General features: G+C 46.7%; 1 protein-coding gene, 1 long non-coding RNA gene and 1 pseudogene across 2 annotated transcripts; all 3 read left to right on the forward strand.

Moving 5' to 3' along the window:
* Positions 1 to 6,948: 6,948 nt before the first annotated feature.
* On the forward strand, positions 6,949 to 33,965 carry LOC125516617 (annotated as a pseudogene).
* Positions 33,966 to 36,867: 2,902 nt separating this feature from the next.
* Positions 36,868 to 37,342, forward strand: LOC125516618. Its single transcript, XM_048681989.1, has one exon. It carries the CDS (start codon positions 36,869 to 36,871, stop codon positions 37,340 to 37,342), a length of 474 nt encoding a protein of 157 aa, XP_048537946.1. The 5' UTR covers position 36,868.
* Positions 37,343 to 54,896: 17,554 nt separating this feature from the next.
* Positions 54,897 to 56,567, forward strand: LOC125517253. Its single transcript, XR_007287504.1, has 4 exons — positions 54,897 to 55,263; positions 55,356 to 55,499; positions 55,589 to 55,651; positions 55,747 to 56,567. It is a non-coding gene; the product is annotated as an uncharacterized LOC125517253 (long non-coding RNA).
* The last annotated feature ends 15,522 nt before the right edge of the window (positions 56,568 to 72,089 follow it).

Below are 72,089 nucleotides of genomic sequence, written 5' to 3' on the forward strand. Positions count from 1 at the left end.
CCCCTTATTACAGAAGCACTTAGTCTCGGGTTTGGGTTCAACCTTGGGTTTTTTCACTAGAGCAGCAGCTGATTTGCCGTTTCATGAAGCATCCCTTTTTGCCCTTGCCCTTCTTGAAACTAGTGGTTTCACCAACCATCAACAATTGATGCTCCTTCTTGATCTCTACTTTTGTGGTGTCAAACATCGCGAATATCTCAAGGATCATCATATATGTCCCCGATACATTATAGTTCATCACGAAGCTCTAGCAGCTTGGTGGTAATGACTTCGGAGAAACATAACTATCTCATCTGGAAGATCAACTCCCACTCGATTCAAATGATTGTTGTACTCAGACAATCTGAGCACAAGCTCAACAATTGAGCTTTTCTCCTTAGTTTGTAGGCTAAGAAAATCGTCGGAGGTCTCATACCTCTTGACGTGGGCACGAGCCTGAAATCCCAATTTCAGCCCTCGAAACATCTCATATCTTTCGCGACGTTTCAAAACGTCTTCGGTGCCACAACTCTAAGCCGTTTAACTGAACTATCACGTAGTTATCAAAATGTGTATGACAGATGTTCGCAACATCCATAGACAACGTTCGAGGTTCAGCACACTGAGCGGTGCATTAAGGACATAAGCCTTCTATGAAGCAATGAGGACAAACCTCAGTTTACGGACCTAGTCCGCATAATTACTACTATCAACTTTCAACTAAATTTTCTCTAGGAACATATCTAAACAGTAGAACTGAAGCGCGAGCTACGACATAATTTGCAAAATCCTTTTTGACTATGTTCAGGATAAACAAGTTCATCTTATGAACTCCCACTCAGATAGACATCCCTCTAGTCATCTAAGTGATTACATGATCCGAGTCAACTAGGCCGTGTCTGATCATCACGTGAGACGGACTAGTCAACATCGGTGAACATCTTCATGTTGATCGTATCTGCCATACGACTCATGCTCGACCTTTCGGTCTTCTGTGTTCTGAGGCCATGTCTGTACACATGCTAGGCTCGTCAAGTCAACCTAAGTGTTTCGCGTGTGTAAATCTGTCTTACACCCATTGTATGTGAACGTTAGAATCTATCACACCCGATCATCACGTGGTGCTTCGAAACAACGAACTGTCGCAACGGTGCACAGTTAGGGGGAACACTTTCTTGAAATTTTAGTGAGGGATCATCTTATTTACTACCGTCGTTCTAAGTAAACAAGATGTATAAACATGATAAACATCACATGCAATCAAATAATAGTGACATGATATGGCCAATATCATATAGCTCCTTTGATCTCCATCTTGGGGCTCCATGATCATCTTGTCACCGGCATGACACCATGATCTCCATCATCATGATCTCCATCATCGTGTTTTCTTGAAGTTGTCTCGTCATCTATTACTTCTACTTCTATGGCTAACGGTTAGCAATAAAGTAAAGTAATTACATGACGTTTATATTGACACGCAGGTCATAAATAAATTAAGACAACTCCTATGGCTCCTGCCGGTTGTCATACTCATCGACATGCAAGTCGTGATTCCTATTACAAGAACATGATCAATCTCATACATCACATATATCATTCATCACATTCTTTTGGCCATATCACATCACATAGTATACCCTGCAAAAACAAGTTAGACGTCCTCTAATTGTTGTTTGCATGTTTTACGTGGCTGCTATGGGTTTCTAGCAAGAACGTTTCTTACCTACGCAAAAACCACAACGTGATATGCCAATTGCTATTTATCCTTCATAAGGACCCTTTTCATCGAATCCGATCTGACTAAAGTGGGAGAGACAGACACCCGCTAGCCACCTTATGCAACTAGTGCATGTCAATCGGTGGAACCAGTCTCACGTAAGAGTACGTGTAAGGTTGGTCCGGGCCGCTTCATCCCACGATGCCGCCGAATCAAGATAAGACTAGTAACGGCAAGCATCTTGAACAAAATCAATGCCCACAACTACTTTGTGTTCTACTCGTGCATAGAAACTACGCATAGACCTAGCTCTGATACCACTGTTGGGGAACGTTGCATAAATTCAAAAATTTTCCTACGTGTCACCAAGATCAATCTATGGAGAGACTAGCAACGAGGGGAAGGAGAGTGCATCTACATAACCTTGTAGATCGCTAAGCGGAAGCGTTCAAGAGAACGGGGGTGATGGAGTCGTACTCGTCGTGATTCAAATCACCGATGATCCTAGTGCCGAACGGACGACACCTCCGCGTTCAACACACGTACAGCCCGACGATGTCTCCCCCGCCTTGATCCAGCAAGGAGAGAGGGAGAGGTTGAGGAAGACTCCATCCAGCAGCAGCACAACGGCGTGGTGATGGTGGAGGAGCGTGGCAATCCTGCAGGGCTTCGCCAAGCACCACGGGAGAAGAGAAGTACTTGGGAGAGGGGAGAGGGCTGCACCAGAACATTGGTATGGCTGCCCTCCCACCCCCCACATATATATAGGGGCAAGGAAGAGGGGGGGAGGCGCAGCCTTGGCCCTTCCTCCAAGGAAGGGTGCGGCTAGGAGGAGTCCCTCCTCCCCAAGGCACCTCGGAGGTGCCTTCCCCCTTTAGGACTCTCCCCCTTTTCTATCTCTAGGCGCATGGGCCTCTTGGGGCTGGTGCCCTTGGCCCATGTAGGCCAAGGCACACCCCCTACAGCCCATGTGGCCCCCCGGGGCAGGTGGTCCCACCCGGTGGACCCCCGGGACCCTTCTGGTGGTCCCGGTACAATACCGGTGACCCCGAAACTTGTCCCGATGGCCGAAATAGCACTTCCTATATATAATTCTTTACCTCCGGACCATTCCGGAACTCCTCGTGACGTCCGGGATCTCATCCGGGATTCCGAACAACTTTTGGGTTACCGCATACTAATATCTCCATAACCCTAGCGTCACCGAACCTTAAGTGTGTAGACCCTACGGGTTCGGGAGACATGTAGACATGACCGAGACGACTCTCCGGTCAATAACCAACAACGGGATCTGGATACCCATGTTGGCTCCCACATGTTCCACGATGATCTCATCGGATGAACCACGATGTCAAGGACTTAATCAATCCCGTATACAATTCCCTTTGTCTAGCGGTACGATACTTGCCCGAGATTCGATCGTCGATATCCCGATACCTTGTTCAATCTCGTTACCGGCAAGTCTCTTTACTCGTTTCGTAACACATCATCCCGTGATCAACTCCTTGATCACATTGTGCACATTATGATGATGTCCTACCGAGTGGGCCCAGAGATACCTCTCCGTTTACAAGGAGTGACAAATCCTAGTCTCGATTCGTGCCAACCCAACAGACACTTTCGGAGATACCCGTAGTGCACCTTTATAGTCACCCAGTTACGTTGTGACGTTTGGTACACCCAAAGCACTCCTACGGTATCCGGGAGTTGCACAATCTCATGGTCTAAGGAAATGATACTTGACATTAGAAAAGCTTTAGCATACGAACTACATGATCTTGTGCTAGGCTTAGGATTGGGTCTTTGTCCATCACATCATTCTCCTAATGATGTGATCCCGTTATCAATGACATCCAATGTCCATGGTCAGGAAACCGTAACCATCTATTGATCAACGAGCTAGTCAACTAGAGGCTTACTAGGGACATGGTGTTGTCTATGTATCCACACATGTATCTGAGTTTCCTATCAATACAATTCTAGTATGGATAATAAACGATTACCATGAACAAGGAAATAGAATAATAACTAATTTATTATTGCCTCTAGGGCATATTTCCAACACATACACCCGATAATTTCTGTGTAAATAACATGATGATGTATCATTGCAGACTTGATAACTAATATCTTACGTTTAAACACCATGGTGTCTTTCATCCAAGGGAAAAAAGTTTTTGAAACATTTCACCGGTAATTTCTATTTTAAATTACCATACTTTTCCATGCTTTTAACCTTTCTCGTACTGTAGTTACCAGCCTTATCATGGTATAGTTATCATGTTACTCAGACCATAGTTATCACGCTGGTCATTGCCAAAGTTACCAAGCCACACTTTATTTTTTCTTCTGATATGGCAGAAATAAGAAAGGTTCAAATAACATCGTCATTCTACAATAGACAACAGCAAAAGGTGGCTTAGTTGGTTATTAGGCTCGATAGGTATTACATAGACCTGGGTTTGAATCCTCTTTCAAGCACTTTTATTTTCTTTTCATATTATCAGTGAAAAACTAGAAAAAACCACTAGCAATTTACTATGGTTTTTGAGAGAAGAAAAAAAAAATCAGTGGAAGCGGGAGGAACGACGCAGCGGGACGATTGGGAGGATCGATCGAAGGTCGTCCGGATCTGTTGCTAACTACCAGTCGACTGGTGGTTAGCACAATCCTATATTGATATATTGAAATAGTGGAGCTGTGAATCTTTCTCAACACATTAAACAAGTCTATATCTATATCTACATCTATCTATGGCCACAGCTACGCGTAAACCGGCTGATGGTAGGAGTTTTTAAACCGCCTTGCCAGCCGTTGGTCTGCATTAATTTAGGCCGCTTGATCCCTGAACGATAACATCACTTCCATCGCAACAAAGCCTATATCTCTCCAGCACCGATGGGTGCATCCTTGCTCCCGTGCAATGAGCTTTAGTTGGGCAATTGGCCGATATGCACTAGCCGTAGCGCTCAGGTAGCAGCAGCGGCGTCACCTGTCATATCATGCCAAAAACGCCGACGAGCTCACCATACACGGGCCACGGCAGCAGCAACATCATTGCTGTGACCACCCCTTGAACCACCGTCGAAGCTCCATTGAAGCACCGACAATGCTCTGGACGACCGGCAATGCTCCAATACAACACCGACGATGCTTCGTTGCAGCACCGGCTAAGCTCCGGCGGCCCCGACGATGCTTCATTGCAGCTCTGGCGAAGCTCCACTGAAGCACCGACAATGCTCCGGCGGGCCGGCAATGCTCCAACACAGCACTGGCGATGCTTCGTTGCAGCACCATCGAAGCTCCAGCGGCCCCGACGATGCTTCATGCCAGCGCCGGCTACTGCAATAGGGTGGGTGGTCGCATCACCGGCTGCTGCAAAACCCCGACGACATGCCCTGCTGCACAGCACCGCACCGCCGCGTCGATGTGGTGCAGCTCCTCACTATAGCCAGAGGTTACACCATGCGCTGCGAGCGGTACCTTGCGACATCGCCGCCGTCTACAGCACCGGCAACCTCTATCCCCGTGGCCCCCGTAGCACCTCGACCATGAACATCATCGCCGTTTCGCGGCAAAGAGCTCGCCGTCCCTGTGGTCGAATAGCAGGTCGTCGCAGTGCAGCGCTGCCCCTTGCAGCAGCAGCAGCTCCACCGGCCGGAGTGAGATACGGGAGGAAAGGACGGGATGCTCTTCGGGAGAGAGCAGAGCAAAGTTGCAAAGGATTTGGGGAGAGAGCAGCAGCAAGATTTTCCTGATCTAGTTCAGAGGAAGAGGACGACTCGAGAAGAAAGGGATAAGGCTGCGGGATGGATGGCCTGGCTACGAGGACGCATGTCAATCCCTCGAGGCGGTTTACGTGTGCATTAAATCAGTCGGTTGAAAGCAATCGTTTTCCTCTTTCTATACCTCACCTACTATTAAATCAAGGTGTATTTCTCTTATCTTTTTTTCATTCATTCATCACTGAATTTGTTTTTTCTATCCAAGGTGGTACTAAATTTTTATGCATCTGTCTACAAGAAAAGAAAAATTGGTTGTCCAGAATTTCATATGTTGGTCGCGCGCACTATAGCCCAGCAAAGACATCCCACCTATCTTTCTATTTGCCACACGCCGGGGGAAATGGTCGGATATTCGCACAGGACGCCCAAGAATGGGCCGGCCTGTTTCCCTTTTTTTTCTGTGTCATGATTCCAATTTTTTTTTCTTTCCTGTTTTTTCCCTTTCAAGTTTATTTTTCTGTTAAATTAAAACTTTTAAAAGAAACGTTCATAAATTCAAATTTTCTTCAAAATTTTAGATAAATGTTCAGAATTCCAAAATTTTATTCCTGTTTTGATAAATGTTTGGAACTTTAAAAAAGGGTTCCCATTTTAAGAAAAAATGTTTGTGGCTACCAAAAATGTTCTATATTTTTAAAAAGAAAATTTCATTTTAGAAAATGCTTCAAATTGGAAAATTTTATTGTTTTAATGAAATGTTCACAATTTAAAATAATGTTCTAGTTAGAAAATATGTAATTTCCGTAATTGTTCTGAATGCTCAAAACATGTTCTCGTTTTCAAAAATTGTTCATGTTTTTAGAAAAGGTTCATGTTTTCAAATGTTTTTGAATTTTAAAAAGTATTCTTGTTTAAATTTTGTGTTTGTTTTCCAAAAATGTATGGAATTATCAAAAAAATGTTCACATTTTTTATAATTCTTCATGTTTCCAAGAGTATTCGGCAATTTATAATAATATTTATTATTATTTTAAAAGTTCAAATAAAATCAAAAAAATATTTCAAATCTGACGGTCATTCCAGTGCATGGGATTTTCACAGACCGCAAGTTGGTCGGCCCAACTACTTGCTAAATAAGAGAAATTTAATTTAAGTAGTCGCACATTGCTCATTTACATACAGTCATACCATTTTATATACATGTGCGAAACTACATGTAGCAAGCTAGATGAAAGATGGATTGATTGATACGTGAGCTAGCTGGAAAAAGACTCCGAATTTCTTTAAAAAAGGAATTAACTCCACTATGCGAGCTAGATGGATGGATTGCTACATGAACTAGGCACAAAAGGACCCTGTATTTCTTATACTACCCGAGGAAAAGGGAAGAGAGGACCCGACTATGTGAGAAGACCCGGCGCACTCCCGTATTATGGTATTTCATACTTTAAATCCCCTCAATAAATGTCGACTCAGCCCACGGCCCACGTACAGCAGCGCATAGCCCAGTGCGATCCAGCGGTGGTGTGTAGGGTGTTACAAGAAACCGCGCCGCCGTCGCACCAAGGCGAGATTCGCGCGCTGCGTCCAGCTCCGCAGCCCCCCTGCGCGCGGCCGCCGCCTCTCCCGACCTCATCCTCATGCAGCTGCACGCCCCCGTCTGCCCCACGGCGGGCTCCGCCTCCTGCGAGCGGTCGCCGCCTCCCTCGACCTCCACCACCTGCTGCAAGCCAGGCGCCGCCCTCCGGTCCTCGGAGGTGGCGGATGAGCAGGGTGGCGCGTCGAGGTTGTTCGCGGGGGGCACTTACTTCGCCATGGACAACAACACGTTCGCGGAGGCGCGCATCAGGGCCGCTTTCTACCCCAAATTCGAGAACGACAAGTCCGATCAAGAGGTGCGTGAATTGCTCCTTGCTTCCATCACCTTGACCTTGTGATAAACAATGCCAAGTGTTTCCTGAGCAACTATCGGCAGTTTTCCCCCATGATTATATTTTAGTGATTCTGATCAGACAATACATGTGGAAGTTACCATATTGTGAGTTGTGTTTGCTGTTTCAATATTTTGATTACCTTAATTTGCTGGGGCCACGTTGCTATGCTTATTTTCAAAGTTGTGAAAAAAGAATGTATCAAAAGTCAACTACCCTACATTGTTCTACTCTGTTTGGCAAGGTAGATTAGCTAGACTATCATAGTACACCACATGGCTAAATCCAGGCTTAGTTTCTAAACCATCCATTGCTTAATTGGTGTAGGTTACCATTGTATTGATGAGATTTTTTTTCCCTTTGAGTAATTCTAATGAAATTAGCTGCTACGCACTGTGCGCTCTACTTTTTAGCTGTTGATGAACTCTTGAACATGCTGTCTGCAATCTGCGTGGCCTCAATGTTGTTGGTTAATGTAACCACATTCAGTTTTATCTTATCTTATATTCTTATTGTAGAAATATTTAATGAATTGGCTATAGTACTATGGGGGGGGGGGGGGGGTTCTTACTCACATTTACCGAATGGAGTTGCAATTCAAAACTTTTAGTGGGAACCTTACCCCCATTTTTGTGATGGCAGACAAGAAAACAGATGATTGAGATGGTGTCGCGTGGCTTTGCTACCATGGAGGTATATTTGATACTCTCTCCATTCACAATTACTTTGCGTTCTGGGTTGTTTAGTCAAAGTCAAAATTTGTAAGCTTTGACCAAATATGTTGGAAAAAATATCAACATCCACGATATAAAATCTATTGTATTATAATCTTCATAAAGTATATTTTCTACATTTGTTATTATAAATGTTGATTATTTTTCTTACATTCTTGGTTAAACTTGACAAAGTTTGACTTTGACTAAACCCAGAATGTGAAGTAAATAAAACGGAGGGATTATCTTTTTTTATTGCCTTTTGATTATTTACTGATTTTATTTTAGCTAACTACTTATAATGATGGTTAAATAAGAAAAAGGGTCTCCCCCGCTTTGTATTCCAAAGCAACCAACCGATACATTTAAGGATAGGTGCTGGGTGTTGGCGAACGTAGCAGAAATTCAAAAATTTCTACGCATCACCAAGATCAATCTATGGAGTAATCTAGCAACGAGGGGAAAAGAGAGTGCATCTACATACCCTTGTAGATCGCTAAGTGGAAGTGTTCAAGTGAACGGGGTTGATGGAGTCGTACTCGTCGTGATTCAAATCACCGATGATCCTAGTGCCGAACGGATGGCACCTCCGTGTTCAACACACGTACAGCCCGGTGACGTCTCCTACGCCTTGATCCAGCAAGGGGAGAAGGAGAGGTTGGGGAACACTCCATCCAGCAGCAGCACGACGGCGTGGTGGTGGTGGAGGAGCGTGGGACTCCAGCAGGGCTTCGCCAAGCACTACGAGAGACGAGGAGGGAGAGAGGTAGGGCTGCGCCAAGAGGGAGATGATCTCGCATATGTTGCAGCCCCCAATACCTCAAGTATATATAGGGGAAGGGGAGGGGCTGCGCCCCCATCTAGGGTTCCCTCCCTAGGGGTGGCGGCTGCCCCAAAACCCATCTAGGGTTGCGGCCAAGGGGGGAGAGAGGAGGGGCGCACCTAGGGTGGGCCTTTGCCCTAGGGTTTGCCCCCCTCCCCTCTAGGAGGCGCCTTGGGAGCCCACCTAGGGGCTGGTCCCTTCCCACTATTGGCCCATGTATGCCTCCAGGGCCCGTGGCCCCTCCCGGTGGACCCCCGGACCCCTCCGGTGGTCCCGGTACACTACCGGTGATGCCCGGAACACTTCCGGTGGCCAAAAGCATACTTTCTATATATCAATCTTTACCTCCGGACCATTCCGGAACTCCTCGTGACGTCCGGGATCTCATCCGGGACTCCGAACAACATTCGGTAACCACGTACATACTTTCCCTATAACCCTAGCGTCATCGAACCTTAAGTGTGTAGACCCTACGGGTTCGGGAGTCATGCAGACATGGCTGAGAAAACTTTCCGGCCAATAACCAACAACGGGATCTGGATACCCATGTTGGCTCCCACATGTTCCACGATGATCTCATCGGATGAACCACGATGTCGAGGATTCAATCAATCCCGTATACAATTCCCTTTGTCCAGCGGTATTGTACTTGCCCGAGATTCAATCGTCGGTATCCCGATACCTTGTTCAATCTCGTCACCGGCAAGTCTCTTTACTCGTTCCGTAACACATCATCCCGTGATCAACTCCTTGATCACATTGTGCACATTGTGATGATGTCCTACCGAGTGGGCCCAGAGATACCTCTCCGTTTACACGGAGTGACAAATCCCAGTCTCGATTCGTGCTAACCCAACAGACACTTTCGGAGATACCTGTAGTGTACCTTTATAGCCACCCAGTTACGTTGTGACGTTTGTCACACCCAAAGCACTCCTACGGTATCCGGGAGTTGCACAATCTCATGGTCTAAGGAAATGATACTTGACATTAGAAAAGCTTTAGCATACGAACTACACGATCTTTGTGCTAGGCTTAGGATTGGGTCTTGTCCATCACATCATTCTCCTAATGATGTGATCCCGTTATCAACAACATCCAATGTCCATGGTCAGGAAACCGTAACCATCTATTGATCAACGAGCTAGTCAACTAGAGGCTTACTAGGGACATGGTGTTGTCTATGTATCCACACATGTATCTGAGTTTCCTATCAATACAATTCTAGCATGGATAATAAACGATTATCATGAATAATGAAATATAATAATAATAACTAATTTATTATTGCCTCTAGGTCATATTTCCAACAGTCTCCCACTTGCACTAGAGTCAATAATCTAGTTCACATCGCCATGTGATTAACACTCACAGGTCACATCGCCATGTGACCAACATCCAAGAGTCTACTAGACTCAATGATCTAGTTCACATCACTATGTGATAAACACTCAAAGAGTTTTGGGTTTGATCATGTTATGCTTGTGAGAGAGGTTGTAGTCAACGGGTCTTGCCATATTCAGATCCCTATGTATTTCGCAAAACTTTATATCATAGATGCTGCTACCGCGTTCCACTTGGAGCTATTTCAAATTGTTGCTCCATTATACGTATCCGGTATCTCTACTCAGAGCTATCTGGATAGGTGTTAAGCTTGCATCGACGTAACTCTTTACGTCGAACTCTTTATCATCTCCATAACCGAGAAACATTTCCTTATTCCTCTAAGGATAATTTCGACCGCTATCTGGTGATCCTCTCCTAGATCACCTTTGTACCCTCTTGCCAGACATGTGGCAAGGCACACATCAGGTGTGGTACTTCAGCATGGCATACCGTATAGAGCCTATGACAAAAGCATAGGGGACGACCTTCGTCCTTCCTCTTTCTTCTGTCGTGGTCAATCTTTGAGTCTTACTCAACTTCACACCTTACAACTCAGGTAAGAACCCCTTCTTTGATTGATCTATTTTGAACTCCTTTAAAAACATATCAAGGTGTGCGTTCTTTGAAAGTATCATCAGGCGTCTTGATATATCTCTATAGATCTTGATGCCAAATATGTAAGCAGATTTATCCAGATCTTCCTTTGAAAAACACTCTTCAAACAACCGTTTATGCTTTCCAGAAATTCTACATTATTTCGGATCAACAATATGTCATCCACATATACTTATCAGAAATGTTGTAGTGCTCCCACCCACTTTCTTGTAAATACAAGTTTCTAGCAAACATTGTATAAACCTAAAAGCTTTGATCACTCTATCAAAGCATATATTCCGATTCCAAGATGCTTGCTCTAGTCCATAGAAGGATTGCTGGAGCCAGCATACCTTTTAGCATCCTTAGGATCGACAAAACCTTTTATTGTATCACATACAACTTTTCTTACGAAAACTGGTAAGAAAACTTGTTTTGACATCCATCTGTAAGATTTCATAATCGAAAAATACAGCTAATGCTAACATGATTCCGACGGACTTAAGCATCGCTACGGGTGAGAAATTCTCATCGTAGTCAACTCCTTGAACTTGTGAAAAGACTCTTTCTCACAAGTCGAGCTTCATAGACGGTAACATTACCGCCCACGTCCGTCTTCTTCTTAAAGATCCATTTATCTCAATGGCTTGCCGATCATCGGGCAAGTCCACCAAAGTCCATACTTTGTTCTGATATATGGGTCCTATCTCGGATTTCATGGCTTCTAACCATTTGTCGGAATACGGGCCCACCATCGCTTCTCCATAGCTCGTAGGTTCATTGTTGTCCAACAACATGATATCTGAGACAGGATTACCGTACCACTCAGGAGTAGTACATATCCTTGTCGACCTACGAGGTTCGATAGCAACTTGATCCGAAGCTTCATGATCACTATCATTAACTTCCTATTCAACAGACGTAGGCGCCACAGAAAACATCTTTCTGTGTTGCATCACTCTCTGGTTGAAGTAAAGGTTCGACAACCTCATCAAGTTCTATCTTCCTCCCACTCAATTCTTTCGAGAGAAACTCCTTCTCGAGAAAGGACCCGTTCTCAGCGACAAACAATTTGCCCTCAGATCTGAGATAGAAGGTATACTCATCTGTCACCTTTGGGTATCCTATGAAGATGTGTTCGTCCGCTTTGGGTTCAAGCTTCTCCGGCTGAAGCCTTAAGCATCGCAGCCCCACACATTAAGAAACGACAACTTTGGTTTCTTGCCAAACCAATGTTCATACGACGTCGTCTCAACGGACTTATATGGTGTCCTATCTAAAGTGAGTGCAGCTGTCTCTAACGTATATCCTCAAAATGAAAACGGTAGATCGGTAAGAGACATCATAGATCGCACCATATCTCATAAGGTTCGATTACGACGTCCGGACACACCATTACCCTGTGGTGTTCCAGGCGGCTTCAACTGTGAAACAATTCCACAATGTCTTAAGTGATTGTCAAACTCATAATTCAGAAATTCTCATCGATCAGATCGTAGGAATTTGATCTTATTGTTACGATGGTTCTTAACTTCACTCTGAAACCGCTTGAACTTTTCAAACATTTCATACTTGTGCTTCATTAAGCAAATATACCTATATCTACTCAAATCGTCAGTGAAGATGAGAAAATAGCGATATCCACCGCACGCTTCAATTCTCATTGGATCACACGCATCAGCATGTATGATTTCCAACAAGTCACTTGCCCGTTTCATTGTACCTGAAAGCGGGGTCTTGGTCATCCTGCCCATGAGGCATGGCTCGCATGTGTCAAGCGATTCAAAATCAAGTGACTCCAAACATCCATCGACATGGAGTTTCTTCATGCATCTTACGCCAATATGACCTAAGCGGCGGTGCCACGAGAAAGTGGTACTATCATTATTAACTCTACATCTTTTGGCGTGAACATGTGTATTACCACGACCGAGATTCAATGAACCATTCACATAGGGTGCATGACCATGAAAGGTATCATTCATGTAAACAGAATAACCATTATTCTCTAACTTAAATGAATGACCGTATTGCAATGAACATGATCTAATCATATTCATGCTCAACATAGACACCTGATAACATTTATCTCGGTTCAATACTAATCCCGAAGGTAGATGGAGCGTGCGATGGTGATCTCATCAACTTTGGAAACACTTCCAACACACATAGTCACCTCGCCCTTAGCCAGTCTCCGTTTAGTCCGTAGCTTTTGCTTCAAGTCACCAATAATAGAAACTGAACCAGTATCCAATACCCAGGTGCTACCAGGAGTACTAGTGAGGTACACATTAATAACACGTATATACTTTGTTGAAGTTGCCAGCCTTCTTATCTACCATGCATTTGGGGTAATTCCGCTACCAGTGACCGTTCCCCTTACAATAGAAGCACTTAGTCTCGGGTTTGGGTTCAACCTTGGGTTCCTTCACTGGAGCGGCAACTGATTTGCCATCCATGAAGTTTCCCTTCTAGCCCTTGCCCTTCTTGAAACCAGTGGTCTTGTTAAACCATCAACACTTGATGCTCCTTCTTGATTTCTACCTTTTGCGGTCTTAAGCACCGCGAACAGCTCCGGGATCAACTCCATCCCTTGCATGTCATAGTTCATCACGAAGATCTAGTAGCTTAGTGATAGTGGCTAGAGAACTCTATCAATCACTATCTTATCTGGAAGTTTAACTCCCACTTGATTTAAGTGATTGTAGCACCCAGACATTCTGAGCACATGCTCACTAGCTGAGCTATTCTCCTCCATCTTGTTGGCAAAAGAACTTGTCAGAGGTCTCACACCTCTCAACACGGGCATGAGCCTGAAATCCCAATTTCAGCTCTTGGAACATCTCATATGTTCTATGGCGTTCAAAACGTCATTGGAATCCCGATTCTAAGCCGTAAAGTATGGTGCACTAAACTATCAAGTAGTCATCAGGATGTGTCTGTCAGGTGTTCACAACATCCACAGACGATGTTGTAGGGGTTTGCACATCGAGCGGTGCATCAAAGACGTAAGCCTTCTGTGTAGCAGTGAGGACACTCCTCGGACTATGGACCTAGTCCGCATCATTGCTTACAATATCTTTCAACTTAATCTTTCTCTAGGAACGTATTGAAACAGGGAGCTACAACGTGAGCTATTTATCTACAACATATTTGCAAAGACAATTTAGACTATGTTCATGATAATTGAGTTCATCTAATCAAATTATTTAATGAACTCCCACTCAGATAGACATCCCTCTAGTCATCTAAGTGAAATATGATCCGAGTCAACTAGGCCGTGTCCGATCATCACGTGAGACGGACTAGTCATCATCGGTGAACATCTACATGTTGATCGTATCTTCTATACGACTCATGCTCGACCTTTCGGTCTTCCGCGTTCCGAGGCCATGTCTGTACATGCTAGGCTCATCAAGTCAACCTAAGTGTTTTTGCTGTGTAAATCTGGCTTACACCCGTTGTATTCGAACGTTAGAATCTATCACACCCGATCATCACGTGGTGCTTCGAAACAACGAACCTTCGCAACGGTGCACAGTTAGGGGGAACACCTTTTTTGAAATTTTAGTGAGGGATCATCTTATTTAAGCTACCGTCGTTCTTAAGCAAATAAGATGTAAAACATGATAAACATCACATGCAATCAAATAGTGACATGATATGGCCAATATCATTTTGCTCCTTTTGATCTCCATCTTTGGGGCTCCATGATCATCGTTGTCACCGGCATGACACCATGATCTCCATCATCATGATCTCCATCATCGTGTCTTCTTGAAGTTGTCTCGTCATCCATTACTTCTACTACTATGGCTAACACTTTAGCAATAAAGTAAAGTAATTACATGACGTTTATGTTGACACGCAGGTCATAAATAAATTAAGACAACTCCTATGGCTCCTGCCGGTTGTCATACTCATCGACATGCAAGTCGTGATTCCTACTACAAGAACATGATCAATCTCATACATCACATATATCATTCATCACATCCTTTTGGCCATATCACATTACAAGGCATATGCTGCAAAAACAAGTTAGACGTCTTCTAATTGTTGTTGCAAGTTTTTACGTGGCTGCTATAGGTTTCTAGCAAGAACGTTTCTTACCTACGTGAAAACCACAACGTGATATGCCAATTTCTATTTACCCTTCATAAGGACCCTTCTCATCGAATCCGATCCGACTAAAGTGGGAGAGACAGACACCCGCTAGCCACCTTATGCAACTAGTGCATGTCAGTCGGTGGAACCAGTCTCACGTAAGAGTACGTGTAAGGTCGGTTCGGGCCGCTTCATCCCATGATGCCGCCGAATCAAGATAAGACTAGTAACGGCAAGTAAATTGACAAAATCGACGCCCACAACAACTTGTGTTCTACTCGTGCATAGAAACTACGCATAGACCTAGCTCATGATGCCACTGTTGGGGAACGTAGCAGAAATTCAAAATTTTCTACGCATCACCAAGATCAATCTATGGAGTAATCTAGCAACGAGGGGAAGGAGAGTGCATCTACATACCCTTGTAGATCGCTAAGCGGAAGCGTTCAAGTGAACGGGGTTGATGGAGTCGTACTCGTCGTGATTCAAATCAGCGATGATCCTAGTGCCGAACGGACGGCACCTCCGTGTTCAACACACGTACAGCCCGGTGACGTCTCCTACGCCTTGATCCAGCAAGGGGAGAAGGAGAAGTTGGGGAAGACTCCATCCAGCAGCAGCACGACGACGTGGTGGTGGTGGAGGAGCGCGGGACTCCAGCAGGGCTTCGCCAAGCACTACGAGAGACGAGGAGGGAGAGAGGTAGGGCTGCGCCAAGAGGGAGATGATCTCGCGTATGTTGCAGCCCCCAATACCTCAAGTATATATAGGGGAAGGGGAGGGGCTGCGCCCCCATCTAGGGTTCCCTCCCTAGGGGTGGCGGCTGCCCCAAAACCCATCTAGGGTTGCGGCCAAGGGAGGAGAGAGGGAGGGCGCACCTAGGGTGGGCCTTAAGTCCCATCTGCCCTAGGGTTTGCCCCCTCCCCTCTAAGAGGCGCCTTGGGCCTTGGTGGGAGGCGCCCCAGCCCACCTAGGGGCTGGTCCCTTCCCACTATTGGCCCATGTATGCCTCCAGGGCCCGTGGCCCCTCCCGGTGGACCCCCGGACCCCTCCGGTGGTGCCGGTACACTACCGGTGATGCCCGGAACACTTCCGGTGGCCAAAACCATACTTCCTATATATCAATCTTTACCTCCGGACCATTCCGGAACTCCTCGTGACGTCCGGGATCTCATCCGAGACTCCGAACAATATTCGGTAACCGCGTACATACTTTCCCTATAACCCTAGCGTCATCGAACCTTAAGTGTGTAGACCCTACGGGTTCGGGAGTCATGCAGACATGGCCGAGAAAACTCTCCGGCCAATAACCAATAGCGGGATCTGGATACCCATGTTGGCTCCCACATGTTCCACGATGATCTCATCGGATGAACCACGATGTCGAGGATTCAATCAATCCCGTATACAATTCCCTTTGTCCAGCGGTATTGTACTTGCCCGAGATTCGATCGTCGGTATCCCGATACCTTGTTCAATCTCGTCACCGGCAAGTCTCTTTACTCGTTCCGTAACACATCATCCCGTGATCAACTCCTTGATCACATTGTGCACATTGTGATGATGTCCTACCGAGTGGGCCCAGAGATACCTCTCCGTTTACACGGAGTGACAAATCCCAGTCTCGATTCGTGCCAACCCAACAGACACTTTCGGAGATACCTGTAGTGTACCTTTATAGCCACCCAGTTACGTTGTGACGTTTGTCACACCCAAAGCACTCCTATGGTATCCGGGAGTTGCACAATCTCATGGTCTAAGGAAATGATACTTGACATTAGAAAAGCTTTAGCATACGAACTACACGATCTTTGTGCTAGGCTTAGGATTGGGTCTTGTCCATCACATCATTCTCCTAATGATGTGATCCCGTTATCAACGACATCCAATGTCCATGGTCAGGAAACCGTAACCATCTATTGATCAACGAGCTAGTCAACTAGAGGCTTACTAGGGACATGGTGTTGTCTATGTATCCACACATGTATCTGAGTTTCCTATCAATACAATTCTAGCATGGATAATAAATGATTATCATGAACAATGAAATATAATAATAGTAACTAATTTATTATTGCCTCTAGGGCATATTTCCAACACTGGGGCGGAAGCAGCACAATCACACCCAAAAGAAACGAAAGAGAAACAACAAAAGAAAAGAAAAGAATGCCGACAACGGCGGATCGATGGAAACGAAGAAGCTTCACGACCACTGCGCCCACCGAGGATCTCCCACCAAGCTCCAAGGCTCTGAAGCACCGGTACCAATCAGCACCTCCAAGAAGGACCGCGACGAAGACGACGCTGCTGCCAAGGGTTTCCCCCGGTACCCGATGAGGCGAGAGGAAGGGTCGCCCCCGACGCCCTCCAGGAAGGTCCGGCGACACCCACCGTCGTCGCCGCGTCGGTGTCGGACAGGCCGACAGGGGTTTCCCCCGATCCCAACCTTCACCTCGGGTGCTCCAGAGCCTGCCACCAAACGGACCACCATCTTGCGCCACCATGGTCAAGAAGCCTCCACGCCGTCTCACCACGGCACCACGAGGTGAGGTCTGCACGACAAGGGATAGGAGCCGGGACTAGGGGCCGCAGCACCGTCGGCACGCGGGAGGGCACAACCTCCACCGTCAACAACGGTAACCGACTGGACACACAAGCAGGAGCCTACCAGGCCCGTGTGCCCACAGGCCCGACCGGGAACACCATTCCCGGACAGCTTCCGCCATCGCGCTGTAGCCGGCTCGCCAACGGCATCGCCGTCCCCCCATCCGAGCCGCCCCTCCTCCTCACCACATAGACGACGAAGCCATGCCGTGGGGCCGGCCCGCTAGGACCCAGATGGGGCCCGCCGGGCCCAGATCTGGGCCGGGGTCGTGACGACGGCCACCCAGCACCACCATGCCGCCCCGCCGCCAAGGAGCGACGCTGACACCACGCCTGCCGCCGGCCGCCGCCGCAGGGCAGCCGGACCGCAGCCACGCCGAGCTGCACCGCCGCCGCCTCCCTGCCCCGGGAAGGGAGCACGCGCGCGCAGGGAAGGGAAGGCCCGCCACCGCCGGAGCCACCCGGGCCAGCGCCGGGGGCGACCGCCGGCGGCGGCGAGCGGAAAAGGGGGAAGGGGAGGCCCGCGGAGGAGGGGCACGAGCTCCGCCCCGGCCACCTCCCGGGGAGGCGGCGCGAGGCGGGTCTGGACGGGGGAGAGGGGAGGGAGGAAGGGGACGGGGGTGGGGCGCAGGGCCGGCGGCCTGCGGCGGCGGGAGGGCCAGCGGCGGTGGGAGGAGGGGAAGGGGAAACCCTAGTCGCCTATCTCCCGTAGAAGGTTCCCCTGCTTAAAGCAATACATTCACCGAAAAAGGCTTTTGCCCCGCTTTATATTATAAAGCACATGCCCAAGCCAACAATCCACAGAGGTTCAAACACACACACACACACACCAAGTTCATACAAAACACAGGATCCATAAGGGTTAATGCTGAGGGCACAACTCAACAAGCCCTAGAACAGAAATAAACGACTGCAACTAGTCGGGCTCCGGGGGGGGGGGGGGGGAAGCGGTGCGCCCAGGCGGAAGGCTAGCGATCGAAGGTCGGCGAGGAGGGTGTTGATGACGTCCCGATCCTGAGGGCGGCTAAGCGGCCGCCAAAGCTGCAGGTACCCACACATTTTAAAAATGGCGTCAATAGCACGTCTGAGAGTGACCTTTTGGATGACAAGCTTATTACGGACAGTCCACAGCGTCCAGGCGAGGACCCCTACGCAGAGCCAACGGATATGTCGGTAGCGAGGGGGGAGGCATGGATCTCTGCGAGAAGGTCGGGGAAATTGGAATTGCACCACTGTCCACCAACCGTCTCGCAGAAACTAGACCAAAGAAACTGGGCCGTGGAGCACGCGAAGAAGATGTGGTTAGCATCCTCCACCGTGCCGCACAGGGGGCAAAGCCCATCTCCAGGTCCATTACGCTTGAGGACTTCGACTCCGGAGGGGAGGCGTCCACGGATCCATTGCCAAAGAAAGATCCTAATCTTTAGTGGCAGGCGGATATCCCAGATCAAACTGAAGGGCTCGGGGGCGGGCGAAGGCGCGATGGCCGCGTATAGGGACTTGGTAGAGAAGCGTCTGGAAGATTCTAGGCGCCAAGAGATGGCGTTCGGGGTGTCGGTGACATTCATCGGGAGAAGGGCGATGTCCTCGAGGAGGGCATCCTAGGAGGCCACTTCGGGCGGGCCAAAAGGACGGCGAAACGCGAGGCGCCCTAAGTTAATAAGGGCCGTCTCAACAGAGACCCGCGGGTCAACAGCAATGGCGAAGAGCTCGGGAAAGCGGGCGGCCAGAGGGGTGTCGCCAATCCACTGATCAAACTAGAACAGGGTCGCGGACCCAGACCCAACCGAGATGGACGTGCCAATGCGAAGCACAGGGAGCAGCTGAATGATGGCCTGCCAAAACTGGGATCCGCCCGAACGCTGACAGAAAGCCAGAGGCTGTCCACGGAGGTACTTGTTCCGGATGATGGTGAGCCAAAGCCCTCCGTCACCATTAGCAATGCGCCAGAGCCAACGGGTCAGGAGGGCAATGTTCATGCGTCGGGAGGACAAAATCCCAGACCGCCCTGGTCCTTGGGTTTACATATGTCGGCCAGCTGACCATATGGTACTTCTGCTTATCCTCGCCAGCCCAGTAGAATCTGGATTGGTACTTGGCAATTCCTGTGTGCAGCTTTCATGGAGGCTATAGAAGCTCATGAGGAACCAAAAGGAGGCTAGGCGAGAAGAGTTGATAAGAGATCACACAGCCAGCCTTCGATAGCCAGCGCCCTTTCCAAGGCTCGACGCGATGTTGCATACGGGTCACCGTGGGGCAGAGGTCCGCCACGGTGAGGCGCGAATCACTAATGGGGATCCCCAGGTAGGTCGTGGGAAAAGAACCCAGCCGACAGTTAAGTCGGTCAGCGATAGCCTGAGCTTCCACCGGAGGGTAACCAAGAACCATCACTTTGCTCTTATCGAAGTTGATCGTTAGGCCCGACATCTGCTCGAAGCACAGGAGGAGGAACTTCAGGTTAGCAGTCCTGAGTGACCTTCAACCATTATATGGTGTCATCCGCATATTGAAGGAGGGAGACCCCTCCCCCTCCGACTAGGTGGGGGACAAGCCGTAATTGCGGCCCATCCTTGGCTTATGCAGGATGGCTGCCAGAGCATCGACCACCATGTTGAACAGGAACGGCGAGAACGGGTCCCCTGACGCACCCCACAGAGAGTGGGGAAGTATGGCCCAATCTCGCCAGTTGATGTTCCGGCGGTCCGCCACAGGAGACTAATTGCATCACGCGAGTCACCCAGCGTCGTCAAGCCCTTACGCAGCAGCACTTCCGAAGGAAAGGCCAGTGCACAGTATCATAAGCTTTATGAAAGTCCAGCTTCAGGAAGACAGCGCGATGTTGTTTCACCCGAACTTCGTGAAGGACTTCATGGAAGACCAACACGCCATCTAAAATAAACCGGCCTTGGATGAAGGCCGATTGGTTCGGGTGAGTGATCGAGTTAGCGAGCAGGGTCACCCTATTGGCGTACCCTTTGGCCAGGATCCGGAATATCACGTTAATCACGGTGATGGGACGGAACTGGCGAATATCAGAGGCGCCCGGAACCTTTGGGATGAGGGTAATGATCCCATAATTGAGGCGTCCAAGGTCCATAGAGCCCGAATAGAACTCCTCGAAGAGGGCCATGACCTCGTTTGACTGTCTGCCAGAACGTTTTAAAGAACGTAACGGGCAAGCCATCCGGACCCGGGGCCGAGGAGGGGTTCATTCCTTTAATGGCCGCGGGTACCTCTTCTTCGGCGAAGGGGGCAACAAGGGCCGCGTTGGCCTCATCGGAAACCAACTCCACCCGTCCAAGTGTCGGGGGCGAGACTAGCCCCACCCCGAGGGGTGGGGGTAAAGAGGGCTTTGTAGAAGCCGTCTACATGAGCCCGAATGGCCGCGGGGCGGACAAGGGGGGCGCCATCCTCCCACAAGCAGTGGATGGAATTTCTCCGGCGTCAGCCATTCGCAACCGCCTGGAAATATGCAGTGTTCGCATCGCCGCGGAGCACCCATCTTTGGGTACCACGCAACCTCCAGTATGCCTCCTCATCTGTGTAGATGGAGGAGAGTTGATCCTCAAGATCATATCTCAGCATCCACTCATCTGGGGAGAGCCCGGAGGAGTCGGCCCGGGCGTCCAGAGCCTGAATAGCCAACAAGAGAGATCTTTTACGCTCGCGGAGGTCACGGCCAAGATTAGCGCCCCAGCCCTTCATGAATTGGCGGGCAAGCTTGGCGCAGAAGTGCCACGAGTCAACGGCGGACATGGAGCAATGGGGAGAGGCGCGAGCAAGAGTCCAACGAGCAGAGACCGCATCTCGAAAGCCGGCCTGGTTGAGCCAAAAGGACTCAAACCTAAACCGCGGCGGGAGGGGGGGGGCGCTCGTCCGCAGAGGATAGGAGGAGAGGGACGTGGTCAGACCGAATCCGGGTAATCGCCTGGAGCGAGGTCAGGGGGCACCTCAATTCCCACTCCGGGAAACTAGGACACGATCCAAGACGGATCGCGTCGGGTCGGCCTGGCGGTTAGTCCAGGTGAATCGCGCCCCCGTCCGCTCGATCTCCCGGAGGCCGAGCTCCGCGATCCAGTCGTTGAACAACTGCATCCGGGGGAGGTTAATCCTATCATTATTCTTCTCGTCCGGAGAATGGATGAGGTTAAAATCTCCGCCCACAACTACTGGGAGGAGGGAGGCGGAGATCTTTTGGTGGAGCTCCGCAAGGAAGGTCGGGGAACGGCGGTGATCCACCGGACCATAGACAATCCGCCGGACTATAATGATGGTTAAAACGTGTTTACCCTACAAAGATAAGCTTTTGTTCAGGTTACGCTGAAGCATTCAGGATCTCTATTCATGTATGCTGGTCACCATGGAGCATATTCCAAGAATAGCTTTGGAAATATGTAGGTTCTGCTAGTTTGTCTTGATGTTTGTTGAGTTATTTAACTGAAGTGTAATTCCTGCTTATAGCTACACTGCTGTGGGCGTTTTTGTCCTGGACCGTATGTTTCATGAAGCTTGGGGAAAGGAAGCTCCTCAAATACAAGCAGAATTTAATGATTATCTCCAGGTATTCCATGCCCAGGGCAACTTTCCTCAAGAGATACATGCCTTTGGACTTCCGTATTTTCATATTTTTGTGTTTCTTGTATCGGGATCTTTTGGTATTTGGTAGTCGATATAAACATATAGTAATGATACAGAACCTTCACCTAAAGAGAATATTATTTTCCATTTTATATTTCACTGCTTCTATTTCATTCAGTATAGTTCTTAATTTGGCAGAGCCTCGAACTAAGTAGCTTAAGATCTCATATGAGTAATTAATGTACTAAAATAGTTTATATTTATGATAAATACACACACACCAAGTAATTTCTCTTATTCCCAAGCCGTTAAATCATGGGTACCATGGTCATTTCTCTCTATCGCTCTCTTGGTATCATAGCCACCTTAATCCCTGTGCTTAACCCAGATGCGTTTTAGAAAATGAAAAGGTGGGAGTATTAGGTAACAAACACATTAGGAATCACCATTGTAGGTGTGCTGTGTAATCTTCCTTTGATACATAGTTTATTGGAATTAGACACTCATCAAGAATGTTCAGTTTATTCTTAGGGATTTTCATCGTTCGCATTTCTACTTCTCAGCAGTTTTCTTAAGATTCCTGATTTTACCCATGTTATATGCTTCCAGAAAAACCGGATAAACATTTCAATGGAGCTTGTAACGGCTGAATTAGGAGACCATGGGCAAAGGCCAAAGGATGATTATGGTACTCTCCCTCCTCCCCCTCCCCTGATTCATCTACATTCCCTGGATTCGTGTAAATTGTCAGTTCCCCTGATTCATGTAAATTGTGCTCTCCATATGCTTTATTCATTGGTATTCATTACTGGAGTAGTGTTTTCTAGTTATAACTTCAAATGTATGACGCATAACTGTTTCTGTACTTGATAGTGGATGAGTGTTGTTTATAAGAATAGTAAAAGGGTCAAATATTATTGGGGGTAAATTCGGGTTTCATTTACACAGATAAAATTATCATTTTGTGATAAGATTGCCACAACTGCTGATATAACTTATAAACTAAAATCATTGGATTAGAAACATTTTTATGATTCAGGAAACTAACAACTGTAAGAAGCTTCTATTGATATACTTGAAATTTCACTCTTTGCATTCACTTAGTAGCATGGTTCTATTTGGGGTGTTATAAAGACTGAACAAAAGAAGCAGCACAATCCTTTTTCTGCTCATGTTATTCAGCCTACATCATTATCCTGGTATTTTTCTTGCTTCTGTTTTGGAGAGGTTTCTTTACCCATATAATTATGGCACCATTTTTCAGTCCATGAATTTTTAGCATTCTTGGCAGTATTTCTTTAACATCTCTTTTGATGCATATTTATATCTTTATGCAGCCGTGGTTACAGCTGTAACAGAGTTGGGTCATGGCAAACCAAAGTTCTATTCTACTCCAGACGTGATTGCCTTTTGTCGAAAATGGCGCCTATCGACAAATAATGTCTGGCTATTTTCCACAAGGTGGCCCATGTGACAACTCTATGTTAAGAAAATTCCTTTGCTAAAGTATTTGACTGCCTTGCTTGATATAAGTTTCCATTATGAAGCTGTTTGATACGAGATGCATCATGAGAGTAAAAGTGTCCGTTTCCATTAATCCAGACTAAATTATTTAATTATAATTCTTGTGTATGAGCATTTTACGGAACACCTTCTGATGATACAAATGCCAATTTCGAGTTTTCTTCTCATGTTTGAAATCTTTCGGTGTTTCCGTAACTCAAGTTCAATGTTTCCTGTCTTGTCAGTTTTTTAGTTTATTATTACAATGGATTGTTGCTTCGACACGAATCATACGCTCATCTATGCCAATGCTATTAAATTTATTGAACTTCTTCTCCAATGTACCGTCAACTACTCTTTACATTGGCATGCATCTTTTTGGGGTATAGACTATTGTAGCTAAGTTATTTTACACTGTACATACTGATAGACATTGTTCAACTGCTATATTTTTAGTGTCTATGCAATCATGTCATTCATCTGCTGGAGCCATTGTTTCGGTACCCTCAAAAGTGCGCATCTGTACACTGCTGGTTCTTGTCTTAATATTCTTCTTCTTTCTGTTTACATCTTTGCAAGGAAATCTGCTACTTCTTTTTTCGTTGCCTATGATGCATTGTGTGAAGTGGGGACTGCCACACTGGTTTGCGAAGCCCTTGACAAAATAGCTGATATATCTGTACCAGGTAAGTCTATCTTGAGTAATAATTGTTGTCTTACAGTATCTTTTCTTTTTACCAGCAAACCGTAGGGGAGATCCCCACGGTAATTTTCCATTAGTTGTCTTACACTCTCACTGCTGTTATAATATCTTTTCATGTCTCTCTTCGTTTAGGGTCCAAGGATCATTTAAAGGTACAGGGTGAGATACTTGAAGGTCTGGTTGCCCGTATTGTTAGTCATCAAAGTTCAGATCAAATGAAAGAAGTCTTGAGAAGCCTCTCACAGGCTCCATTACATGGAGGTAAGCTAGTAAATGACATCCCCTTGTTATTTGAGTGAAATAGATGAGCCATACAAGAGAGTTTCTCTTTGTTTGCAAACGATCTCAAATAAGTTTTCATCTCAATAATAAGTTTCCTGTTCAATTAGAGCTACTCCCTCTGGCCCCAGTTTGTTGTCGTGGCCCATTCACATATGTCCTTTTACAAAAAAAAAGCTCTGCTATTCAAAACTTTCGAAAATCCCCTCAGATTCAAAACACGATCGGATCGATCGATCGTTTCGCTGTCCTTCTTCCTCCCGTGACTCCATCCTCCGTCCAGCAGCTCGCCCCATTAGCGGCAGGGGGTTCCCCCAGTAGCTCGCCCCACGCAGTAGGCTGCTGCTCCCCTCCGCTCGGGAGTATATTTTTTTAATGTCAATAGGTTCACCATAAAGTATATTTCCTTAATGTGTCCATTCAATATTATAGATTTAAATATTTTTTCCTAAATATCTGGTCAAAGTTAGTAAGATTTGACTTTTGACTAATTTTTAGGCGCCTTAAATTTTGGGACAAAGGGAGTAGTAAATAATTCTCAATGCAGTTGAGTTGTGTAGCTGTAAATACATTAGTTTTTATCGTTGATGTACAAAGTAACTTTCCTATGCAGTTGAATCTGATTTAGGACCAAGTTTACGTGAAATATGTGCCGCTAATAGGTCAGATGAAAAGCAGGTATCGTTTAATGTTGTCAAGTGGTATTCACCCTTTTCATGATTTTTATTAGTCTTGTATTGGTTCTATGGTGCTGTAACTTCTTATTACTTTTACATGAACAGAAAATTAAAGCAGTTCTTGAAAATGTCAGATCTTCAATGTGTCCAGACCACTCTGATTGGTTTGGAAACAGTAGTCTTGATGCTCAGTCTCGAAACACTGATAAATCACTTGTCACTTACTTTTTGGAAGCACATCCTACAGACTATGCAACTAAGAAATTGCAGGTTAGTAGTTTCTATTTGTTCTATTCCAAGAATAAGTCTTTTTACAATTGCTGTAGATAACAGGCATACTTACATGGCAGATGTTTTATAACTGCAAATGCCAGCTTCCAATAACTAGAACATGATAATTTATTTCTTCTGCACTGTTACAGGAGATGTTTCGTTTGATGAAGCAGAGACATTTCCCTGCAGCGTTCAAATGTTACTTGAATTACCAAAATGTTGATTCTCTTTCATACAAGATGGTTATCCATGTGCGCAATGATTCTATTTTTAAACGTTATCAGCAAGAGATGAGGTACGATTGTAAAGTCAATCTCGCGTAGCTTAATTCATAGCAGTACCTTTTTTGATTTATTATTTGCTATTAGATTTAATCGGTCATGTATATTTTTAGGAAAAATCAAGGGTTATGGCCACTGTACAGGGGTAAGATGGACGATACAACAACAACAATAACAACAACAAAGCCTTTAGTCCCAAACAAGTTGGGGTAGGCTAGAGGTGAAACCCATAAGATCTCGCAACCAACTCATGGCTCTGGCACATGGATAGCAAGTTTCCACGCACCCCTGTCCATAGCTAGCTCTTTGGTGATACTCCAATCTTTCAGGTCTCTCTTAACGGACTCCTCAGGGGTAAGATGGACGATGTGACTCAAAATTCTTTTCAATAAAATAAGTCAGCGTGACTTTTGACGGACGTAATGTTTCATGGTTAGGTTTCTTCATTCATATAAACCTGTGCAAGGCGAACAATAAGAAGGGCGCTGAACTTTCCGAAGACAGTAACACTTCACTGGAAATTATTGATGGTGCCGTGGATTCAAGTTCGTCAGCTCAGGATGGTCTGGCTGGTGAGGATTCAAGTTTGATGCTCAAACTAAAATTCCTGAAATATAAGGTACTTCATTGTCATTGTTTGCAGCTTCTTTTAGAGCTTAGGTGTTCGTTGGTCACTTCTTGATGTATGAGTACAATGCTGTTTACTCTGGATTGCTTGCTTTCATTTTAACATCCGATGCACATGTAAAATAAGTATGACACTGTCATTATAATGCTTATATGCTTGGCATATCTATGTGGACTTCTTTTCTTTAGAAGCTTTTTTATTCTTGCACGCTGGAGAGGACTGCAATCACAAAAGTTTGAACTGGTGGATATGTATCTGTATCTTCTAACAATTCTCTTACATGGCTACCTGACAGATCAGGACCTTTTTAATTCGGGATGGCCTCTCCACCCTTTTCAATGATGGCCCATCTAAATATCGAGTTTATTACCTGAAGTATGTCATGCATTCAAATCTCAAATTTTCGTTCTCACCTTTCCACAGTTCCTTCTGCGGTTGGCTGAAACAGATGAGCATTGTAGTTACTAGTCTTGATTTAGTTTTATTCTGCCCATAATTGTTGTAACGCCAGAAACATAGCTAATGCATCCTTTGGACATCTACTTAGTTGATATGCATATTAGTAGGAAATGTTAATACCTGTAAGCGAGGCCGCTACCATGTTGGGGTCCCCTTCTATGCTATTCAAGAATTTGTCTTCATCAAATGATGATTTGATGCTTGAAGGTTTCAGCCATGTGAAATATTTGAGCTTAGTTGTCGATTGTGACTACATTAAGTTTTGGTTGGTGCTGTTGTATTAAATACAAACAGTGTTACCTCTGATATCAGTGGTCCTGAATGTGTTAATAGGCACATGGGGAATTGGGGAACATCAGCACGTAAACAGAAAGAGCTTTGCAAACTGTTGGATCAATGGTATATTACTAACTTCTTTCTCTTCATAGGAGGAATTGTTTTAAGTGTTGCGTTGCCAAACTACAGATGTTAATTTTATTTTTTATTTGGTTTGCTAAAACAGGGCTGTCCACATTACATTAAAGTGTGGCAATAAGCCACTCTCGTCCTCAGCGTATCTTGATGAGGCAGAGCCTTTCCTTGAACAATATGCTGACCAGGATCTGGTAGGGGCGGCTGGTGTCTTGGTTCAAGCAGAAAATTTGAGAGATGGAGAGGATGATCTTCAGCCAGAACGTGGGACAGCACCTTGTAGTCCTACAACGTCCCTCGACGTTGTTTCCAAAACTGAGGGCCTCGTTGTCTTCTTTCCTGGTAAATCCTATTTTCTTTTAACAGATTCTAAGGTTTATGTTTCATAAGCATTCTTCATCTTGAGTTGTTTCAAATCATTGGAATAACTGGTTTTTAATATTCTCAAGATTAAAGAACTTGATAATCATTTGTACCGCCCTTGCCCGGCAGTGTCTAAACTATCGACCTAACTATGCTGTATTTTTTGCTGTTTGTGTGAGGTTGGGGGAAGATTATACTGCTTCAGATGATAGACCATTCGATTCATTTGGATTTTCCCAATAGCTATAGATCATTGTACAGATAGAATGTTGATCATGAGCTCAGAACTTGCAAGTAGGGTCTAGGTGGCCATTGTTTAATGCACCTATTTGATGCCTAAATTAATCCAGGTCTCGCAGAAAAAAACCCTGAAAATAAAAGAAGATAACTTGTCTAACACTTTTTTGGTGGGCGTCGAATCTGACGTTCAGCCAGAAACTGAGGTGCCACACCAAGCTAGTGGACAGTCCACACTTAAGCTATATTTTTTCTTGAAAAACGCAAAGATTGCTTCTCGATGGGTTGAATAAATAGAAAGAAATATTTTGAAGCCTAAAAATGATGGTTACGACGCAACACCAAGCTAGTGGACAGCCCAAGTACAGGGGAGACACTCTGTAGCTCCTGCGTGACCCCACGCAATAGCTTCATCCTTGATTTGCTCAAGTAGGCGGTTGAGGCTTGGCTGCTCACAGTTAAAGGTGCAGCCGTTCCTGTGATTCCGCATCATCAAGGGATGATCGCAATGGATGCCAGGCCCTTCCTCAGAGGCTTAGAAGTAGCTGCGGGCATAAAGCCACCAATGATTGGTAGAGTAAGCGAAGAAGTCTTCACCAGGCGCCTAAGGGCGGCAGGTTGCTCGCACCCTGGATAGGACCTCAAACCAGGTCTGCTGCACCTTGGGACAGTCAACCAGTAGGTGGGGCGTAGTTTCCAAGCAGAGGAAGCAAACAGGCGCATGTTGCTACCTTCGATTCTGTCCACGCTGGTCAGTCCAGCATCCATCAAGACTGGCAAGCCATATGAAGAACTTGACTTACTTTGGCACCCCCCAGTCTTGCAGATGAGTTTCTAAAGGGAAGTAGTCCCGCGGTAGGGTCGCAACGGCACATCCCTGCCGGACCAGGGTTCGAATCATATTGGGAGAGAATTTTTGGTATCTCACCCGGGTGGGCTCTCCCTTAAACAAAAATATCCTGGGTGCTCGTGCCCATGGATCTCATTTTTACCAACATAGGTCTAGAGACCATCATTTTCAGGTAACTTTAGGCTTAATTAATTATATGTCCTAAATTTGTTGGTTCTGGATTTTTCTTACCCTGTGTGAGCATTCATAATATTTGTGAACCTATTAAGTGTATCTTGGCCTTCTCTCAATTCTCAAACATTAGCTTATCAAGCTTACAGCTTATAAACCTGATTGTCAGGACCCAGTTGCATCTCTGAAGAATTGCCCTGCCAAACAGACACTTTCAGTTAAGTTTGAATGAGGAAGATCGCGTGCGAAGCAAGGGTGGCCCTCTACTCGTGATCCAACGGCCCGCCTTCATCCGTACCGCTTCGCTGTGTTAAGTTGAAGCCGATGCCATTGATTCACGATCGGACTGTGCACAAGCTCATGCGCGTCGCTGTTCCTTTTCCGACAAGGCTCCAAAGAGATCAATACTCTTTTACTTTTCATTTTCACTTTCTTACCAATTTGTAAGGCTATAAAGCCCACTCTCCTGGTCGGAGGAGACCATCGAACCATTTCTAGGGTTTCCCCCTTTCCGCCGCCAGTGTTCCTGGCCGGCTTTGTACCCATTGTAGCTCTTGCAAGAACTCGAAGCATTCCTCTGAATTTGCTAATAAAACTGCTAGTTGAGCTGCAATTCTGAAGATCTTGTCTGTCAGCACCACTCGGGTCTGACAATGATAAACTAGAGAATTAAGTCATGCAAGCAGCTTCTCAACGGATGGTTGCTTAAGCAATATTAACTGTAAGCCTCAGACCAACTGGCACCTTGGGTTGCTTGACTTGAACCTGTAAACCCTGTGAGCCTAAGCGTATACCAGACAGATCAGGTTCTAAGATCATTGTCAATATACCGCAATTGTCTAGCTAGTAAATATCCTTTGTCAGTATTATGATTTTCTGATTGCCATTATGTTCTCTTGGTCCTCATTATATTGTTTTGCTCACCGTCATGTTTATTCTTCTTTCAGGTATACCTGGTTGTGCAAAGTCTGCTCTATGTAAGGAAATATTGGAAATGCCTGGTGGCCTTGGTGATAATCGCCCTCTTCATTGTTTGACAGGAGAGCTTATTGGAGGTACGGAACATTTGGCAGTATTCTTTGGTTGCTATGTTCATAGGACCAAAACATGGGTTCGGTGGAGGCGGTCCACTTGTTCTTAGATTTTCTGATGCAAATAGAATACAAATTTACATGTGCTTATGAGAATGATGAATACAAATTTGATTATTCTGGCAGCATGTAGCAATACTTCCCAACTTTGAATGTTTGATATTCCTTGTTCAACAATAAGAACTGGCAAAATTTGCTTTTCCTGATGTAGCTTATTTTCGAGAATTATAACATTCCATTGCGCTAGTGACAAAAGACTTTCTGTCGCTAGTGTGCTTTCTAAATTTGGTAATTATGTATTATGAATATTATCCGTAAGCGCATAGGTTATTTTTGGTACTCTGATTTGGTTGCAAGGCCCTAATTTGGAAGTCATCATTAGTGGACAACAGAACACATTTTTTATAATTACGGGGACAAACAAGCTTTCACTCACTCACTCACATGTTAGAGACACTGGACCATTAGGCTATGTAACAGGTGAGGTAGGGGTTTCTTCCTGCTAAAAATGGATCCGAAGTTTGCAGGGCCAAAATAGGACCACATTTCTACTCAATAGGAGGCTGCTGTACTGATAAATTATAGTCGATATCCTGCTGTAGATGCAGTTTCTTGAAAACTAAGGGAATATGATTTTATAGTACTTTTAGCAGTATATATTTATAGCATCAGTTCTATTGGTACTTTGGTAGAGTACTGCATAAATATATACCTGTATGCCTGTTATTCAATTTTGTTTGCTATTTTAGGTGCTATATTTCAGCCAAACTGATTAATTGTATAGAGTTACTCTTCTAGAGTGAGGCTGTTTTGACCTTTTTATAAACTGTTTGCCCTTGCAGGAAGATACTGGCATAAGGTTGCTGATAAGCGAAAAGAGGAACCATTTAGAATAACCCTCGCCGATAAAAACGCACGAAATGAGAAAGTGTGGCGGCAGGCAAGATTACTTTCAAATTAGATAGAGTATACCTATCAATGTTATTTCTTTCACATGCTACAGTTTAGAAAGAACGGAACTGATGGTCTATTTATTCTAGATTGAGGATATATGCCGGACCACAAAAGCAGCTGCTGCTCCTGTTATTCCTGATTCTGAAGGTAACGTATGCTTCATTATATTTTGCTCTATTTTTCTTTTGCCACTTTATGAAGAACTCAAGAGGAAAGCAATTATTTGGAGATTATTTACTAAGTCAATACAAAACCCCTTGCTTGGAGATTATTTAGATTCTAGAATGTTATTCCCATCTTCACTGTCTATCTGTATTTATGAAGTGCTTATATTCTTGGATAGGATCACTGAGTTGCTTTGTAATTTTTCTTCAAACTGCAGGCACCGATACAAATCCATTTTCTTTGGAAGCTCTTGCTGTTTTCATGTTTCGTGTGCTCCAACGGGTCAATCATGATGTACACAATATTTACGCTTTACACAAGCTTGTAGATAGTGACTGCTGTATATATTTTAAATTGTCTAACATGTTATGACTACGTATAAAGGGACATCTGGACGTGGCATTATGGAATGCTGGTTATGTTTTGATGAGATCGCGTTGTGGAAAAATTTGTTGGTAAAAAAACATGTATCTACTGAACTCTTACTTGGCTTTTGTTCCAGATCTCCATTGCCTGGTGATGTTAAAACTATCTTAGATGAGGTGCTTAGCTTATTCATTCATGGAAGGTATGTAACTGTTACCCCCCCCTTAAAACCCAAGAGTACCAAGTTAATGATGTGTTATCTGATAATGTTCACCAAAAAAGTAAGTACCACGAATAGTCAAAATCATGATATACTGGCTGATTTGACTAATAATGTCAAAACAGAGCGGAGCTATTAGAAGGTTGGGCACAGTCACAGTGGGAGAAGAGGTTGCGTGAGATCTTGTTCGGGAATGCTGATTATCTTAAATCCATTCAGGTAAACATATCACATCTATTATTTGTTGAAAATATGTATCCTTAACTCTTGGTTGATTGAGAAAATTTAACGTGTGGACAATTAGAACAATAAAGTATCAAATAGTCAGTAAGGATAGGTGGTTGTGGTTTTGCACTACCCCATGTCGTTTTGTCACAAACTAATAATAAAAGAGAAATTTCTAAGCTTAGCTCAAGACAAAGAAGTTTGTGGTAGATGAGCCTTCCAAACTCACTTTACCCTGTTGCCACTGTTTAACTTTATGAACTGGCGTGCTATGTTTATTTAAGCCAAAGTAGGCAATGTAGTGCAGAAGGCTTACAAGAGAAGACACACAAACCCTTAACTTAGTGTGAAATATATACAATATAAGTATATACCTACCTTTTTTCGCACATCATTAATTGAATTACCTCTTCACTTTGGGGGTCCTACGTTGACACATTTCACTACCAACCTCATCCATTGGGGTAATACCCTCATTACTCTCTTTACAGTCACAATTTGAAATGGGACCCACTCTTAATCTTAACACTTATCTTTGATTTGGCAATAGCAGTAGAGATGACTTTACATTGCTATGTGATGTACTTTAATCAGGGAGTTATTGGCTAGCATGCACTGCCTACTAAAAGTCTGAAACCATAAAAGGCTTTGAGTTACAATTTCGGTGCACATTAAGATGATGCTTTTGTTCCATGAGGACAAAAGTATTTGATTTTTTATGTTATAATGTTTATTTTGTTTAGGTTCCCTTTGAGGTTGCTGTGAAAGAAGTAGTGGAACAGTTAAAGGCTGTGGCAAAAGGTGATACCAAAACACCTGATACTGCGAAGCGGAGGTTCGGCAATATCATTTTCGCTGCTGTGACATTATCCCAGGCAGATATATTGGGCCTTGTCCATCAGTAAGAATTGTATGCTAAGTTTAGTCTCCAAAGCAAGATTCTTTGCACAGCTCATGTGATCCTTAGGCATAGACTTGTTCTATGTGACCGCTGCTTCTAGGTTATTTCATTATATGAAGCGTTGCTGTAACTTTAATCACATCGTGCATATTGCACAACTGAGCAGGTTGCGGAGAACGACACTGATGTCAACAATTTTCTTAACGGCATAAAATTAGAGGATAACCTGATGAACGTGCATGTCACCCTCGCCCACAAAAGAGCCCATGGTGTAGCTGCAGTTGCAAGTTACAGCGTCTACCTGAACCAGAAAGTCCACGTATCGTTTAATGCATTCTTCTACAACGACAAGATGGCTGCGCTCGGAGCACATCTTGGAATGGTAAATGGTGAGGCTATTGTCTCTAAAAATGATTTTCCACATTGTACTCTATGGACAGTCGGAGGTGTTGCACCAAAGGAAGCAAACACACTGCCACAGTTGGTTTCCGAAGGAGAAGCAAAGCGGGTGTTGATCGACTCTCCTATCACCATCTCTGGAGTAGTAAACTTTTATTGATTCGTCATCTTGTTTAGATTAGATTGATGCATAAATAACGATAAGAGCATTGTAAATGTTAGTTTAAACTTCATAAAGCTTCGCCCTTGTTCTAATAATGGAGCAATGGATGCCTCCGTGTGTTGTCCCCGAATTTCTTACTGGACCAGTTTCAACTGTTCCCAAATTCCACTTTTGATGGCTTCACACGAAGCAGTACAGCCGTGTAGTGGTGGAGCGAGGATGAAGACTATCCAGTATCCACACATTACCGTACCAGTTTGTAAAATTAGTACTCCCTCGGTTCCGAAATATAAGTCTTTTTAGATATTCCAATGAAAGACTAAATATATATCATAATGAGTGAATCTACACTCTATAATATATCTATATACATCCGTATGTAGTTTATAATGAAATCTCTAAAAAACTTATATTTAGGAACAGAGGGAGTACCATTTAGCTTGTTTTTCTAGGATTGACCTCAAAGCAACTGAAGTGCAGCGTTAGATGCGACTGATCTACAACCGAAAATGCACAAAAAACTGTATATTTTTCATAAATTAGCGAGCATATTTAATACTCCCTTCGTCCTGTCCTATAGAACATGTCTGAGGTTTGTCAAAATTTTGATGTATCTAGATGCTAGTATTTAGTGTCTAGATACATCCGAATTTTCATGGAACGGAGGAAATACTTGTGCTCCAAGTAGAGTCAACGCCACTAGGATTGAGTGAAGAGTTTCCCAATAACTAAAATTTTCGCTCCAAATACACAAAAATCCCCAATCTTGACTCACACCAAAATCCCCAAATCGGCCGTCTGACCTTAGCCTCCTCCTCAAGCACCCTCGCCCGCCGCCGCCTGCCCTCCGCGGCTGCCGGCCTCCCAGAGTAGGCCTACAGGAGCCTCAGAGCAGTGCCACGTCTTCGTCCTCTCCCCCAAGAGCACCGAATACAGCCTCTTCCCCGAGCAGATGCCTCTTCCACGTTCTTTCACACGAGCAGTGCGGCGTCGACTACATCGCGGTCTCCTCTACTTCCTCACCCCACCTCGTCAGATTTCTCTTCGTCTTATGAGTTCTATTAGTCTCAGGTATGTGTTTTGTGATGTGTGATCTGTGGACAGAACAAGAGGCATAGTTTTTGAAAATTTCTTGAATCATTTGATAGAAACTACTTTAAAAGAGAGTTTAAAGAAATAAGGTCAAGAGGGTAGACTCAAAAATGAACGAGGTTTAATTAAATCATCAGATAGAAAGTGAGGTTCTGAAAGTAGATCATAACCATATGTGTAGGCGTTTCAGAATTCAATCTGTTACTTGCATCTTAGGATTTATGGAATGCAGATTGCTCTGCTCTGTACTTTTATGAGCAAGTCAGTGTTATTACACACTGCAGCCTTTTCAGTTAAAGCTAGATCAAGAAAACCAAAGTGGCATGCTCTGCCTCTAAATTTTATTTTCCAGTCAATAAATTAGAAGTGGCTAGTACCTTTAATAACATGAATGTAGACTTTGTAAGCTAGCTAGGCCATACTTACACTTCCTATCTCAGTCATACATTGGGCAAACTTTTTGTTTGGATATGTGTACTCCACTGGTTGTGCTTTGGAAGTCACTACAGAAAATTGTAACAATTGTGAGTTTTGTTTTGAGAAGATTTGTGAATAGTTTGTAGTTCTAGGCCAATTGTTTGGGCTATCTCAAAATGTGGCATTTAGCTTGGATGCGTTTTGTTAGGGGCTTAGCCCAAGTTATTTTATTTTTATTAGCATCGAGATTATATAAACAGCTGTAAGACCTCTTTTAGAAATTAAGCAATAAGACATATTCTATTGCCTGGCTCCCTAGGAGCCGGAACCCTAACCTAGTTGCCTCCTCTCCCGTCGCCGCCGCCTCTCCTCCCGCGCGAGACGGCGCCAGCATGCCGGCCGCCGCAGTCACGTTCTCGCCATCCTCCCTCTTTCCCCTACAATCTCCGGCCAAGACCCGGTAGGGCCCTAGCTCCTACCAATTTGGTATCAGGTAGCTTAGGTGCGATCATGTCTTCGTCGCCGCCCACCCCAACCATTGCACTGCCGACCGCCACCACCTCCCCACCGGCCACCACGGCCAGCGCCCCTCCACCGCCGATGCCGATCACCTCTGCCGCGCCGGTTCCCACCGTCTTCACCATGGAGGAAGTCACCGGAGCGCTCCGTTGCCACTGTGGTCCAGGGGATCCGCCTCTACTTGGCCGGTCCCTACGGGCCGCCGCCGGCCGCGCCCCCAGCCGCCGCCATCGGGCCGCTACTTCTGCCGTGGTAGCCGCCACACCCGGCGGCCTTCGCCGCGCTCGCTGGGCCGCTGCAGCTGCCGCCGCCACTCACCTCAACCCCGCCCTGGCTGCCGTGGCCGTCGCAGCCCCTGGCGGCCCCTGCTGCGCCCGTCGCCCCGCTGCAGCAGCAGCCGCAGCTTCCGGCGCCATCGCCGATCAGCTCCGGGACGGCTACGACTACGCCGGCGGGAGTCTCGATCCACCAGGTCCGGTTGCCGTCCTCGCCGTTATCGGCCTGGTTGGCCGGAGTCGTCGCCGCAGCTGGTCTACGCGATGGCCTCGGAACCGCCGTACTCCACTCACAGCCGGCGCCCACCCTGCAGTACGACAGGTCCTCTAGCGCCGCGGGCCACTACGCTGGCCTCGACGGGCAACCGTTCCATAGGGGCCCCCCTATGTCCACCGAATCGGTGCCGGCCTCCTCGCTGCTCCGCACCGACGCGCCGTACTCCCACGACGGTCATACTCATACACCGTCATGTTTCGCCAAGCTCGACTTCGCCACCTACGATGGCACCGAGGAGCCCCTCAACTGGCTTAATCAGTGTGAGCAGTTCTTCCGGGGGCAATGCACACTCGCGTCGGACCACACCTGGCTCGCCTCATATCACCTCCGAGGCACCGCACAGACGTGGTATTACGCCCTCGAGCAGGACGAGTGCGGGAGCCACCGATGCGCGGGAGCCGGCTGGCGGAGCTAGGCCGCCTCCCCTTCACCTCCACGGTGCAGGACTTTGCTGACCGCTTCCAGGCCTCGGCGTGACGGCTCGTTAGCAGGCCGAGCTCTTCGTCGGCGGTCTACCGCATCATATCCGCGTGGATGTGGAGCTTCGAGGACCCTAGGACCTCCAGACGGCGATGTACTATGCCCGCGCTTTCGAGCATCACGCGTAGGCCTTGCAGCAGGCGGCACCGTATCGGGGGGCCCGACAGTCAGCCAGGCCGCCCCCGACACCACCTGTGTTGTTCTGCCCGCCTTCGGCCGCTCCAGCGACTACCACTCCGGCCGTGACGCGACCCTTCCGCCTGCTCACCCCGGCCAAGCAGCTCGAGCACCGTCGCCAGGGGCTTTGCTATAATTGCGACGAGCCCTACATGTCGGGCCATGTATGCCCGCGACTCATCTACTTGGAGGCGGCTGACTACGTCAAGGAGAACACGGCCGCCGACGGGCTCGGCGACTTGCCCACCCCAGTTGCTGCGGAGGTCGCACCGGCGCCCGCTCCGGCGACGGCTCTTGTGGTCTCCCTCCATGCGCTCGCGGGCATCCGAGACGAGCGGACTATGCTCTTGCCGGTGATGATCCACGGCGAGCGCCTGGTGGCCCTCCTTGATATGGGCTCCACGCATAACTTCCTGCCCAAGGCAACCATGCGCCGCTTAGCGCTCCAGCCGACGGGTGGGGAGCAACTCCGGGTCACCGTGGCTAACGGCGACCGACTCTGCTGCCATGGGCTGGCGGCCTGGCGCGGAACGTGCCCATCACCATCGGCCACGGGCACTTCACCATCACGTGCGACGGCATCGACTTGGGCTGCTTCGACTTCATCCTCGGCGTCGACTTCTTGAGGACCCTCGGTCCCATCCTCTAGGACTTCGACGACCTGAGATGGCCTTCTGGCGCCAGGGGCACCACGTTCGGTAGGAGGGCGTGGGTAGCGCCTCACCGGCAGTGCCGCAGCTACAGCTGGCCGCGATTGCTGCAGGGCCCGAGCACCCTCTGTTGGATCATCTTCTATAGCAGCACCACGACCTCTTCTACGAGCCTCAGGGCCTTCCGCCAGCCCGGGTGTATGACCACTGCGTTCATCTCCTATCGGGCACGGCGCCGGTGGCGGTGCGCCCCTACCGCCACCACCAGCTGTAGAAGGACGAGCTGGAGCGGCAGTGCACGCTCATACTCGCCTTGGGCATCATCCGGATCTCTACTTCGCCGTTTTCGGCGCCGGTCCTCGTCCATAAGTCGGACGACACATGGCGCTTCTGCATCGACTACCGTGCCCTTAACGCCCAGACGCTCAAGGACAAATTTCCTATTCCTGTCATCGACGAGCTCCTGGATGAGTTCCATGGGGCGCGCTTCTTCACCAAGCTCGACCTCCGTTCGGGCTACCACCAAGTGCGGATGCACCCGGACGATGTTGCGAAGACGGCGTTTCGGACTCATCACGGCCACTTCGAGTTATTGGTGATGCCTTTTGGCCTCTCCAACGCCCCGGCGACCTTTCAGGCCTTGATGCACGACATCCTCCGCTCCTACTTGCATCGGTTTGTGCTTGTTTTCTTTGATGACATTCTTATCTACAACGCCTCGTGGGCGGAGCACCTTCAGCACGTCGCCATCGTCTTCAACGAGCTTCGAGCGCACCATCTCCATCTTAAGCGCTCGAAGTGCTCGTTCGGCACGCCCCCAGTCGCCTACCTCGGCCACGTCATCTTGGCCGAGGGTGTTGCTATGGACGCCGACAAGGCGGCGGCTGTCGCGGCATGGCCGACGCCGCACTCACCGCGGGCTCTCCCCGGCTTCCTGGGCCTCGCAGGGTACTACCGGAAATTTATCCAGGAGTGCGGCCTCATCGCTTCCCCGCTCACGCACTTATTGCGACGCGACGCCTTCGCCTGGGATGCGGAGGCCACCGAGGCGTTCGAGGCCCTCAAGAGGGCCCTCACGACGGGTCCCGTCCTCCAGATGTCCGACTTTGACCGTCTGTTCATGATGGACTGCGACACCTCCAGTGTGGGGTTCGAAGTCGTCCTCCATCAGGGCGACGGGCCGCTTGCGTTCTTCAGCAGGCCCTTCGCCGCGCGCCATCATAAGCTTGCGGTCTATGAGCGGGAGCTCATTGGCTTGGTGCAGGTCCTGCGCCACTGGCGGCCATATCTTTGGGGGCGGCCGTTCCGTATCCGCATGGATCACTACAACCTCAAGTTCCTATTGGACCAGAGGCTCTCTACCGTGCTGCAGCACTAGTGGATCAGCAAGCTCTTTGGCTTCGACTTCACCGTCGAGTATCGTCCGGGCCATCTTAACACCGTGGCCAATGCCCTGTCCCACCGCGACACCGACCATGACGCGGACGCTGGCGACGCCGACAGGGCGGCCCTATGCATCTGCTCGGGGCCCTCCTTCGCCCTCATTGACGACATCCGCAGGGCCACCGCGAAAGCGCTGGACGCTCAGCTCCTTCGGCAGCGCCTCGATGCCGACGACTTGGAGGACCGTGGTGTTTGACGGATGGCTTGCTCTGCATGGGCTCCGCCTCTTCGTGCCGGATCACGGCGAACTCCGTCACCAGGTTCTGCTAATGGCACACTCGGCCGACCACGAGAGTGTGCAGAATACCCTCCACTGTCTCCGCGCCGATTTCTACCTCCCCGGCGATCGGGCCCTGGTCCGAGATTGGGTGAGGTCTTGTCTCACGTGCCAGCGTAACAAGACGGAGACACTGCGCCCGGCTGGGCTGCTACAGCCCCTAGAGGTGCCCTCTCAGGTCTGGGCCGATATCTCTATGGACTTCATCGAGGGCCTTGTTGGGGAATGTAGTAATTTCAAAAAAATTCATACGCACATGCAAGATCATGGTGATGCATAGCAACGAGAGGGAAGAGTATCATCCACGTACCCTCGTAGACCGTAAGCATAAGTGTTATGAGAACGCGGTTGATGTAGTTGAACGTCTTCATGATCCGACCGATCCAAGTACCGAACGCACGACACCTCAGAGTTCAGCACATGTTCAGCTCGATGACGTCCCACGAACTCCGATCCAGCAGAGCTTCACGGGAGATTTCCGTCAGGACGACGGCGTGATGACGGTGATGATGTTGCTACCGACCCAGGGCTTCGCCTAAGCACCACTACGATATGATCGTGGTGGATTATGGTGGAGGGGGGCACCGCACACGGCTAAGGGATCAATGATCAACTTGTTTGTCTATGGGGTGCCCCTGGCCACGTATATAAAGGAGTGGAGGAGGGGGAGAGGCTGGCCCTCCTAGGCGCGCCCCAAGGGGAGTCCTACTTCCATGTGGTAGGAGTAGGAGAGAAGGAAAGGGAAATGAGAAGAGAAGGAAGGAGGGGGCGCCGCCCCTCCCCCTAGTCCAATTTGGACTAAGCCTTTGGGGGGGGGGGCGCAACCTCCCCTCTCTCTTTCCCCTAAAGCCCAATAAGGCCCATATACTCCCCGGCGAATTCCATAACTCTCCGGTACTCCGAAAAATACCTGAATCACTCGAAACCTTTCCGATGTCCGAATATAGTCGTCCAATATATCGATCTTTATGTCTCGACCATTTCGAGACTCCTCGTCATGTCCGCGATCTCATATGGGACTCTGAACTACCTTCGGTACATCAAAACACATAAACTCATATTACCGATCATCACCGAACGTTAAGCGTGCGGACCCTACGAGTTCGAGAACTATGTAGACATGACCGAGACTCGTCTTCGGTCAATAACCAATAGCAGAACCTGGATGCTCATATTGGCTCCTACATATTCTACGAAGATCTTTATCGGTCAAACCGCATAACAACATATGTTGTTCCCTTTGTCATCGGTATGTTACTTGCCCGAGATTCGATCGTCGGTATCCTTATACCTAGTTCAATCTCGTTACCGGCAAGTCTCTTTACTCGTTCCATAATGCACCATCCCGCCACTAACTCATTAGTCACAATGCTTGCAAGGCTTATAGTGATGTGCATTACCGAGAGGGCCCAGAGATACCTCTCCGACAATCAGAGTGACAAATCCTAATCTCGATCTATGCCAACTCAACAAGTACCATCGGAGACACCTGTAGAGCACCTTTATAATCACCCAATTATGTTGTGAAGTTTGGTAGCACACAAAGTGTTCTCCGGTACTCAGGACTTGCATAATCTCATAGTCATAGGAACATGTATAAGTCATGAAGAAAGCAATAGCAACAAACTAAACGATCATCGTGCTAAGCTAACAGAATGGGTCAAGTCAATCACATCATTATCTAATGATGTGACCCCTTTAATCAAATTACAACTCATGTCTATGGCTAGGAAACTTAACCATCTTTGATTCAACGAGCTAGTCAAGTAGAGGCATACTAGTGACACTCTGTTTGTCTATGTATTCACACATGTACTAAGTTTCCGGTTAATACAATTCTAGCATGAATAATAAACATTTATCATGATATAAGGAAATAAATAATAACTTTATTATTGCCTCTAGGGCATATTTCCTTCAGGCCTCCCCAAGGTGGGCAGCAAGTCCGTCATCCTCACGGTGGTCGACCGCTTACCCAAGTACGCACACTTCATCACGCTCAACCATCCCTACACCGCCGACTCCGTGGCCCGCGCCTTCTTCGACGGCATTGTCCGCCTAACGGATTTCCCTCTTCGATCGTCAGTGACCGGGACCTGGTGTTCATGGGGCATGTCTGGCGCGATCTCTTCTGGATGATGGGCGTGAAGCTCTGCCTGAGCACGACCTTCCATCCTCAGATGGACGGCCAATCCGAGGTGGTCAACAAGGTGATTGCCATGTATTTGCGTTGTGTTACAGGTGATCATCCTAGTGCTTGGGTGGACTGGCTCGCATGGGCGGAGTACTGCTACAACACCTCTTATCACTCCGCCCTACGCGCCACGCCGTTTGAGGTGGTCTATGGACGACCGCTCCGCCCATCCTGCCGGTTGACCCGGAGACGGCTAGGACGGAGGCAGCGAGCGACCTTCATCGCAGCCGGGACGAGATGCTTGCGGAGGTGCGGCAACGCCTCATTCAGGCTCAGCACCTGGCCAAGCACTACTACGACGGCCACCACCGCGAGGCGGAGTTTGCGGTGGGCGACTGGGTGTGGTTGCGCCTTCTTCACCGCTCTACACAGTCCCTTGACCCGCGCGCGAAGCACAAGCTGGGCCCTCGCTACGCCAGGCCATTTTCCGTGCTGGAGCGCATCGGAAAGGTGGCCTTCAGCTTCCAGCCAGTGCTCGCATCCATGACGTCTTCCATGTGGGGCTGCTAAAGCCCTTCCATGAGGATCCGCCGGCGGCCACGCCAGCGCTTCCTCTGACCTCCGACGTGCGCCTCCTTCCTGGACCAGCAAAGGTGTTGCAGGCCCAGCTGCGTCGCGGGGTGTGGTACTTGTTGATCCAGTGGGAAGGCCTTCCAGAGGAGGACGCCACTTGGGAGCAGCGTGACGAGTTCCGTCAACACTATCAGACTTCCAGCTCGAGGACGAGCTGTTTGCGTAGGGCGGGAGAGATGTTATGATCGGCGTCACTTATAGCCGGAGGAGGCCCAATGGGCGCATTTAGTTAGGGGCTTAGCCCAAGTTATCTTATTTTTATTAGCATCGAGATTATATAAACAATTGTAAGACCCCCTTTTAGAAATTAAGCAATAAGACATATTCTATTGCCCGGCTCCTTGAGGAGCCGGAACCCTAACCTAGCCGCCTCCTCTCCCATCGCCGCCGCCTCTCCTCCCGCGCGAGACGGCGCCAGCACGCCGGCCGCCGCGGTCACATCCTCACCAGCCTCCCTCTTTCCCCTACAACCTCCGGCCAAGACCTGGTAGGGCCCTAGCTCCTACCAATGATACTGTATCATGTGCAGAGTTTTAGGCCCTCTGTTCTAATTTCTTCCATAGTTTAGTTATTATTGCTTAGATGTGATGTGAACGAGAACTGATGTGTCGTGCCCACTCACGCCCATGCACATATTGTTGGTGAACGTAGTAATTTCAAAAAAATTCCTACGCACACGCAAGATCATGGTGATGCATAGCAACGAGAGGGGAGAGTTTCGTCCACGTACCCTCGTAGACCGTAAGCGGAAGCGTTATGAGAACGCGGTTGATGTAGTCATACGTCTTCATGATCCGACCAATCCAAGTACCGAACGTACGGCACCTCCGAGTTCAGCACACGTTTAGCTCGGTGACGTCCCATGAACTTCGATCTAGCAGAGCTTCGAGGGAGAGTTCCGTCAGCACGACAGCGTGATGACGGTGATGATGATGCTACCGACGCAGGGCTTCGCCTAAGCACCGCTACAATATGACCGAGGTGGATTATGGTGGAGGGGGGCACCGCACATGGCTAAAAGATCAACTGATCAACTTGTGTCTTAGGGTGCCCCCTGCCCCCGTATATAAGGAGAAAGGGGAGGTCGTCCGGCCTCTCTAGGCGCGCCAAGGGGTGAGGAATCCTCCTCCTAGTAGGAGTAGGATTCCTCCTTTCCTAGTCCTACTAGGACAGGGGAGGAAGGAAAGGGGGAGGAGAAGGAAAGAGGGGGCGCAACCCCTCCCCTAGTCCAATTCGGACTAGGCCCATGGGGGGCGCACGACCAGCCCTCGTGGCTTCTCCTCTTTTTCCCTTAAAGCCCACTAAGGCCCATATGTACTCCCGTATTCCCGTAACTCCCTCGGTACTCCAAAAAATACCCGGATCACTCGGAACCTTTCCGATGTCCGAATATAGCCTTCCAATATATCGATCTTTACGGCTTGATCATTTAGAGACTCCTCGTCATGTGACTCCGAACAACCTTCGGTACATCAAAACACATAAACTCATAATACCGATCGTCACCGAACGTTAAGCGTGCGGACCCTACGGGTTCGAGAACTACGTAGACATGACCGAGACTCATCCCCGGTCAATAACCAATAGCGGAACCTGGATGCTCATATTGGTTCCTACATATTCTACGAAGATCTTTATCGGTCAAACCACATAACAACATACGTTGTTCCCTTTGTCATCGGTATGTTACTTGCCCGAGATTCGATCGTCGGTATCTCAATACCTAGTTCAATCTCGTTATCGGCAAGTCTCTTTACTCATTCCGTAATACTACATCCCGCAACTAACTCATTAGTTACATTGCTTGCAAGGCTTATAGTGATGTGCATTACTGAGAGGGCCCAGAGATACCTCTCCGACAATCGGAGAGACAAATCCTAATCTCGATCTATGCCAACTCAACAAGTACCATCGGAGACACCTGTAGAGCACCTTTATAATCACCCAGTTACGTTGTGATGTTTGGTAGCACACAAAGTGTTCCTCCGGTATTCGGGAGTTGCATGATCTCATAGTCATAGGAACATGTATGGTTATGGAGAAAGCAATAGCAACAAACCAAACGATCATCGTGCTAAGCTAACAGATGGGTCAAGTCAATCACATCATTCTCTAAGGATGTGATCCCGTTAATCAAATGACAACTCATGTCTATGGTTAGGAAACATAACCATCATTGATTCAACGAGCTAGTCAAGTAGAGGCAAACTAGTGACACTCTGTTTGTCTATGTATTCACACATGTACTAAGTTTCCGGTTAATATAATTCTAGCATGAATAATAAACATTTATCATGATATAAGGAAATATAAACAACAACTTTATTATTGCCTCTAGGGCATATTTCCTTTAGTCTCCCAGTTGCACTAGAGTCAATAATCTAGTTCACATCGCCATGTGATTTAACACCAATAGTTCACATCACCATGTGATTAACTCCCATAGTTCACATCGTCATGTGACCAACACCTGAATAGTTTACTAGAGTCAATAGTCTAGTTCACATCGCTATGTGATTAACAACCAAAGAGTACTAAGGTGTGATCGTGTTTTGCTTATGAGAGAAGTTTAGTCAATGGGTCTGCCACATTCAGAGCCGCATGTTTTTTGCAAATATTCTATGTCTACAATACTCTACACGGAGCTACTCTAGCTAATTGCTCCCACTTTCAATATGTATCCGGATTGAGACTCAGAGTCATCCAGATCGGTGTCAAGGCTTGCATCGACATAACTCTTTACAACAAACTCTTTATCACCTCCATAACCGAGAAATATTTCCTTAGTCCTCTAAGGATAATTTTGACCGCTGTCCCGTGATCTACTCCTAGATCAAAATTGTACTCCCTTGTCAAACTCAGGGCAGGGTATACAATAGGTCTGGTACACAGCATGGCATACTTTGTAGAACCTATGGTTGAGGCATAGGGAATGACTTTCATTCTCTCTCTATCTTCTGCCATGGTCGGGTTTTGAGTATTACTCAACTTCACACCTTGCAACACATGCAAGAACTCTTTCTTTGACTGTTCCATTTTGAACTACTTCAAAAACTTGTCAAGGTATGTACTCATTGAAAAATATATCAAGTGTTTTAATCTATCTCTATAGATCTTGATGCTCAATATGTAAGTAGCTTCACCGAGGTCTTTCTTTGAAAAACTACTTTCAAATGCTCCTTTATGCTTTACAGAAAATTCTACATTATTTCCGATCAACAATATGTCATTCACATATACTTATCAGAAATGTTGTAGTGCTCCCACTCACTTTCTTGTAAATACAGGCTTCACCGCAAGTCTGTATAAAACCATATGCTTTGATCACTTTATCAAAGCATATATTCAAACTTCGAGATGCTTGCACCAGTCCATAGATGGATCGCTGGAGCTTGCTTACCTTGTTAGCACCTTTAGGATCGACAAAACCTTCTGGTTGCATCATATACAACTCTTCTTTAAGAAATCCATTAAGGAATGCAGTTTTGACATCCATTTGCCAGATTTCATAAAATGCGGCAACTGCTAACATGATTCAGACAGACTTTTAAGCATCGATGTGACTGAGAAAATCTCATCGTAGTCAACACCTTGAACTTGTCGAAAACATTTTGCGACAATTCAAGCTTTGTAGATAGTACACTACTATCAGTGTCTGTCTTCCTCTTGAAGATCCATTTATTCTCAGTGACTCACCGATCATCGGGCAAGTCAATCAGAGTCCATACTTTGTTCTCATACATGGATCCCATCTCAGATTTCATGGCCTCAAGCCATTTTGCGGAATCTGGGCTCATCATCGCTTCCTCATAGTTCGTAGGTTCGTCATGGTCTAGTAACATGACTTTCAGAACAGGATTACCGTACCACTCTGGTGCAGATCGTACTCTGGTTGACCTACGAGGTTTGGTAGTAACTTGATCTAAAGTTTCATGATCATCATCATTAGCTTCCTCACTAATTGGTGTAGTAATCACTGGAACTGATTTCTGTGATGAACTACTTTCCAATTCGGGAGAAGGTACAATTACCTCATCAAGTTCTACTTTCCTCCCACTCACTTCTTTCGAGAGAAGCTCCTCCTCTAGAAAGGATCCATTCTTAGTAACAAAATATCTTGCCTTCGGATCTGTGATAGAAGGTGTACCCAACTGTTTCTTTTGGGTATCCTATGAAGACACACTACTCCGATTTGGGTTCAAGCTGATCAGTTTGAAACTTTTTCACATAAGCATCGCAACCCCAAACTTTAAGAAACGACAGCTTTAGTTTCTTGCCAAACCATAATTCATACAGTGTCATCTCAACGGATTTAGATGGTGCCCTATTTAACGTGAATGCACCTGTCTCTAATGCATAACCCCAAAACGATAGTGGTAAATCGGCAAGAGACATCATAGATTGCACTATATCCAATAAAGTACGGTTATGACTTTCAGACACACCATTATGCTGTGGTGTTCCAGGTGGCATGAATTTGTGAAACTATCCCACATTGTTTTAGTTGAAGACCAAAGTCGTAACTCAAATATTCATCTCCGCGATCAGATCATAGAAACTTTATTTTCTTGTTCCGATGATTTTCCACTTCACTTTGAAATTCTTTGAACTTTTCAAATGTTTTAGACTTATGTTTCATCAAGTAGATATACCCATATCTGCTCAAATCATCTGTGAAGGTCAGAAAATAACGATACCTGCCGCGAGCCTCTACACTCATCGGACCGCATACATCAGTATGTATTATTTCCAATAAGTCAGTTGCTCGCTCCATTGTTTCGGAGAACAGAGTCTTAGTCATCTTGCCCATGAGGCATGGTTCGCAAGCATTAAGTTATTCCAAAAGCCCATCAGCATGGAGTTTCTTCATGCGCTTTACACCAATATGACCTAAACGGCAGTGCCACAAATAAGTTGCACTATCATTATTAACTTTGCATCTTTTGGCTTCAATATTATGAATATGTGTATCACTACGATCGAGATTCAATAAACCATTTATATTGAGTGTATGACCATAGAAGGTTTTATTCATGTAAATAGAACAACAATTATTCTTTAACTTAAATGAATAAACGTATTGCAATAAGAGAGAAGTACATATTTCAACCCCGAACTCTTGCCCTAGTCTAATTTACAACCCCAAACTTCAATACTGTCTAAATTACAACCCCCAACTCTCAAAACCGGTCAGGATTCAACCCTTCACTACCTCTTGACCGGTTTTGACCAAGTTGACCGGTTTTGACCCATTGACTAGGTGAACAGTAAATTAAAAAAATCTATTTCTTATTTCTTTTCACATGGTGAATAGTATTTTTTTAAGTTACAATTTTTTAGCTTGTTTGGACATTTGAGTAGCTCTCAGAAAAAAGATAAATGTTGAGTCTGTGAAACAGTTAACTGTCGTGCACTGTTCGGGCTGATTTTGTTTTTTTGGCTAAGAGCTACTCAGATGTCCGAACACGATGAAAATTGGCACGGACCTCACACATTGATACATCTTCCATGCAAAAAATATTCTTTTTTTTTAATTTTTTTGTTTTTTGAATTTACTGTTCAGACGGTGAAAAAATCAAAATTATTTTTTGATTTTTTTTACTTTTTAAAATTTACTGTTCACCTTGTGAAAAAAATAAATTATTTGTGATTTTTATATTTTTATTTTTTAAAATTTACTGTTGACTAGTCAAGGGGTCAAAACCCGGTCAACTAGGTCAAAACCGGTCAATAGGGAGAGAAGGGTTGAATTCTGACCGGTTTTGAGAGTTGGGGGTTGTAATTTAGATGGTATTGAAGTTCGGGGTTGTAAATTAGACTAGGGCAAGAGTTCGGGGTTGAAATATGCACTTCTCTCTTGCAATAAACATGATCCAATCATATTCATGCTCAACGCAAACACCAAATAACATTTATTTTGGGTTCAACACTAATCCCGAAGGTAAAGGGAGTGTGCGATGGTGATCTTATCAACCTTGGAATCACTTTCAACACACATCATCACCTCGCCCTTAACTAGTCTCTATTTATTTTGCAACCCCCGTTTCGAGTTACTACTCTTAGCAACTGAACCAATATCAAATACCGAGGGGTTGCTATAAACACTAGTAAAGTACACATCAATAACATGTATATCCAATATACCTTTGTTCACTATGCCATCCTTCTTATCCGCCAAGTATCTAGGGCAGTTCCACTTCCAGTGACCATTTCCTTTGCAGTAGAAGCACTCAGTTTCAGGCTTGGGGTCTAGCTTTGGGCTTCTTCACGGGAGTGACAACTTGTTTGTCATTCTTCTTGAAGTTCCCTTTCTATCCCTTTGCCCTTTTCTTGAAACTAGTGGTCTTGTTAACCATCAACACTTATGCTTTTCTTGATTTCTACCTTTGCCGATTTTAGCATCGTGAAGAGCTTGGGAATTGTTTTCATTATCCCTTGCATATTATAGTTCATCACGAAGTTCTAGTAACTTGGTGATAGTGACTAGAGAACTTTGTCAATTACTATCTCATCTGGAAGATTAACTCCCACTTGATTCAAGCAATTGTACTACCTAGACAATCTGAGCACATGCTCACTGGTTGAGCTATTCTCCTCCATCTTGTAGGCAAAGTACTGTCAGAGGTCTCATACCTCTTGACACGGGCATGAGTATGAGATACAAATTTCAACTCTTGAAACATCTTATATGCTCCATGGCATTCAAAACGTTTTTGAAGTCCCAGTTCTAAGCCGTAAAGCATGGTGCACTAAACTATCAAGTAGTCATCATACCGAGATTGTCAAACATTCATAACGTCTGCATCTTCTCCTGTAATAGGTCTGTCACCTAGCGGTGCATCAAGGACATAATTCTTCTGTGCAGCAATGAGGATAATCCTCAGATCACAGACCTAGTCCTTATCATTGCTACTCTCATTTTTCAACATAGTTTTTCTCTAGGAACATATCAAAAATAAACGGGGAGCTACATCGTGAGCTATTGATCTACAACATAGTTATGCAAATACTATGAAGACTAAGTTCATGATAAATTAAAGTTCAATTAATCATATTACTTAAGAACTCCCACTTAAATAGACATCCCTCTGGTCATCTAAATGATCACGTGATCCAAATCAAATAAACCATGTCCGATCATCATGTGAGATGGAGTAGTTTTCAATGGTGAACATCACTATGTTGATCATATCTACTATATGATTCATGCTCGACCTTTCGGTCTCCAGTATTCCGAGGCCATATCTGCATATGCTAGGCTCGTCAAGTTTAACCCAAGTATTCCGCGTGTGCAAAACTGGCTTGCACCCGTTGTATGTGAACGTAGAGCTTATCACACTCGATCATCATGTGGTGTCTCGGCATGACGAACTGTCGCAACGATGCATACTCAGGGAGAACACTTATACCTTGAAATTTAGCGAGAGATCATCTTATAATGCTACCGCCGAACTAAGAAAAATAAGATGCATAAAGGATAAACATCACATGGAATCAAAAATATGTGACATGATATGGCCATGATCATTTTGCGCCTTTGATCTCCATCTCCAAAGTACCGTCATGATCTCTATCGTTACCGGCATGACACCATGATCTCCATCATCTTGATCTCTATCAACGTGTCGTCACATGGTCGGCTCGCCAACTATTGCTCTTGCAACTATTGCTATCGCATAGCGATCAAGTAAAGCAATTATTTGGCGCTTGCATCTTATGCAATAAAGAGACAACCATAAGGCTTCTGCCAGTTGCCGATAACTTCAACAAAACATGATCATCTCATACAACAACTTATATCTCATCACGTCTTGACCATATCACATCACAACATGCCCTGCAAAAACAAGTTAGATGTCCTCTACTTTGTTGTTGCAAGTTTTATGTGGCTACTACAGGCTGAGCAGGAACCGTTCTTACCTACGCATCAAAAACCACAACGCGATATAGTGATTGCTTTTTGATCTTCAGAAAGAACCCTGTTCATTGAATCCGATTTAACTAAAGTTGGAGAAACAGACACCCACTAGCCACCTGTGTGCGAAGCACATCAGTAGAACCAGTCTCGCGTAAGCGTACACGTAATGTCGGCCTGAGCCGCTTCATCCAACAATACCGCCGAATCAAGAATCAACTAGTGATGGCAAGCAATATGTATATACCCACGCCCACAAATCCTTTGTGTTCTACTCGTGCATATAACATCTACGCATAAACCTGGCTCGGATGCCACTATTGGGGAACGTAGTAATTTCAAAAAACTTCCTACGCACACGCAAGATCATGGTGATGCATAGCAACGAGAGGGGAGATTTTCGTCCACGTACCCTCGTAGACCATAAGCGGAAGCGTTATGAGAACACGGTTGATGTAGTCGTACGTCTTCATGATCCGACTGATCCAAGTACCGAACGTACGGCACCTCCGAGTTCAGCACACGTTCAACTCGGTGACGTCCCACGAACTCCGATCCAGCAGAGCTTCGAGGGAGAGTTCCGTCAGCACGACAGCATGATGACGGTGAGGATGATGCTACCGACGCAGGGCTTCACCTAAGCACCGCTACGATATGACCGAGGTGGATTATGGTGGAGGGGGGCACTGCACACGGCTAAAAGATCAACTGATCAACTTGTGTCTTGGGGTGCCCCCTGCCCCCGTATATAAAGGAGCAAGGGGAGGCCAGCCGGCCTCTCTAGGCGCGCCAAGGGGGGAGGAATCCTCCTCCTAGTAGGAGTAGGATTCCTCCTTTCCTAGTCCTACTAGGAGGGGGAAGGAAGGAGAGGGGGAGGAGAAGGAAAGAGGGGGCGCAGCCCCTCCCCTAGTCCAATTTGGACTAGGCCCATGGGGGGTGCGCAGCCAACTCTCGTGGCTTCTCCTCTTTTTCCCTTAAAGCCCACTAAGGTCCATATGTACTCCCGTATTCCCGTAACTCCCGCGGTCCTCCGAAAAATACCCGGATCACTCGGAACCTTTCCGATTTCCGAATATAGCCTATCAATAAATCGATCTTTATGGCTCAGTCATTTCGAGACTCCTCGTCATGTCCCTGATCTCATCCGGGACTCCGAACAACCTTCGACACATCAAAACACATAAACTCATAATACTGATCGTCACCGAACGTTAAGCGTGCGGACCCTACGGGTTCGAGAACTATGTAGACATGACCAAGACTCATCTCCGGTCAATAACCAATAGCGGAACCTGGATGCTCATATTGGTTCCTACATATTCTAGGAAGATCTTTATCGGTCAAACCGCATAACAACATATGTTGTTCCCTTTGTCATCGGTATGTTACTTGCCCGAGATTCGATCGTCGGTATCTCAATACCTAGTTCAATCTCGTTACCGGCAAGTCTCTTTACTCGTTCCGTAATACTACATCCCATAACTAACTCATTAGTTAAATTGCTTGCAAGGCTTATAGTGATGTGCATTACCGAGAGGGCCCAGAGATACCTCTCTGACAATCGGAGTGATAAATCCTAATCTCGATCTATGCCAACTCAACAAGTACCATCGGAGACACCTGTAGAGCACCTTTATAATCACCTAGTTACGTTGTGAAGTTTGGTTGCACACAAAGTGTTCCTCCGGTATTCGGGAGTTGCATGATCTCATAGTCATAGGAACATGTATGGTTATGGAGAAAGCAATAGCAACAAACTAAACGATCATCGTGCTAAGCTAACAGATGGGTCAAGTCAATCACATCATTCTCTAATGATGTGATCCCGTTAATCAAATGACAACTCATGTCTATGGTTAGGAAACATAACTATCATTGATTCAACGAGCTAGTCAAGTAGAGGCAAACTAGTGACACTCTGTTTGTCTATGTATTCACACATGTACTAACACTATTGGAATCAGCTTCTTTGCCGTCTGTCCATTCTTTGCTGTCCGCTTGCTGACGACAAAGAAGGTCTTTGCCGTCAGCCACAAGAAAACGGACGGCAAAGATGTGGCTGATGGCAAATGAAGTCTTTGCCATCAGCCCGTTCTTTGCCATCCGCTGGCTGACGGCAAAGAATCTTTGTCGTCCGCTAGCATACGGCAAAGAGGTGGGTGGGTCCTGTTATTGTTTAACCAACTCAAGCCCACCGGCCCCACCTCTTTGCCATCCGCAAGCGGACGACAAAGAATCTTTGCTGCCGACCGTTGGCGGACGGCAAAGAGGCGGGTACGTTAACGGTCATCCCGCCCCCCTCTTGTCTCCACTCTCTCATTCGTCCCCACCCACACCCCGTGCCGCCGCCGTCGACCCCGTCTGCCCCGCACCCCTCCCCTGCGCCCCCGACCTCCACCGTACCCCCACAGCCCCTTCCACGTCGCCCCGCGCCCCGCCCCCTCCCCTCCGTCGCCATCCCCCACCCACACCGGCCCGCGCCGTTGCCGCTGACCCCGTCCGGTGTAGCCGGCCGCCCCGCCGCCACGAACCCCTCCCCGACCTCCACCGCGGCCCCGCCGCCTCTTCCTTGTCGGGCAGCCGCGCCGCGGCTGTCCCCGCCCTGTCCCGCCGTGGCCGTCCCTGCCCCGTCGCCGTCCCCGCCCCGTCCCGCCGCGGCCGTCCCTGCCCCGTCGCCGTCCCCGCCCGTCCCGCCGCGGCCGTCCCGGCCCCGTCGCCGTCCCCGCCCCGTCCCGCCGCGGCCGTCCGGCCTCCCCCTCCACCGGGTCGCCGCCTCCTCCAGCAGCCGCCATAGCCGTCCGGCCTCCCCCTCCACCAGGTGAGCTCCTCCCCTTTTTGTTTAATTAGTTTCTTTTAGTTTAGTTTCTGTTTTAGTTATAGCTATAGTTATAGTTCAGTTTTAGTTTTAGTTTATTTTATTTTATTTTATTTTAGATTAGTTTTAGTTTTAGTTTAGTTTAGTTTATTTTAGATTAGTTTTAGTTTTAGTTTAGTTTATTTTAGATTAGTTTTAGTTTAGTTTTAGAAGAAGAAGTAGAAGGAGGAGGGAGAAGAAGAAAGAAGAAAAGAAGAAGAAGAAGAGGAAAATGGAGAAGAAGAATAAGAAGAAGAAGAGGAGGAGGAGGAGGAGGAGAAGAAAGAAGAAGAAGAAGAATAAGAAGAAGAAGAAGAAGAAAGAGGAGAGGAGGAGAAGAAGAAGAATAAAAGGAAAAAAGAGACCCCGACCCGACCCCCGACACCCGATCGACACCCCGACACCCCGGCAGGACACCCCGACCCCCGACACCCTGACACCACACCCCGACCCCGACCCCCAACCATCCGACACCCTGACACCACACCCCGACCGCGGTCGACCCCGACCCCGAGCCCGACACCCTGACACCCCGACCCCGACACGACACCCCTACCCCGACACCTTGACACCACACCCCGGCCCCGACCCCGACCACCGACACCCCGACACCCCGACCACCGACACCCTGACACCACACCCTCCCTCACCCCTGACCCCCGACACCCTAACACCACACCCCGACCCCGACCCTGACCCCGACCCCGACACCCCGACACCACACCTCGACCCCATATATATTAGTGTTGATCGGGTGTATTTTTATTATGGTCATGATTATGATACACTTAAATTATATACATATTATTATGTTCATGTCAGGTATCCAAAATTTTTATGTTGTACTAATTTTGTTTACCTTTTGTCATTGCAAGTGTTGACAGGATGGTGGGCAAGGGTCCAGAGCGCCCCGATCCTCCTGCGAGCGCTACTGGGAGGGGTGGTTCCATTATTCCAGCCCAGCCCCTCTAGAGAGCGCTGCTAGACAGTATGCAGTCAACTGCGGCGGGCGCTTCTTCTTCGGCTGGGAGAGGTCGGGGGAGGATGAAGAAGCCTGCTAGAGGTGGACGTGGCAGCGGGAGAGGTAGGAAGGCTATTACGCCTTCCTCGCCGCCACCCTCAACTGATTCACCGACCACAGGAGTGCTTCGTCTGATGTGGACCCATCTCCTTTTGCCTTCATGTTCCTTCAAATTAATATCTAATGCGTTGGCCTTGTCATACTGCAGGGGCTGGGTATGCCCCCGTGGTTCCCGTAGGCCCAACCATGTCCTTGGTGTGCTTTGCCGGCAGCACTTCCCTGGGTGGGTCACGTTGCCTGGTGAGGATCAGGTTCCACAGCTAGCACTGACCTGGGAGCTGTACTCGGATGCCCCGGCCCCGCTGGAGGAGAGGGTCGATGGTGTCTCATGCGAGACGGTGGCCGACATTGTGTTCCGTCGGTTTTGGGTAATTTATCCTTTACGGAATTAAAAATCAACACTACCTAGTGATTGTACTAATCAGTGTTGTCTTGTTTGATTGCAGACCTTCTACAGAGTTTCAGAGGGAGAGCAGGATGCCGCGTGTATGGTTGTCGAAAACGAGTGCAAGCACCTACGTCATAACTTAAGGCACGAGGCTCGGGTGCAGGCCGTTCAAGACTACTACGCCTCGAAGGGTATTAAGAGGGGCAAGTAGAAGTGTCGCGGCAAGTTTCTGAGTAAGGAGAAGTACATGCATGTAATTACCTATTCTTAAGGCCTTGAACTTAGTTTTCTTGATTTGATTCATAGGCGTAGCACTGAAATTTCTCTTAACTCACTTAGGTGCCCCCGAGATGGTGTGTGGATAAGATGGACTGTTGGGAGGTGTTGGTGGATGCGTGGTGCTCTGCCCAATAGAAAGTCGAACACCAAAGGGCCAAGGATAAGCACGACCAAATGGAAGTTGTGCCACACCATCAAGGGAGCTCCAACCTGTTTGAGTACGGGGATAACCGGGTATGTGGTTTACTACATGGTTCATGCAATTCATTCTTCATGCTAGATAGTTCATTTATGGCATATTTAGCTCTAAAATGACATAATAACCTTAGATAGCTCTATAAAATGACATAATATTCTTTAGTCAGTTGAAAAATGGCATAACTACCTTCGATAGCTCAATAACGACCTAAACTAATCTTAGCTAGTTAGCTCCAAAATGACCTATTTACATAGCATTATCATTCTTCATGCTAGCTTGAGCCCTTAACTAATATTTTGTTCCACTCTCTCAGGCGCACCACTACAAGAAGCCCGTGCCAGGTCTGTTCGACCTCTATGGCATGGCCCATATGGCCCCGTACAAGAAGGCGAATCCATTCACGGAGTCTGACCTAGATGATCTAGAGAGCTTCACCAACAAGACCTCCCACCACAAGCTTGTGAGGTACAGAGACAAGGGGAAGGCGAGGAAAGGGGAGGACTTTAACCCGAGCCAGGATCCTTTTGATACAGAGCTGGTGATGATATCTGGTGGCGGGAGGTCCCATGGCTCTCAAGCCATTGGTGATGGACTGATACGTTGTCCTAAGCCTCTCCCGCAGATCAAGAAGCGCCCGAGTAGCTCTGATCCTGAGATAACGCCTCATGCACGGCCCGCGGAGATCGCCATGGTGGTTAGTTATACAGACTCTCTCACCTTTCCTCCATTACATTGTGTGTGCGCCCGTCGATGATTACAGTGCTAATGAGGAGTGGTGTGTTGCAGGCTATTGTTGAGAAAGAGAGATTGAAGACGAAGGAGCTTGTGGAGGAGGCAAAAAAGGAGATGGAGGAGTAGACGGCTAAGCTGTTGGAGGAGGAGAGGAACCAGAACGACATCGCTAACCGGGCCCTATACGAGCTCATCGTGGTACGTTTCTCGTGCATATTAGCCCAATCATGCATGTAATGTTCGCATTACTATCTAATATGACTGACTCGTGAGAACCAAATGTGCAGATCATGTGCGAGAAAAACGGTCAGGCCCCTCCGCCGATGCCCTAGATTGCTCCGGCGAACACGGTGAGTTTGATTTGAATGGTCGTTGCTTACTACTATTCACATTTCAGTTTGCGAACTTGCTAACGAGACATTATTGGAAATGATATTTGGTGCAGCATGGCTCCCGACAAGCATTGACCACTCCTTCTGCCAATGCCGGAACCCCGACCGGTCCTTCACCTCCGTCTGGCACTGGCGCAGCCCCGACCATTCCTACACCTCCGTCATAACGATATGTTTCTTCTTCTTCTTAAGCCTCTCCTGCAGATCAAGAAGCACCCGAGTAGCTCTGATCCTGAGATAACGCCTCGTGCACAGCCCGCGGAGATAGCCATGGTGGTTAGTTATACAGACTCTCTCACCTCTAGCGGACGGCAAAGAGGACACGTGGCAGCTACCTGTAAAACCTGGGAAACACTGGCTGCCTATTTGGTCACTTTGTCGTCTGCTGGCAGACGGCAAAGATTCAAATTACTTTGCCGTCCGCTGGCAGACGGCATAACTGGCCACGTGGCAGCTCCCCAATACTGCCTAGCTAAGCTCTTTGCCGTCTGTCAGCGGACGGCAAAGAGCTTTGACTCTTTGCCGTCCGCTAGCTGACGGCAAAGAGCGCCGTTAACCCCCTAATGTCACTCACGCCACCGCACTGCCGTGCGTTGTCATTGTCGTCTGCTGGACTCGGATGGCGGACGGTAAAATCCTTTGCTGTCCGTTTCTAGGAAGCGGACGGCAAAGTAGGCCTTTGCTGGCACGTGTTCAGATGGACAGTTTGCCGTCTGCTGGCGGACGACAAAGACGTTTGCCGTCCGTGATCCATGCCTTTGCCGCCCGCTTGATTCCAGTAGTGTAAGTTTCCGGTCAATACAATTCTAGCATAAATAATAAACATTTATCATGATATAAGGAAATATAAATAACAACTTTATTATTGCCTCTAGGGCATATTTCCTTCACATATAGCTTCAGGATATGAATGTGATTATCCGAGGATCCATGTTGCTTAAATTCTTTCATTTATGATGGTTGTACCCTTGATTTGGTCCTTCAATTTGTCTGTTACATTACGTAATTGGTCTGTCTCCTTTGAGAAGCGCACCTCCTCTCCATGCTCTCCACCAAGTAGCGCTGCTTTGACTATGTTGTCTGCCCTTGGTAGCACCTCGTCTACATCCTCACCCCGAAGCAGTGTTGCCTTACCTCTAACTCTTCACCTGAGCAGCGCCGCCTACGTCCTCTGCTTCATCAGCTGAGCAGCCCCGCCACCTCTCCTTCTCAATCGACGATGAGATTTCTTTGCTATTTCTATCATTCAGCCCTAGTAATCATGTAATGGGCACTGTTCTGGTGTTGAATTTTTGTGGTTAGCTTCAATATCTTAAATCTCTTCATGTTCACTTGATTAATTCAATGCATGTTAAACTATTTTTATGTGTGTTCCTGTTATAAGTACTACAGTGGAATACGTTATTTGCCAAAATGTAGAGCATGTAGACAATTTTGTGTAAAATGAGAAATCTATGTGCTTCTCCAATGATTTTTTGCCAAATGGTACATCTTGAATACTGTATCAGATTATAGATGACACTGAAGGAAATATGCCCTAGAGGCAATAATAAAGTTATTATTTATTTCCTTATATCATGATAAATGTTTATTATTCATGCTAGAATTGTATTAACCGGAAATATAATACATGTGTGAATACATAGACAAACAGAGTGTCACTAGTATGCCTCTACTTGACTAGCTCGTTGATCGAAGATGGTTATGTTTCCTAACCATGAACAAAAGAGTTGTTATTTGATTAACGGGATCACATCATTAGGAGAATGATGTGATTGACTTGACCCATTCCGTTAGCTTAGCACTTGATCGTTTAGTTTGTTGCTATTGCTTTCTTCATAACTTATACATGTTCCTATGACTATGCGATTATGCAACTCCCGTTTACCGGAGGAACACTTTGTGTGCTACCAAACGTCACAACGTAACTAGGTGATTATAAAGGTGCTCTACAGGTGTCTCCGAAGGTATTTGCACTAGTAGAAAAAGGGTCAAACGTGAAGCACATTAGTGCCGGTTTGTATTTGAGCCGGCACTAATGTATACATTAGTGCCTGTTCCAACGGTTAGCCGGGCCGCTTTCATTAGTACTGGTTCGTGGCGAACCTTTAGCACCGGTTCGTGCCACGAACCGGTACTAATGAGAGTGGTGGCAGGATGTTGTCAGACTAGGGCCCCTCCAGCCCCTTTAGTACCGGTTCTTGGCACGAACCGGTACTAAAGGTCGTCCTACATAAACCCCTTCGTCCACCCGAGCTCGCTCTGTTCTTCCCCTTTCCCCTCTCCTCTCTGTTCTTCCCCTCTTCCTCTCGAGCTCATCACACATTTTGCCCAAAATTTGTCAAGATTTGAAGGCCCCCATCCATTCAAATGATCACAAAGGTTAGCAACTTTGTCCTTTCATCTCTCATTGCTAGATTAGCTCTTGCAATGCTTTATATAGTGATTAATTTGTGAGTTTAGTAATTTGGGAGGATATATATATATGTGCTAGTATTTGATTTATATGCAATTTGAGGTCAAAAATAACACTTAGTTTGCATATGTAGGTGTGGTTTACTTAGTGCCTTCTAAATCTCCGTCGTAACCACCGTCGATCGCCCGCACCGTCCCGTCGCCGGCACCACCTTGTGGTGAGCCTCTTGTTCATGAAATTTTATATAAAAATTGATGTTTGTGTGATTTGGATATATAGTTACTCGTATAATTATCTTACCCGTACGTTGTTTGTTATACATATAGTGCCATGGTTTTGATATCCGTCCCCGTCGGCCCTCGTCCTTGTTATGATTCGGATGTGGTATAGATATTCTCTTTTAAAACTAGTTGCATTTCGTGTTTATGACAAATTATGCCCATCAAGTTGACATGGAAATTTTTTCTAGGAGGTATGTGAACCGGAAATTCCAACCGACCCTATTGTCGAGAGGTTAAATTTAGTTGAAAGAGAAAACGAGTACTTGAAAGAAAAATTGAAAAGAATTGAGGGGGAGAAGATGGAATTGGAGTTGCATGTTGCTGATGTCGTCGATGATCACAAGATCAAGATGGAGAAAATGCGCTTGAAGATTAGAAAGATTAGAAAATATGCCATCGATAGTGAGGCTTGGTATCATTATGCTGTTGGATCCATTGTTACCTTAGTTGCGATCTTGATCGTATTTGTTGTTGCATTTAAATGCTTTAGCTAGAGAGTTATTTGTTTGTTGCATTTAAGTGTTGTATGAAATTGTATTAATTTGGTCTATTCGGTGTTGTGTAATGAAGATGAGCCGGCAATGGATGTACGATGACCGATGCTCTCCCCAGTTCGTTGAGGGCGTGCATACTTTTCTGCTTGTGGCTAAGGAAAACAAGCGGGCGGATGGTTTTATGCCTTGTCCATGTGCTCGCTGTAAGAATGGTCACAATTAATCTACGTCAAGAACCATTCACGTCCACCTGTTTAAGTCCGGTTTCATGCCCCACTATAATGTTTGGACCAAGCACGGAGAAAGAGGGGTTATGATGGAAGATAATGAAGAAGAAGAGGACGACGACAGCTATCCTGGCCATGGGTTCCCTGAATACGATGATACAACAATGGGGGAAGAAGCTGAGCCGGTAATGCGGGAAGAAGCTGAGCCGGCAATGCAGGAAGAAGCTGAAGAAGAGGCATCAGATGAGCCCGTTGATGATCTAGGTCGGGCCATTGCCGATGCAAAGAGAAACTGCGCAAGTGATTTGGAGAAGAAGTTACAGCGCATGTTAGAGGATCACAAAAAATTGTTGTACCCGAATTGCGTAGGTGACAAGAAAAAGCTGGGCACCACACTGGAATTGCTGCAATGGAAGGCAGAGAATGGTGTATCTGACAAGGGATTTGGAAAGTTGCTGGTAATGATAAAGGATATGCTTCCAAAGGACAACGAATTGCCCGAGAGTACGTACGAAGCAAAGAAGGCTGTCTTCCCTCTAGGGTTAGAGGTGCAGAAGATACATGCATGCCCTAATGATTGCATCCTCTACAGCGGTGAGTACGAGGATTTGAACGCTTGCCCGGTATGTGGTGCATTGCGCTATAAGATTAGCCGCGATGACCCTGGTGATGTCGAGGGCGAGCGCCCCAGGAAGAAGATTCCTGCCAAGGTGATGTGGTATGCTCCTATAATACCATGGTTGAAACGTTTGTTCCAAAACAAAGAGCATGCCAAGGCGATGCGATGGCACAGAGAAGACCGTAAGAAAGACAGGAAGTTGAGAGTACCCGCTGACGGGTCGCAGTGGAGAAAAATCGAAAGAAAGTACAGGAAGGAGTTTGCAGATGACGCAAGGAGCGTATGGTTTGGTCTAAGCGCAGATGGCATTAATCCTTTTGGGGAGCAGAGCAGCAACCATAGCACCTGACCTGTGACTCTATGTTTGTATAACCTTCCTCCTTGGTTGTGCATGAAGCGGAAATTCATTATGATGCCAGTGCTCATGCAAGGCCCTAAGCAACCCGGCAACGACATTGATGTGTACCTAAGGCCATTAGTTGAAGAACTCTTACAACTGTGGAATGGAACAGGTGTACATGCGTGGGATGAGCACATGGGGGAAGAATTTGACCTAAAGGCGTTGCTGTTCGTGACCATCAATGATTGGCCTGCTCTCAGTAACCTTTCAGGACAGACAAACAAGGGATACCGCGCATGCACGCACTGTTTGGACGATACCGACAGTATATATTTGGCTAATTGTAAGAAGAATGTGTACCTGGGACATCGTCGATTTCTTCTGAGCAGGCATCCCGTAAGAAAGAAAGGCAAGCATTTGAAAGGTGAGGCGGATCACCGGACGAAGCCTCGCCACCGTACTGGTGCTGATGTACATGATATGGTCAAGGATTTGAAGGTGGTCTTTGGAAAGGGTCCTGGTGGACAACCTGTTCCGAATGACGCTGACGGACGCGCACCATGTGGAAGAAGAAATCTATATTTTGGGACCTGCCCTATTGGAAAGACCTAGAGGTCCGCTCCGCAATCGACGTGATGCACGTGACGAAGAATCTTTGTGTGACCCTGCTTGGCTTCTTGGGCGTGTATGGGAAGACAAAAGATACACCTGAGGCACGAGAGGACCAGCAACGTATGCACGAAAAAGACGGCATACATCAGGGTCATGCAAGCTACGCTCTTACCAAAGAAGAGAAGGAAATCTTCTTCGAATGCCTGCTCAGTATTAAGGTACCGTCTGGCTTCTTGTCGAATATAAAGGGAATAATAAACATGGCAGAGAAAAAGTTCCAGAACCTAAAGTCTCATGACTGCCACGTGATTATGACGCAACTGCTTCCGGTTGCATTGAGGGGGCTTCTACCGGAAAACGTTCGATTAGCCATTGTGAAGCTATGTGCATTTCTCAATGCAATCTCTCAGAAGGTAATCGATCCATAAATCATACCAAGGTTAGAGAATGATTTGGTGCAATGTCTTGTCAGTTTCGAGTTGGTGTTCCCACCATCCTTCTTCAACATCATGACGCACGTCCTAGTTCACCTATGCGAAGAGATTAACGTTTTGGGTCCTGTATTTCTACACAATATGTTCCCCTTTGAGAGGTTCATGGGAGTCTTAAAGAAATATGTTCATAACCGTGCTAGGCTAGAAGGAAGCATCTCCAAGGGCCGTCAAAATGAGGAGGTCATTGAGTTTTGTATTGACTTTATTCCTGACCTTAAGCCGATTGGTGTTCCTGAATCGCGGCATAAGGGCAGTCTGGATGGAAAAGGCACGCTAGGAGGGGAACAAATAATATGTATGGACGGACATTCTCTCACTGAAGCACACTACACAGTTCTACAGAATTCCGCCTTGGTGGCTCCATATATGGATGAACACAAGAATTTGCTACGCTCGAAACACCCGGAGCGGTCTGATGACTGGATTACACGTGAACAAACCAGGAGTTTCGCCAGCTGGTTGCAGACACGTACCATGCATGACACCTCTATTGAAGATGACATGTACTTGCTGTCCCAGTTACCATCTTCGAATATAATGACTTTCAAAGGGTACGAGATAAATGGTAATACATTTTACACAATCGCCCAAGATAAGAAGAGCACCAACCAAAACAGTGGTGTCCGCTTTGATGCAGAAACCAAGACGGGAAAGGAAACATATTATGGTTATATACAGGACATATGGGAACTTGACTATCGACGTGGTTTGAAGGTCCCTTTGTTTCGGTGCAAATGGGTCAATATGACACGAGGCGGGGTAACAGAAGACCCGCAGTACGGAATGACAACAGTGGATCTCAACAATCTTGCGTATGTAGATGAACCATTCGTCCTAGCCAATGATGTGGCACAGGTTTTCTATGTGAAGGACATGTCTACCAAGCCAAGAAAAAGAAAAGATAAGGAAGCGAATGCATCGTACGATGAGCCAAAGCGGCACATAGTTCTTTTTGGGAAGAGAAACATCATGGGAGTGGATGACAAGACATACAAGTCAAAAGATTATGAAAAGTTTGATGAAATTGCTCCATTCACAGTGAATATTGACCCGAGCATCCCGTTAAATGATGAAGATTTTCCATGGTTACGGCGCAAAGGGACACACGCGAAGAAAAAGTTTCACACCCAAAGATCTGGGATGTGATCGGCTTCACTATCATCACTTTCTTCTATGTTTCACATCCAGAAGGGAATCTCTGTAATAGTTAGGGTAGTTAATTATGTGTTTTGGCATTTGAAACGCGAAGAAATTTTATGTGCAAACAAATTCTTTCATGCCTTTACTGATTTTTAAAGTTAAGTTATTCACAAACTAGTGATTCACACTAATTTCAAATAATTCAAAATTTAAACTATTCAAATTTGAAAACTACGGGCACTAACAGAAAGTTTGTAATTTTTTGTACCTAAAGCAAAAATATTCACAAAGAAACTCTAAATACACAAAAAAACAACTCAAAAATAAATAAAGCAAAAAATATAAAAAGCCCGCCTACTAGGCCAGAGCGGCCTGCATGCGACTAGAAACCCAACCTGTTGTTGGGCCAGGATGCAGGCCCGCAAAGGCCCAGTAGGCCAACAGGGCAGCACAGAACATGTAGGCCCAGTAGGCCTGCTTTGGAGAGGAGCTCGAGAGAGCTACCGCACGGGGGTTTATAAACCAGTGCGGTCGCCCCTCGGCTAGCGAGGTGGGACTAAACTTGCGCCCCGCACCTGCGCCAGCGCACCCCCTTTAGTACCGGTTTGTGGCACCAACCGGTACTAAAGGGGGGCCTTTAGTACCGGTTGGAGCCACCAACCGGTACTAAAGGGGGTGCGGTTCCCGCCGCTTGGCCTGGCCAAAACAGGCCTTTAGTATCGGTTGGTGGCTCCAACCGGTACTAAAGGTGCCTTCTATATATACAACACTTACGAAAATTTCATTCTCCCTCTGTTTCTTCCTCTGTTTCCCCATTGAAGCACCGCCAGCATGCCCCGATCGATCGACGCCGTCGCCGTCGCCGTCGCCGCCCCCGTCCCCGTCGCCGCCCTCGTCCCCGTCGCCGCCCCCGTCCCCGTCCTCGTCCCCGTCGCTGCCCCCGTCCCCGTCGCCGCCCTCGTCTCCGTCGCCGCCCCCGTCGCCGTCGCCCCGCTGTGAGCTCTCCCCCTCTAACCCCTCTCCCTCGCCCCCGGCGGCCACCATGGGTGCCGCCCCTCCCCGAGCCCATACACACACACGTACATATGTATGAATTAATGCATGTATATATATATATATTAGTATATACGTATTTTGTATGTTTAATTAGTTTAGATTTTTTAGATTATTATTTTTTCACTAGTATATATATGTATGAATGCATGTTAGATGGATATAATTAGTGTTTAATTAGTATGGAATTTTTTTATATAATGTTGTTTTTCAGTTTTTTAATGGATGTATAAAAGTTATGTTTTCTGTTTTTAGTGTTAGATGCTTAATTAGTATGAAATAGCATATAGAATTTTGACATATGCAATGATAGCATAATTAGTGTTATATAGAAATGTTAGAAATTTTAGTTATCAAAATCCAATCATTAAAAAAATGTTACTTTTTGCGAGCATATAGCTAGTATTTGTTCTCGACGATGCCCGGCCCGCATCCTCGCCGTCGACCCGTCCGCGACGACGTCTGACTGACCCATGTCCGGGACTGGGCTCCGCCGGGCTGGCACTGGGAGGTGCTGCCTGGAGGGGCGCGCCGCTTGATGAGGAACCCGGCCCCGGGTCCCGTCGTCGACCCTGATCTCATTTGGTGGCGTTCGCGTGGGCCAGTTTCGGTGCGGAGGGAGCCGGCCCCGCCGGAGGTGGTACGTCGCCGTGTCAGGGAGGAGGACGAGCACGTCCATCGCTACATGGTTGCATTAGAGGGCGGCAGGTTCTCCAATACCTGGCAGTTTCTTCAGGGATCTCACTTCAGCTATGATCCTGTGAGGGTTCCTTCTCTTTGGGTGTCCACCGCCCGCACCGCAGGAACCGCGAGTGTCCTAGATTCTTCTGTAGTATTCGATCTTTATTAGCTACCTAGCCACTGATGTACTCGATATATAATATTCAAGACGATGTATTCGAGATTATATATTATTCGAGACGATGTATTCGAGATTATATCTATTATTCGAGACGATGTATTCGAGATTATATCTATTATTCGAGACGATGTATTCGAGATTATATCTATTATTCGAGACGATGTAATTTGAATACTAAATTGTTTTATATTTCTTTTGGCATAGTTAAATAAAAGCTATGGCGGACAATACCGACAGAGAGGGAGAACAAACCATGTTCGATATAATACGCGGGCCAGATGATGATCAGAATGAAGAAGATTATGACGGCTCCGAATTTCCAAACAACACCGGAGAGGGTGATATGATATTCGATCGCGACGACCGAATTGATGAAGTCATGAACTACGATTATGACAACACCGAAGAGGTATATATATTTATATAAGCAGGCATCTGGTGATCATCACATGTTTTAAATGAGTTGAAGATATATTAACAAATCGATCTTTCTTCTTTCAGCCTTCCGGATCGAGCAAATCTTCAGGCAATAGGACGAAACGAGGCCCGAACAAAAAGTTGAAGGAGGGCGTAAAGTATAATATCGAGGCAATCAAACCTAATGGCGAACCATTAGCGCCTAAGAAGATTGCGGACAAGTTTGTTCGTCAGTGCGGAGTTCTTGTGAAGGACCAACTCCCGATCTCCCTTCAAGAATGGAGAGAGCCAGCAAAGCCATGTCCAGATCTTACTTTTGTCGATGACAGACAAAAAAGTTTGCTTTGGGATACTCTCATGGAACATTTCACCCTACCAGATCATTTCACAGAAGCAGATGTGCAGAAAGTCAAGGACGCTGCTCTTAGGAAGATGGCGGTTGCATTCAAGAACCACAAGAATCGTGAATGGGACAAGTACGTCAAGGGAGGAAGGAAGATTCCAGTATTCGAGGGAACACTAGAGAATCAAAGTGCTCATGGGACGATTTCGTGAAATTCAAGGATTCAGAATTAGCTAAGGAACGGTCGAGAATAAACAAGAAGAATGCTGAAAAAAGGATAAGTTCCATAAGCTAGGGCCAGGTGGCTACGCGGTGGCAATGCCTAAGTGGGATAAGTCTGAGAAAGAGATGGAGGATGCAGGTGTCACTCTGGTTACTAAGAGCTGCCCCCCCAGGTGCAAGACTTGGTTCTATGCGCATGGGGGGGAGTTGGACCCGAAGACAGGCAAAGTTTCGACGAAGGCATGTCTGAACGGAGCCGACGATAATATACTTGTTGCAATAGAAGAGGCTCGAACGGGGGTGTTCCAGCCCAACAGAGAGAACGACGAGCTTACGCGTGCCCTGGGAAATCCTGAACACCCGGGAAGAACACGAGGCAAGGGTGCTATTCCGTGGTATGAGGGGTTTTCGGACTGGAACGCCGACTACAGAACCCGTGCGAGAAGGAAGATTGCGGAGGAGAAGCAGAGGAAGATGGAGGAGGAGAAGAGGAAGCTGGACTATGAACGCCTTCAAGGCCTAGAATCAGCGCACGCGGACTTGGTAGTCAAATTCCAGCGGCAGCAGGAGCAGATCGACTCACTTAGCCAGCAAAGGGGGTCTCAGCAGCTGCAGCAGCTAGCGGATGATCCAGCATTGGATACCACCGCCCCATCCATGCCGAGAAGCAGCGTGGGTTCCGCCCCGTTTGACGCAATGCTGGATAGATACCCCGTGGATGACATCGTGGAGAACACTAATTGCGAGCTACACTTCAAAATTAAGAACATATCCTTGAAGGTGGCGGACGGCATTGCTTATACAAATTCTCCCGATGCAACCTTCCATTGCAACCCGATTCCAGCAGGCTATGCTCGTGTCGTGGTTGATGAGGTGGTGGACCAATATTCGGGGCTAGAGCTTGACATTCCTAGAGGTGACGAGGAGCACACACTCGGAGATGCCAAACATCGTATCATCCTATGGAGAAAGGATTGCATCATCTTTCGAAGGCCACCGACACCGCGTCACCCGACTCCTTGTCGAAGTCCACCATCGAGTCAGCAGACTCCCGCTCCTCCAAGTCCACCAACGCGTGAGGCCACTCCTCCTCCTCCAAGTCCGGCAAAGTGTCAGGCCACTCCTCCTCCAAGTCTGACACAGCGTCAGACGTCCACTCCTCCTCCAAGTCTGGCACAACCTCAGGCCACTCCTCCTCCAAGTCCGGCACAGCTTCAGGCCACTCCTCCTCGTCCAACTCAGCCCCGTCAGCCGTCTCCGCCGCCTCAGCAATTGCAGAAGAGACACCCCGCAGCTATGGTGCGTAGCGGTACGAGTCGAGGTCATAGTACAGGAAGTACAGGCGGAGGCAAGCGATATAAATATGGTCCAAACCTCACTACTCCTCTTCCTGAGAGGGCTTACGACAGGACCGAGGAGCAAACCAATGCCATAGTGCGGGCAGAAGTCGACGCCCATTTTGGACCGAAACCGCCACCGCCGCCAAGGGAGAAAGTGCCTGTGGAAGTAGTTGACCACTTCATTCGTATGGCTCAACCACCAGCTCCTAAGCCTGTTGACACAGACTATGAGCGCCACATCAGGAAGTTACATCGACAACGTCTACAGAAGGAGGCAAGCTCGAGCTCGAGCAAACAACAAGAAGCTGTCAAAAAATGCGGGTAAACCGTTGCCCAGCTGGGAGAACAGGCGGCACAATCGATCCCCCCGCTTGTTGTGCCGCCAACAACACGTGACAGTACGCGCACCCAATATTATTGTGGGCAAACAGTTTACGTTCCCGAGGTGGGCGATGTGGTAATAACCCAGGAGCATATAATGCAGGCTGAAACTCTCAACATCACTGTTGGACAACTCCTCGAGATCGAGGACATGCCTGTGCTTACAGAGGAGGAAATAAAACGAAAATATGCCCGGGGCCAACCTTTGGTCAAGCCAGAAGAGGTCAAGAAGCTCCCAACGAGAATGTATGAATTGCATCAATGGTACATGGACATTACCAAGAGATCCGATCGAGAGTCCCTCATGGTGCAAGTCAAGAAGGATCATTACTACCATGAGAAACCTGTGACCGTTGAGTATTCTGAACTGTTTCAGTTATACAATCAAGACGCACTCGACAAATCTATCGTCAGTTGCTATTGTCTGTAAGTGATTTCTTTCTGTAATTTAAGTCTCAAGCTAGCTGTAGTGATCCTTTTGATCAATCATTACCTGTAATTATCCTCACTATATTCTTTTCTGTGGTATTATGCAGGATGAAGATGTATGAAATGAGAAAAGGTGGACGCTATGGCATTGGGTTCATTGACCCAAACACCGTTAATGAATACACATGGAAAATAAACAAGCATCATGAAAAGCAGGTAGAGGACAGCATGCTAGAGTTCTTGAAGCGCCTCAAATACAATGAAGATATACTACTTCCTTACAACTTCCAGTGAGTCACACTTTCTTGTACTACAAATTCTCTGTTTTTGCCTACTAGCTAGCTACATGTTTTTGCTTACATATGCCCGCTTAATTAAGACATGCAAACGTGTGTGCATGCAGATTTCACTGGATCTTGTGTATCATTAAAGTTGACGCCGGAATAGTTCAAATACTGGACTCACTACTCAAAGCAAATAGTGACTATAACATCTTGTTTGGGATAGTCAACAGGTAATTTCAATCATTATTAACTATATATCTCGGGCTATTTAGTTTGTCATTTCATGATATGAACTATTTAATAACCCCTTTATTCATTTTCTTTGTCGGCGGGCAGGGCTTGGGCAAGGTTCATCAGCGTCACGGAAGGCGAATGGAAACGACAGCTGAAATGGTTTCGACCCAAGGTAAGTAATTAAGTAGTACTAGCTAGCTAGCTAGCTGCCATCTCTTTAATTATCATGCTTGATTAATTATTATCTGATCAAATTAAATTCCATTCTCGTAATAAAGGCCCTGAAGCAGGCGCAGGGGACTGATCTGTGTGCATTCTGCGTTTGCGAGAACATTCGCATGATGGCGTCCGAAAGGAGCAGATCTCAAAGACAGGAATGGGTACGCTTGTCAGAACACTATTCACAATTTTTACACCATTATCGATATCTAGTCACACAACTAATACACATGCATATTGATCTCCTTCTTAACAGTTCAAAGAGGTGCGGGGCAAGCTCCTAGAAATGGAGCGCGTAGAAGCACTTCAAGAGGAAATAGCGGGATTTTTGCTCGACCAGGACATAAATCCGAAGGGAGAATACTATTACCCGCTACCGCCCCCATCGACCAGGTCATGAACCACTTCCAATTGTCATCGTGCTCCGAAGGCACCAATTAGGCTAATGCCACTAGCTCTGAAGGCAACATGCATATGTAGGAGAAATTGTATATAGCTATACATGTGTGTATGTGTGAATTAATATGGTGGTTTGTGAGACATTGATGATATATATATATATGATTGGTTCTACTAGAAATTCTATTTATATATATATATATGCATAACGTGTACAATGTGTAGTATCGTAAAATACCAGCAAATGAAAAAGAATTAAAATGGAAAACACAAAATTAAATGAAAAAGAAATATAAAACCCAAAACCCCCCAAACATTTTAGTACCGGTTGGTGTTACCAACCGGTACTAAAGGGCTCCCGGCCCCCGGAGCTGGCTCGTGCCACGTGGTTGCCCTTTAGCACCGGTTTGTGCTGAACCGGTACTAAAGGGGGGGGGCCTTTAGTGACCACACTTTAGTGCCGGTTATGGAACCGGCACTAAAGGGCCTTACGAACCGGTGCTATTTCCCGGTTCTGCACTAGTGTTGTTGGGTTGGCGTATTTTGAGATTAGGATTTGTCACTCTGATTGTCGGAGAGGTATCTCTGGGCCCTCTCGGTAATGCACATCACTCAAGCCTTGCAAGCATTGCAACTAATAAGTTAGTTGTGGGATGATGTATTACGGAACGAGTAAAGAGACTTGCTGGTAATGAGATTGAACTAGGTATTGAGATACCGACGATCGAATCTCGGGCAAGTAACATACCGATGACAAAGGGAACAACATATGTTGTTATGCAGTCTGACCGATAAAGATCTTCGTAGAATATGTAGGAGCCAATATGAGCATCCAGGTTCCGCTATTGGTTATTAACCGGAGACGTGTCTCGGTCATGTCTACATATTTCTTGAACCCGTAGGGTCCGCACGCTTAAAGTTCGGTGACGATTGTAATTAGGGTTTTTGTGTTTTGATGTATCGAAGGTTGTTCGGAGTCCCGGATGTGATCACGGACATGACGAGGAGTCTCGAAATGGTCGATACATAAAGATTGATATATTGGAAGCCTATATTTGGATATCGGAAACGTTCTGGGTGAAATCAGGATTTTACCGGAGTACCGGGGGTTACTGGAACCCCCCTGGGGTTAATGGGCCTACATGGGCCCTAAGGGAGAAGAGGAGGGCCGGCTAGGGCAGGCCGCGCCCCCCCTCCCCCTAGTACGAATAGGACAAGGAAGGGGGGGGGGCGCCCCCCTTTCCTCTTTCCCCCTTCCCCTTTCCTTCTCCAACAAGGCAAGATGGGGGAGTCCTACTCCCGGTGGTAGTAGGACTCCTCCAGGCGCACCCCTAGGGGCCGGCCGCACCCCCCTCTCCCTCCTTTATATACGGGGGCAAGGGGGCACCCCATGACACACAAGTTGGTCTTCGCGATCGTTCCTTAGCCGTGTGCGGTGCCCCCTTCCACCATATTCCACCTCGGTCATATCGTAGCGGTGCTTAGGCGAAGCCCTGTGTCGGTAGAACATCATCACCGTCATCACGCCGCCGTGCTGACGAAACTCTCCCTCAACACTCGGCTGGATCGGAGCTCGAGGGACATCACCGAGTTGAACGTGTGCAAAACTCGGAGGTGTCGTCGGTACTTGGATCGGTCGGATCAGGAAGACGTACGACTAATTCCTCTACGTTGTGTCAACGCTTCCGTTGCCGGTCTACGAGGGTACGTAGACAACACTCTCCCCTCTCGTTGCTATGCATCACCATGATCTTGCATGTGCGTAGGAATTTTTTTGAAATTACTACGTTCGCCAACAGTGGCATCCGAGCCTGGTTTTATGCATTGATGTTATGCACAAGTAGAACACAAGTGAGTTGTGGGTGATATAAGTCATACTGCTTACCAGCATGTCATACTTTGGTTCGGCGGTATTGTTGGATGAAGCGGCTCGGACCGACATTACGCGTATGCTTACGCGAGACTGGTTCTACTGACGTGCTTTGCACACAGGTGGCTGGCGGGTGTCAGTTTCTCCAACTTTAGTTGAACCGAGTGTGGCTACGCCTGGTCCTTGTGAAGGTTAAAACAACACCAACTTGACAAACTATCATTGTGGTTTTGATGCGTAGGTAAGAACGGTTCTTGCTAAGCCCGTAGCAGCCACGTAAAACTTGCAACAACAAAGTAGAGGACGTCTAACTTGTTTTTGCAGGGCATGTTGTGATGTGATATGGTCAAGACATGATGCTAAATTTTATTGTATGAGATGATCATGTTTTGTAACCGAGTTATCAGCAACTGGCAGGAGCCATATGGTTGTCGCTTTATTGTATGCAATGCAATCGCGTTGTAATGCTTTACTTTATCACTAAGCGGTAGCGATAGTCGTGGAAGCATAAGATTGGCGAGACGACAACGATGCTACGATGGAGATCAAGGCGTCACACCGGTGATGATGGTGATCATGAAGGTACTTCGGAGATGGAGATCACAAGTACAAGATGATGATGGCCATATCATATCACTTATATTGATTGCATGTGATGTTTACCTTTTATGCATCCTATCTTGCTTTGATTGACGGTAGCATTATAAGATGATCTCTCACTAAATTTCAAGATAAAAGTGTTCTCCCTGAGTATGCACCATTGCCAAAGTTCATCGTGCCCAGACACCACGTGATGATCGGGTGTGATAAGCTCTACATCCATCTACAACGGGTGCAAGCCAGTTTTGCACACGCAGAATACTCAGGTTAAACTTGACGAGCCTAGCATATGCAGATATGGCCTCGGAACACTGAGACCGAAAGGTCGAGCGTGAATTATATAGTAGATATGATCAATATATTGATGTTCACCATTGAAAGCTATTTCATTTCACGTGATGATCGGTTATGGTTTAGTTGATTTGGATCACGTGATCACTTAGAAGATCAGAGGGATGTCTTTCTAAGTGGGAGTCCTTAAGTAATATGATTAATTGAACTTAAATTTATCATGAACTTAGTACCTGATAGTATCTTGCTTGTCTATGTTTGATTGTAGATAGATGGCCCGTGCTGTTGTTCCGTTAAATTTTACTGCGTTCCTTGAGAAAGCAAAGTTGAAAGATGATGGTAGCAATTACACGGACTGGGTCCGTAACTTGAGGATTATCCTCATTGCTGCACAAAAGAATTACATCCTGGAAGCACTGCTGGGTGCCAGGCCTGCTGCTGGAGCAACACTAGATGTTATGAACGTCTGGCAGAGCAAAGCTGATGACTACTCGATAGTTCAGTGTGCCATGCTTTACGACTTTAATCGGGACTTCAACGACGTTTTGAATGTCATGGAGCATATGAGATGTTCCAGGAGTTGAAGTTAATATTTCAAGCAAATGCCCGGATTGAGTGATATGAAGTCTCTAATAAGTTCTACAGCTGCAAGATGGAGGAGAATAGTTCTGTCAGTGAATATATACTCAAAATGTCTGGGTATCATAATCACTTGACTCAACTGGGAGTTAATCTTCCTGTTGATAGTGTCATTGACAGAGTTCTTCAATCACTGCCACCAAGCTACAAGAGCTTCGTGATGAACTATAACATGCAAGGGATGGATAAG

The sequence above is a fragment of the Triticum urartu genome, chromosome 6, assembly GCF_003073215.2.
Source record: "Triticum urartu cultivar G1812 chromosome 6, Tu2.1, whole genome shotgun sequence".
NCBI classification, from domain to species: domain Eukaryota; kingdom Viridiplantae; phylum Streptophyta; class Magnoliopsida; order Poales; family Poaceae; genus Triticum; species Triticum urartu.

Excerpts from the sequence above, each read along its gene's own strand:
- LOC125516618 (XM_048681989.1), top strand. The coding sequence starts at position 36,869 with ATGTCGGGCCATGTATGCCCGCGACTCATCTACTTGGAGGCGGCTGAC.